This window comes from Gadus chalcogrammus, chromosome 11, assembly GCF_026213295.1.
Source record: "Gadus chalcogrammus isolate NIFS_2021 chromosome 11, NIFS_Gcha_1.0, whole genome shotgun sequence".
NCBI classification, from domain to species: Eukaryota; Metazoa; Chordata; class Actinopteri; order Gadiformes; family Gadidae; genus Gadus; species Gadus chalcogrammus.
In genome coordinates, this window is record NC_079422.1 from 496,600 (window position 1) to 568,688 (window position 72,089).

Below are 72,089 nucleotides of genomic sequence, written 5' to 3' on the forward strand. Positions count from 1 at the left end.
GATCGATGGAAAGCCTAGTGCCAGACGATACTGTTCTGATGGAACCATAACGGGACACGCTTTGATCATGTTAGGACAGGTAATTGCGATCAATTACCTGTCCTCCTTGTACAAAACACTTTTTTTAATGTTTTAGATGTAACATACATTAGAGAGTGAATCCATGTTGATATTGACTTTCTTTTTCTGTATTCATCCTTCCCTACAGGAGCAGGATTCCCATGGCGGCGGATTTGACCCTCAGCAGACCTTCGTCGGCATGACAACGGACGTCCATATGTGGGACTTTGTCCTCTCTCCCTGTGAGATCCAGCGCTTTGTGGATGACCTTAACTTCTCCCCAGGCAATGTGATTAACTGGAGAGCCCTTGAGTACCAGATTGTAGGGAAAATAATTTTGGAAAACAAACAGGGCGCGTGTTCATGTCTAATTAAAAAGAAGGTGTCGAATATGTTTGGTCAGTCCTGTCAGGCTTGAGGGATATTAACCAAACGTGTCGGCAATCAATGTAAAATGATTGTTCATGACATGAGATTGATATAAATAAAGGTGTAAATGCCTCTGCTAAATGTGCTCTGTCGGCTGTTTCTTGCTGCTTCCTCATTTGTTAAACATGACATTAAACTATTCAGTCATCAAGGCCGCAGAGTTCGGGAGGGAAATACGAAATGTTAACAAACTTTCACTGATTAGGAAAAACTAAAAATGCAACTATACCATTGATTGATTTTGAGACTTCCCAAAACAGTGTTTTTTATCTGGTAAATATATATTAGATATCTAGGCAAGGACTGTCAGAAAAGCAGGTAAGCTGGACAAGCCAAAAGGCGCCAGGGGATTTAACCCCCTCGGTTTTACACATGCAAGGCAGTGAAATTACCGGGTGTGCCAAGCCGGCTTGGCAGTGTAAAAATGGCTTGTAGGTAGCTTTCACACATGCAATTATACGTGCTCCCGAGCATTGGTGTTGCCATAGTCCTTATCATGTGATGCAAACAATATGCCCTTTATCTTTTTCTGCTTTAAAAGCCGAGCCAGCAAGCTACTGGCGACTTCCAACAACACACTAAGCAAAATAATTTGAACTACTTTTTTATATAGATTTGACCCTGTGTCCATAATACACTGAAGAGAAACAAGCCAAATGTTTTCTTGACCAATTAAGTCCACATTCTGTGATTGAGGACCAACTTTATTTGGACTATACCCAGTGTCTGTGCTGCCATAGTGGTGTACTAGTTTAAAGATGCAGACTTACGGGGCCAGCTGTATGCACAGAAGCAGGCCATTTGTCCTGGCTGAGCACAGATATTTCCGATGGGGTTACGTTAAACATCATAGTGGTTCGTGGAAGCCCATCTCCAGGCGTAGCAGTGGCTGCCTTACGTCTGGTTCCAGTCTTTCCCTGTGGAAACTGTCAAACGAGAGACAGCTCTTCAACTTGGTGTGAATTTGGTTATTCGTTCATTTTCATAGTTCCAATGTTATCTATTATAAATTGTTTGTCCACAACAATTATTGTGCCCCCTAGTGGCATGAAATTGGCCTTTTCTAAATTGTCATTTACATAAAGTGTAGGATCTGAACTCCCTTCCCTTAGCCCCTCAATCAAATGGTCTCAGAAACACATCACGTATGTCCTTGCATTCAATCCCCTCCTCAAAGTATTTATATTTTACCCTATACATATTGAATTAATTAATTGTACCACTGGAACATTCTGCTTCATTCTAAAACTAAGTTAACATAAATAATTCAGATCAGTCCCTGCAATTAAAGAATTCAGCTTAAAGGTCCCATGACATGCTATTTTATGTATTCTTTAATATAGGTATTAGTGGGCAACTAACATTCAGCCGTGGTGCAGAGTTACAGCCACCCCGAGCCAGTCGCACATTGATCTCTCCCCAAATGCGCTGTTTTGGTGTCTGTAGCTATAATGCAAATGAGGAGGAGCGAGGCGGGTCAAGGAGGAGGGTGGGGGTGTGGCCCTGAGCAGCTTGCAGCCACAGTACCATGCGCTCTGTTTACAGTGGATGTATCGCAATGGCCAGGTGCACACAGCCTTTAGCCGTGTTCTGTAAATATTCTAGATTCTAGAACACACGGGAGTCCTGGAGCTCTATATCTAAATATTATCATATAGCCTACATAGATATCTATATCATATAATATATTTTATCACGGCCAAAATCTGTGAGAGCCGATATTATAAATCTCAAATGACCGCGTTGGGTTCTCCGACGTTCCTGGTTCTTCCACGTCCACATCAATGTGAAGTAGACTGAACCACGACAAGGAGGAGAAAGGGATTGTTGCCGGGCAGTGCTTAGGCACCTCCGCCTCCAGCGGTGGTCCCTCGACAGCGGGAAGCGGGGCTCAAGCGGGAGCCATTCGCCGCCAACAATCCCTTTCTCCTCCATGTCGTGGTTCATGTTCTTGAGGGAGGCAAAGCCAAAGTTCCTTCCCCCCAATTCATTCTCAACCTTGGCTGAGATAACCCCCAATACGAGTCTCGTTGTAGAAATACCAGAGACGAGAGTCTGACGTGTTATGTGCCATAACACCAAAAGCAGAACGGTTATCCAAATAAAAAGGAAGTGTACAACACTTGCATTACAGTTCTGGAGCTCTATATCTAAATAATATCATATAATACATAGATATCTATATCATATAATACATATTACCACGGCCAAAAGCTGTGAGCGCCTCCAGACGATATTATGAATCACAAACGACTTTGTCGGGTTCTGCGACGACTCTGGTTCTTCCACTTTCACATCAATCTGAAGTAGACTGAACCGCGCGCTGCCTGCTGCCGGCTGCCGGCTGCCCGCTGCCGGGCAGTGGTGCTTCGCGGTGATGGTGCCTCGCGGCAACCGGCGGCATGTCGCAGTTCATGTACTTCAGCGAGTCAAAGCCAAAGTTCCTTTCCCCCAATTCTTTCTCAACCATGGCTCAGATAACCCCCACTACAGTCTTGTTGTGGAAATACAAGAGACGTCAAAGAACCGACAAGAAACACTTGCGTTACAGTGTGTGTATTCACATACACATATGTGGCGCTCGCACGGTCTCATTGGCGGGCCAACGTCTCTGGGCGGGCCAGGCAGAGTAAGGGGAGGAGCTTAGATGCTTTGTGACGACATACCTAAAGACATTCCAAATCAGCACGCTTGAGCCTCCGTTTTTTCAAAGGCGAGCAGAACAGCTAGTGCTGTTCTGCACTAGTTTTAGCCACTGGGGGACCATAGGCAGGCTAGGGGAACTCATATTTATGTTAGAAAACCTCATAAAGTGAGATTTTCATGTCATGGGACCTTTAAAAAAGAGTGTCAAAATACACCTATTCATTCACCAGTCCCAAAATACAAATATGTATTCATTCCAGTCCATTAAATTAGGAAATGCCCAAAAACGATTTTTCTGTAGCTCCACAGCGAGCCACTACACTCAAGTGGCATGTTACATGACCGCCAGAGTTAGGGGACTTCTTCTGGTAACCCATCAGGTTTACCCTAGAAGGAATTGTTAATATTGAACCATTATATTTAGATGTGCTACGTTAAACTAGCTGTTCAGAACGATCCTTGAGGGGTGTTAAACTGACATTGTATCCACCAGATCTGACCATCATTTATACCAGTAGGCTATTGGGCCAAAGCAGCAGGGACCCAAATGGTTAAACAGCGAGTATGGAGATTCAATTAGAATTAGTCAGAATTTGTAACAGATTTTACACTTTTTCGCTAGAAGCAAAAGGGACAATCAATACCAAAATGTACGTTTGTACATACAAACCGAGCCATAATCCAAGCTCGGTAAAATCCACCTAGTGTCACAATACCTCTGGCAATCACTTCCTTACACCGCAAGTCTTAACTTTTTGTTGTTTATTTCCTTAATGCAGTGTTGATCACCTGAAGTAGGGTCGCCTGTAAATGGCAGTTAATTTCATCTAGAAGTTATGCCACTTTACTTTTTGTACTTTTATTTAAGGAGCACCACTCTTTAAAGGCCCACTATGCAACTTTTTTAGCCAAAATTACATTAAGTATGCAGGTTGAGAGTTATGCTGATGGTTCTGCATCCATTTCTGGGTCGATTGGTGGGTGTGTCATTTTCCCATGTGGCCTCTACAGTGAAAAAGCGCATATGCAACTTGATGTGTTCGGACCGAGCGCTTCCGGATGTGACGCGGCGGAAGTATCCTCGAAAATGTAGTCAGATTGTAGTTTCGAAAATGCTTTACGGCACAGACACACACCCAAACATGGCACCGGCTAGATATAAACAGCCAGTTGCGAGGCAATTTGGCTTGATTTACCTTAATATAACAGGCTAGGAGTCATTGCGATGGTTCCATTATACATTTTTGTTCGATTGTTCGTTGTTTCAACTCCCCCTTGCGCATCTTGGCGGAGAAAATGAATATGTTTCTGCTGGCGACCCGCCGCCCACTCTCGCGGGAGTCTCGGGTCGCGCGAAGTAACGAATTGCTTTGCGGCACAGACCCCCAAACACGGAACCGGCTCGATATAAACACAAGTAACTAAGGGATTGTTACATTCATCATAGATCAGCCGACTAAAAAGAGACAGAGAAACCCAATGTCGGAGGAACAGAAGAAGAGAAAGGGGAGACTGACCGACAGAGAGGCCAGACACGAGTAAACGTTGGGCAAGCTTTTCAGGAATAGCGTGAACTGAAAGAAAAAGAAGACTTCAAATCAGACTCCGACTTGGCCGTGTTGCTTTTGAAATTGAAAGTACCCTTGGGTGAACTTTGTCCTCGTGGTATTCTTGATGTTGATAGTCTCTGTACAAATGTGTTTGCTCAACCATTTTGTTGTGAGCCCTGTAAAAATTGTTTTCTCGACCGTTTTGTTGTGAGCCCTGTATATTTCTAGCTTGCTTGGTTGCAGCATAAACACCTTTGTTTCCATTGGTGTTTTGCTGTTCGTCTGTCTCGTCCCCCAGATACAGACTGAATCCCCGAATCCAGGTTCTTGTTTATTTAGATTATTATGTTGGCCAACACTCTCACACTGATTGTTCAGTGGGGTGTTCCACAAAGCCGGTTTTATCACATAACCGGGTAAGTTAAACCAGGGTTTGCTGTAACCCTAGGTTTTCCGTTCCAAGGATCACGGTATGTTAGTTGCTATAGCAACATATGCTCTGAATCAAACCTGGTCGGACCAGGTTTTGCGCAGGTTAAGTTTGAAACATAACCCGGTTTTGGGTATTTCAACCGGCGTTCACCGCAGATTTCATGTGTTCACAATGGCATGGCCTTTTGATGCGAGAACTGCTGATATCAGAGCGCAAATTATACGTGCAATCCACCGGGAGCGATTGATAAGACCACGGCTCGACATCTTGGCATATTGGATGACTTTTTGCTGGAGTGGAGAGACATAGATTCTCGCGCAAATCTTTAATATATTTAAATAGCCTTACATAGCCAACACTACCAATCGAGGACCTGGCCTCAGTTCACTCCAGACTATTTGCGTAGCCCTCCGTTTTTTTCAAATGGTAGTTTTATCTCGGCTATAATGCTGGAGATGCTGAACAAAACACAGTCGTTTCAGATGACCCATCCAAGATTTGTATCGGCCTCCTATCATACAAAGAGCAATATTGTCTGAGTACTATGCCGAGAGGCATTTACAACATAAAGTATAAAATAGTCCTAACGGACTTGCATCCACTGGAGAATGTTCGATCGTAGCCGGCGGCTTCATTACAAGCACTGATCCATCTTGATCTGTGAAGTTGATGAATTGTCGCTTTTAGGTTTTCTACCCAGTTACAAAAAAAAGAAACATTTGGAATAGTATGCGCTGTGGTAAGCACACGGTTTGCATGTGTTACTTCGAAGGCAAAAAAATCTAAAATACAAGAAAACACAAAAACCTACATTCAACCAGTGTGGGGTATGGCCCATGACTCTCTGAGGTGGTAGGTAGGCCTACCTCCAGGTACCCCCTCCATGCCAGGGCGCCCTGAATTTATGTTTATTAACAGCTCCTCCACCGGGGTCAAGACAATTTGAGGGCCAGATCCAGTCTGCCGACTGTCGGCCTTTTCCCGATTGGCTTAAAAAATGGCTTATTTAAATGTATACCAATACGATGGTGGGAAAAGCTTACCAGTTTGTATGTTTTTTATACTTCATTTTTTATACTTGATCCTCTTGGAAGCAATCGGAGTACATATTGTTTTAGAAGAAAGGGGTTATGTGGTAGGATCTTTAAGAATGCTTAACTGGGATATTTATATGGCTCAAATATTAAGGATGCTTTTGACGTGTAACTAACGCATTTACGCGGTCAGCGATCCGCTGCCAGGCTATGGTTCTCCGGGTTCCAGAGGTTTTAGCGTTCCCTTTTCTTGTGATAATGTCCTTCTCCTCGTCATAGCTCTCCAGGAGAACCTGGAGTTCCATTTCATTGAAATAAGCGGCCCGTTTCGCCATATCGATCAGGGTTTCCATGATCCATACATCACGTCTTTTTAAGTTTGGCGTGGACGCGCACACAACCCTGTGTTCACCAACCCCGAGTTGATTGAACTAATGCATAACCGCTGCTGTGGAACCGAAAACTCTGGGTTGGTCAGCACAGGGTCAATCAACCTAGAGTTCAGCGTTAACTCAGTGTTTTTTAAACCTCCGTTCGTGGAACACCCCTCTGTTCAACCTAAGATAAAACAATTATAATCTAGGATATAAATTCTCCCCATCAACTATAAAAAGGATGGCTTTATGTTTATTGCAATACAAATACATCATTTTAAAAATATATAACCTTACCTACACTTTATGAACATTTATTTCGGACATGGCTCCACGCATTCGCCGGCTTCTTTGAAAACAAATGCACATGGCTCGCGTTGAAGTGCATGGGGAAGGGTCGTCAACGGGTTGTTACGACAGTGTTGTAAAATATCTACTACGAAGCTGTAGGGGGCGCTGTGTAGAGAAATGTGCGTGCCAAAACCAAGAAAACAGCGAAGAAATTCCTGAAGTTGCATAGTGGGCCTTTAAGGAGCACCACTCTCAGCATGCAACCTGTGTAGGTACACCTACACAGGTTGCATGCTGGGAAGTTTAACAAACACTAGAGTTAAGCTTTGAAATAGTTTGCGCTGAAAATCATGTTTCTTCTGCTGTAACTTTTAACTGACGACAAAATGCCACCGAAGAAAACGGCAAGCCAGCCTGACGAGGCGGAGGAGATTAGAAGATCGCTTGATTTCTTGTCAGCTGAGGTGGCAAAAATATCTGCGCAACAAACAAAAATCAAGGATCTCATGGGTGAAATCCACACACTCAAGATAAAAAACATGAAAAAGGACACAAAAATCACGCTACTGGAAAACCGAGTGGACGATCTCGAGCAATACTCCCGCATGAATGATTTAATCATCAGTGGTCTGAGGACCAAACACCGGAGCTATGCCAGGGCTGCTGCGGCCTCCGAAGACACCTCCGCCGGGAGGCAAGGGACCGACGCTTCCGAGGATGACCGCGAGTCGCTGGAGCAACAGGTCCTTTGCTTTTTGGAAAGCAAGGGCATCTGTTGACAGCGGAGACATCGAGGCCTGTCACACCCTGCATAGTAAAAACAAAACGATCACACCTGCAATAATAATCCGGTTTACCAACAGAAAGAACAAACAAGCAATCATCAGACAAGGAAGGAAATTAAAAGGAACCGACGTCTACATCAACGAAAACCTCACAAAGAAGAACGCGGACATCGCAAGGAAAGCACGCATCCTAAGAAAACAAAACAAGATTCAAGCAGCATGGACTTCAAATTGCAAAGTATTCATTAAACTGAATGGATCGTCAGAGACGTTACCGAGCTGGATAAATTCGAGGTATGAAAGAGAAAACACAAGGTAACTGAATACACACTGAAGTGAACACACCTAGAACACCCATGACAAGTTCGGACTATAATCTATCAACAGAATATGAAAAACTGGATTTGAAATGTTTTGAATACACAGAACATAAACCACAAGACATTGAAAATGACATCGATTCTGAAAACAATTGTTATAATAACACACACAGCCATTGTGAATATTATACAGAAGAACAATTCGGAAAAAGTGTAATAATGGACGGGTCAATATCCATCATACATTTTAATAGCAGGAGCCTTAATTCAAACTTATCAAAAATCAAACATTGTTTAAGGCAACTGGACAAAAAATTCACTATAATTGCAATAACTGAAACATAGCTTAGTAAAGAGACAAGTAACATGGTGGATATTGAGGGATATGAAATGTTCTTAACAGGACTCAATCGAAGGGTGGTGGTGTTGCACTACATATTGATACCAGCTACAAAAGTAAATATGCCAGTAAAATGACATTTGCATTGGACAACATCATGGAATGCATTACTGTTGAAATTGAGATGGAAAAAATCTAAAAATATTCTGATAAGCTGTGTGTACAGAAAACCTGGTTCTTGTGTTGACACATTTAAGGAAAAGTTAGCTGAACTATATCACAACATAAATAACAAGGAAATTGTGTTTGTCTGTGGAGACTTTAACATTGATTTATTAAACCCGCAAGAACACAATTCAACAGCAGAATTTATTGATTCAATGTATAGCAACAGCTTATATCCCACAATCACACATCCAACCAGAATTACAACACACAGTGCTACACTAATTGACAACATATTCACAAATGTCTGGGATAGGAAAGTTCACAGTGGTTTTGTAATAAATGACACAAGCGATCACCTGCCAGTCTTCGCAACCATACAGAGCTGTACGAGGATAAAAAAAGACACCACAACGGTCAAAATAACCAGACATAAAACACAAAACGCTATTAATTTCTTTAAAGAAGACCTACTGAGACAAGACTGGAACAAGGTATATGTTAAAGGTGCAAATGAAGCCTATGAATCATTTCTGGAAATTGTAGCAGAACTGTATGAAAAGAATTGTCCTCTAGTAAAGAAAATAGTGAAACCAAAATATGCTGAGAAACCATGGATAACTAAAGGAATATCAAAAGCATGTAAGAAGAAAAATTCATTAAATAAAGATTTTTTAAGGAAAAGCACAACAGAAGCAGAACAAAAATATAAGACATATAAGAATAAACTAACAAAAATTATGAGACACAGCAAAATGGATCACTATAGCAATTTACTGGAGGACAACAAAAAACAATATAAAAAATACATGGAATGTATTAAATGCCATTATCAAAAAAAGAAGTGGAAAGGCAAAATATCCAAACTCTTTCATGTCTCCAAATAACAAAACAATCACTGATATGGCTTCAGCTGCAGAGGAATTTAATACATTCTTTGTCGGGGTTGGTCCTGGTTTGGCCGGGGAAATTCCAAATACTGGTATTAGTGATGGTGTAGAAAGTAAAGACATATATGTTGATGAAACAATGTTTCTAAGAGGGACTGAGGAAAAATAAATTATTGACACTGTTAAAAAACTTAAGAGCAAAAAGTCCACAGACTGTCATGATATTGATATGTGCACTGTCAAAAATGTAATTGAATGTACTGTATAGCAAGGCCTCTAACCCACATTTGCAATCAGTCTCTTCAAACCTGTGTATTTCCAAACAATATGAAAACAGCTAAAGTCATACCAATACATAAAACTGGAGACAAACATATACTCTCAAACTACAGACCAATTTCATTGCTTCCCCAGTTCTCCAAAATACTGGAAAGAATATTCTATACAAGAATTAATGAATTCATTACCAAACATAACATACTGTATGAACAACAATATGGCTTTAGAGCAAAGAGAACTACTTCATTTGCAATCATATAATTTGTAGACATAATCACTAAGGCAATAGAAAATAAAGAATATCCAGTGGGGGTATTTCTGGATTTAAAAAAAGCATTCAACACTGTTGATCATGAGCTGTTAATAAAAAAACTACAAAGATATGGCATTAGAGGCATTGCACTGGTTTATCATTTTCGAAATTCAAAATCATAAATCACAATTGCAACAGGTTAAATGTGGGGTACCCGAGGGCTCAGTGTTAGGGCCATTATTATTCAATCTGTACATCAATAATATATGTGAAGTATCAAAAACTGTCAACACTGTTCTTTTTGCTGATGACACAAATTTACTCTGCTGTGGAGATAACTTGGAAAAGCTTCTGGATACTGTGGAAAAGGAATTGAACAGGATGAAGATCTGGTTTGATGAAAATAAACTCACATTGAATATAATTCATAATTTTTGGGAATAGACCTACCAACACAGAAAAGAAACTCATGATAAATGGCATAGAACTAGAAAGAGTATCTGAAATAAAGTTTAATTGAGTATTAATTGACAACAAATTAAGTTGGAAACCTCACATAAATTATATTAAAGCTAAAATATCTAAATCAATAGCAATACTCAATAAAACCAAATACCTACTGAATAAAACCTCCCTGTATACATTGTACTGCTCCTTCATACTTCCTTACATGACCTACTGTGTGGAGATATGGGGGAACACATACAAAACAAATATACACCCGATCTTCATCCTTCAAAAAAGAGCTATACGAATTATACATAAAACCGCTTACAGAGAACCAACAAATCCATTATTTGTTCAACTAAAAACACTTACATTTCTAGATTTGATTGACTATAAAACTATTCAAATGATGTTTAAAGCAAATAATCACCAATTGCCTCATGGCATCCAGGAGTTGTTCCAACTGAGAGAGAGCAAATACAATTTAAGAGGAACATGTATATTCAACAAACCATCTATAAGAACCAATACAAAACTGCACTGTATAACGACAAAGGCTGTAAGTCTGTGGAACAACTGCAATGATAAATAAAAAAAAACTGAAAAAATGTACAACTATATCAAAATTAAAAAACCTCTTCAGCAAAAAAACATTGAATTGTTATGAGCTGGAGCAGTGAATTTCTGTTATGCTGTTTTCAATTTGATGGTTTTCGTTCGTCTGTTCCATTATTTTATTTTGATATTGTCTTGTCTTGTTTTGATTTGTTTAACCCACGAGCTAAACATCAAAGACACTGACTGATTCATATTGAAGATTTATTTTTTGGAAAACAATTACAAAAAATAAGAGGGGGTAGGACCAGAAAAGTTTTTTTTAACTTCTTCCTATCCCTTTTGAACATGAACTATGTTATTTGAGCTATGTAATTGTTGCTTAGGATCCTGAGGATCCCATTTGTTTGTTTTTAATTTATTTTTTTCCTTTTTTACTGCTCAATTGTTTTTGTTTGTATTATTTTATTTATTTATTTTAACCATGTTCAATAAAAGACTTAAATAACATTTTGTTACTTCCTGTTATCGAAGACGTTAGACTTCCTGCTCCCGTCTCAGCAAAAACCACATGCTCACGATGCTACAGAGTTGGTAAAACATGCAAACAAACTTGTAAAAGGTTATTTAATTGTGGTTCGCTCCGTGTTTTTTGTGTCATTGTATTTCTCCTGTAAGGACTGTTACCGGGAGGTGTGTGTGAGGAAGACGGGCTGCTAGCAGGCTGAGCTTAAACTTTGCACCCTTGGAAGCAGAAGGAGGTAGTAGGAGACTAATGGTGTATTCATTTTAAAAAGAGTGGTTCATTTATTTAAAACTGAGAGAAACTGTCATCATTTTATTTGAATAAGAGCTGCAATTCACAGCGGTTTAAAGACGGTAGTTCCATGTAAAATTCATTGCTTAAGTTTACTAGAAAATTAAATGTTTAAGTTAAAAATGTGAACATGATTTCTATGTATTATTTACTGAAATCTGGTACAATGGCATTTGTATTTCTGTCTATTTTCATAGTTCTCACAGTGTCAGATGGTGTTAAAATGCCAGTGGCGAAAGGAGGAGAGAATTAAAGTCGAACACCAGTCGAAGCTCTCTGCATCCTGTGTGGTAATTCCAAGTGGGCAGTTACAGTGAAAACTTCATGGCTCTCCCTACAGAGAAGCTGACGCCACCTCATTTGAGATCCAGCTACCAACCTGTTACCAGCCAGCTGACTCCGCTCACACCCACATCCTGCTCAGGCAAGATTAAAAAGGGCAGCACACTAAATGTACAACTACGGATGCTGAAAAAGAGACATTAACCGTCACGGAGTAAAATGGGAGTATTTACACACACATACAAGCGTAACTAAAGCGCTTTACATACTAACCTATCACATTTTGAGGTCAAAATAATAAGTGAGTTAATTTTTAATTCTTAACAGTTCTGAAATTGATTAATATTTCAAGACAAGTGGTACATGTGTTTATGGAGTAATAATTAATGATATGTCTGTTTATGAAAGGGTTAAAAGAGTGAAGCTCTTTAGCTATCAATGTCTACAGTGCTCATTTATGTTCATTTATTTATTTATTTTGTTACAGTTTTATGCAAAAAATCCAGTTGAATGTCCATAATCTGTAAATGCTTGACATAAGTATTACTCTGTGGTAAAAGATAGCTACAGCTTATAAATATAGATTCAAGCATAGGGCAATCAAAGGCTACAGAAGAAACAGACAATCCCACAGACACGCCACTCAGGTCTAGATCACGTGAGATAAAGCTAACAGAGAAAGGCCAAGAGAAGCATAACCAAGACATCAAAAAACGTGAAAGAACATTTAACAAAGCCTATGACTCTTGGAAGTTAGTAGCAAGGGAGACAAGGACATAACAAAAAACCCTCTGCTCAGTAGAAGGCCTCAAAAAGTTACAGCAAGATATTGAAACAAAGCGCAATGCCGTATGACAGCAATATAAACCTATCGTACGTAACAGTAACACCACAGCTGAGATTGTCAACAAAATGGACGCCTGTGTTACATTAACAAAGGAAATCTGTGGTCTTATAAGTAACCGTCTAGACACTATTAATGAAGATTATATTAATCAACTTGAGAAAGAAAGAGTAAGAGAAACGTTAAACAATAATTGATATGGGTCTGTCTTTAGCCACACCAAAACTGAAACTGCAAGCTCAGTAGAGTCATCAGAGAAATCGAGCAACCGCTCTGGCTCAACCAGTACGCACAGCAGTAAAGTAGATGCAGAAGCAGAGCTTGCTGCTAAGCTGGAGCAATCAAAGGCCAAAGAAGAAATTCAAGCACAGCAAGCACATCTTCACAAAAGAAAGTGAATGGAAACTCAAAGAGGCAAAAATGTTGTCAGAAATTAAACAAAGAGAAGTGGAAATGCAGTTGGAACAAGAGAGAGCAAAACTGCAGCAGTTACAAGCAGAGAAAGAGGTTGCTATAGCAGCAGCTTGTGTGAGAGCATATGACAGTATTGAAGGTTTTGAGAACCACAACAAAGAAATTAACAACAAAACTAGCTGCTTGCTACGGAAAGCCGAAAGCTGAACCTCAATTGAATCCAAACATTGCCCAGGAGTCTGTCAGTTTAGCACAAGCAATCGCCAGCTCATTAAGTATAAATCGCTTGCCAGTCCCTGAACCCGCCACGTTGAGTGGAGACCCTTTAAGATTTACAGATTGAAAAATGTCATTCATCACTCTTTTTGACAGAAAACCACTCCCAGCAAGTGAGAAGATGTTTTATCTCAAAAATGATCTTGCTGGAGAGGCGCTCAAAGCTGTAGAAGGTTTCTTTTATCGAGATTCAGAGAATGCATACAATGGAGTTTGGAAAGTTTTACAGGACCGATATGGGAATCCATTCATCATACAGAAAGCTTTCTGTGATAAGCTCATAAAATGGCCAAAGATCAGCACAAATGACCCGCTAGCACTACGAGAGTTCGCCGACTTCCTCCAAAGCTGTACTGATGCAATCCCATACGTCAGAGGACTAGCTATCCTTAACGATTGTGAGGAAAACCACAAGTTACTCAAAAAACTCCCAGAATGGATTGTTCGAAGGTGGAGTGGAATTGTTGTAGATGAACTTGACACATCAGGCATCTATCCAGATCTTGCATGCTTCACAGAGTTCCTGAGCAGAGAAGCACGGATAGCTTGTAACCCTATTGCTTCTCCACTGTTGATACATTTTAAGCCTGTAGTTGATAGAATCCCAAGGAGAGGCAAAGCCTTCAACACAAACACACAACCAAAAAGTTTTGCTCAAGAGAAACAAGAAGCAAACAGCAATAAACCAAAATCACCTTGCTTCGTCTGTAAAAGTGAATCTCATGGCATCACAAAGTGTCCTACTTTCACAGCTAAGAGTGTTGAAGATAAAAAGGCATTTATCCATTAAAATCGTCTCTGCTTTGAATGTTTGAGAAAGGGTCACATGACCAAGGATTGTAAAAGGCGAAACACGTGCAACACATGCAACCATCGTCACCCAACCTGCTTACACGAAGACAGGAAACAAAGACCTGTCGAAGCAAAAAAGAATAGCTCCACTTCCACAGAAGAACATGCAAGCCAGGACACACACAAGGTCATGTCCCATACATCAACACAACGTGCATCTGCTACCTCAAGTATCGTCCAAGCCTTTGCGTCTTCAGTACAAGAATCACACAGAGAAATACTCACATACGCGATGCTAGACACACAGGGCCCTATTTTAACGGTCGGAAACAGAAGTGAGAAGCGCCAAGCGCAAGTAGCTTTGTGGGTGGTTCTATGGCAATGTTGGTATTTTACCGGTGCAAAAATGACTCTTGCGCCAGGTGTAAATCTAAAAAGGGTTGGTCTGAAGTAGCCTAAGTACCCGTAGGTGTGGTTTGGGCGTTACGTGCAATAAACCAATGAGAGTGCCAGCTCCTATCCCCTTTAAGAGCCGTGAGCGCATTTGAATCTGACGAGTTGATATTTTGACAGCACGTCTGAAGTCTAAGATGCACATGAATTTCAAACTTCAAATGGCTCAGTTTATGGCCAAATAATATGGCCTAATTCACACATGAAATAAGGTTTTCTTCCAGAGTATTCAAATAAATTTCGGCAAAGAAAACTTAACACACATATGATATGCGGTAACTGTGGTTCTATTTAATGATATACGCAATACATTATAAACATTGTTTCTTATCAGTATTGTATGCATTATTGTTATCGACTTGTGTTCCTAATATGCATGTGTCCCCCCGTTAGTATACATTGCCATGGACTGCATTATGCGTTAAGTGTTTAGTTTGCGTGTGTTTGAACAGATGGACGCACACACGCGCGCCCACATTCATTACTTATTTTACACATACACACACGCGCGCCCGCATTTATTCATTCTTTTTAACACTCACTCGCGGTGAAACAATGTTTTCTCAGTATCAAATGATAAACAATAAAAAATACGGGCATGTACACGATGTCTGTGCAAGAAAATATGTGTTTGCTCTACGGTGTTTGCAGATGCATTGATTTAAAAGTACAACTTATTACCGCTGTATCAGCTGTTCTTTCCCAAGTAATTGACCAAGAATGTGTGGCTAGGTAGATGAGAGAAGCAAAGTGTATGCGCGAGGTGCACAAGCAACATCATGCATGCGCCCTAAAAATAGCATGTGAACAACACGCCACTGACTTTAAACCAGGTATTTCCTGGTTTGAGGCGCAAGTGATTTCTGAAACTGCAAAATAGCACAAGGGAATGTTTGCGCTAGAACACGCCTCCTCCTTTCGCCGAACCGCCTCTTGGGGCGCAAGATCATTCCCTAATGATTCCCTAATGATCTCCCTCCTACGCGTGGCGCAGGAGGGAAAAGTACGCTCTGCGCCAGTTGCAAACTAGCATCGACACATGCGCCAGTGAGAAAGTAAATTGCACCGGATGCAACCATTTGCACAGAGATCAGAACTAGGATGGAGTAAAGTAGGCTCATCAACCCCCCACTTAGACAGACAAGGAAGTCAGAGCTTTGTGCATCAACTCACAGTAAAATAACTGCCATCTCCATCGGCGACAGATGTTCCAAAGGCCCTGGAATCAGACTTTATTGAGAGAACTTATGAGGATAAATATGTGTCCCAAGAAGATGGTCATTTCATACAGTTCCTCAGTAACAACATCACACAGAAGAAGGACGGGCATTATGAAATGCTTCTCCCCCAAAGGCAACAGTCCGCCCAACCTGCCAAACAACAAAAGGTTAGCCACGGTTCGCCTGCAGTGTCTCAAGAAAAAAATAAAGGCCAGCAAACAATACGGTGATCAATACAAAACATTCATGGAAGAAACCATTAGCAAAGGTGATGCAGAGCCTGCCCCTTGGACATCAGAGGGACAGACAGAGTGGTACCTGCCGCATCATGGCATCTATCACCCCAGAAAACCAGATAAGTTGAGAGTCGTTTTTGACTGTTCGGCCAAATTCCATGGTGTTTCTCTAAACGACACTCTGCTAACTGGTCCTGATCTAATCAATCCTCTGGTAGCAGTACTTTGCATATTCAGGAAGGAAGCTGTAGGCACCATCTGTGACATTGAAAGAACGTTTTATCAATTCTCTGTTACTCCAGAATCCAGAAATTATCTGAAATTCCTCTAGTGGAAAGGTGGTGATCTGGAGAAGGAACCTCAGGAGTACAGGATGGCGGTTCATCTCTTCGGAGACGCTTCGTCTCCAGGATGTGCCAATTTTGGTTTAAAGCATCTAGCACGACAACACAAAACTGACTATCCCATGGCTTCAAAATTCGTGGAGAAACACGATTACGTTGATGATGGATAGGTCAGCGTTTCGTCAGTCGAAGAAGCCAATAAACTGATCACTGAGTCGCAAGAGTTGTGCAAAAGAGGAGGCCTAAGCCTTCACAAATTCAACTCAAATGAAGAAGCAGCTCTCTCTTGTCTAGATCCCTATGAAAGAGCAGCAGACATTGAGCCTCTAGGTTTTGATCCAACCCCATCAGAACGTGCTCGGCATTCAATGGTCGATAAAGGACGACAATTTCAACTTTAACATCAGCTTGAAAGATCAGCCTTTCTCTACGATCCACTCGGATTCATTGCTCCATTCAGCCTTGGTGGAAAACGTGTCCTTCAAGAGCTTTGTCACAGAGGCATCGGATGGGATGACCCACTCTCAGATGATCTAAAGCCACGGTGGGAGGAATGGATAAATGGTCTTCTCAAGTTGAAAGAGGTCTTAATTCTAAGGTGTTACCACCCACATGACTTTCATAACATTGGCAGTGTAGAGTTACACCATTTTTCAGACGCCAGCTGTGTAAGATATGGTTCATGTTTTTACCTCAGGTACAAAAATGACAAGAATGAAGTCCATTGCAGTCTTGTGATGGCAAAGGCAAGGGTCGCGTCCTCAAATGTCACAAGTATCGCAAGACTTGAACTCGCAGCAGCGGTGGTTTCTGCAAAAGTAAGCGTCATGTTTTTTTTGTGAATTTTTGTGGACTGATTCGCAAGTTGTTCTTGGGTACATCAACAATGATGCCTGTAGGTTCCACATATTTGTTGCAAATCGTGTTCAGCTGATTAGAGATAATAGTAATTCCAGTCAGTGGTATTATGTGGATACCTCAGAAAACCCGGCATATCAGGCATCCCGAAGTCTTAATGCTTCAGACATTCACTCAATGAACTGGCTGCGAGGACCGAAGTTTCTCTGGGAGCGTGAATTACATCTAACACCCAGCACTCCAGCAGATTTTCTTGTCAGTGATCCTGAAGTCCAGACGATTCAGGTGCTTGCAACCGAAGCCATAGCTGCAACGACATCCTCCAGCGTCTGAGTCAGTTTTCCTCATGGACAACTTTTGTAAAGGTGGTTGCAAGAATCAAGAGACTGAGTGCTAAACAAAAACAACATAGTGAACATGTGACTGTAGAGGAGCGTGAGAAGGCTGCTGAGGCAGTGATTAAAATCGTACAGCAGCAAGCCTTCCCCCATGAGATAAAGTCGCTTCAAGGTGAAAAAGACCTCCCAACCTCGAGCAATCTCTTCAGTCTTGATCCCATTTGGTCTGAAGGACTTTCCGTGTTGGTGGGAGATTAAAGCAGACATCTCTCTGCCACAAAATCAAGTACCCAGTCATCTTACGAAACAGCTAAGCTGATTGTGTCCCACTGCCACGCTAAGACATGCCATCAGGGTCGAAGCCAGACACAAATGGAGCTTAGGACAAATTGATTCTGGGTCATTGGTGGCAGCAAGCTGGTTGCTAAACTGATACACACATGTGTGCTTCGCAGGAAACTTCGTCGGCCGACAGAGAACCAGCGGTTGGCTGAGCTCCCTAAAGAACGTCTTGAAGCCTCAGCACCTTTTACAAATAGCAGCATGGACTGTTCTGGGCCATTCATTGTAAAGAAAGCCCGCAAAAAATACAAAAGATATGGCCTGATTTTCACATGTCTGTACCAGAGATGTAAATTCAATTTTTTGCCCACCAGCCACTGTGGCAGGTAGAATTAAAAATCTACCAGCCACTCATCTTTTTTACCAGCCACTTTTTATGCGCTATATTTTTTTTAATATATGCGTAAATTTTAAACAATATAATAGTAACAATAGATAAGAAAAGTGTTTTTCATACACATCATTTTTTCCATCAGAAGTGATACTTAGTGTAAGTAGGTGCTACCAAGGAACTGAGTTGAAAATGTTACACTCTTACCGCATATGATGAACAATGCACAGGTATCTGCCATGTTAATGTCAAAGGTGTTACGATGACAAGTTTGGGGATAATAAATCTATACAAAGTATTTTCAATAAAAAACAAATTGACATATTAACAATAAAACAACATGCATGGCTACACCATCATAAGTCAATCTAATTAGTGCCTGAATACAAATGTGTCCACAGACATGGTAACTAACGTATGATAGTAAGCATTATTGGCCCTAAACAATAATATTCAGAAAAACATTGCCTCAAAAGGCTATTGGCTTAAGCAATACAAGTACGTGGCACCCCCCCTCTCTTCATCCCATGGGCCCAACACCTGTGGGAAGACCCGTTGGGGTCGGGTGCGCAGCCACATGGGTGGCAGCGAAGGTCAGGGGTCTCGACGGACCAGACCCGGGCGGCAGAAGCTGGTTCTAGGGATGTGGAACGTCACCTCGCTGTGGGGAAAGGAACCGGAGCTTGTGAGGGAGGTGGAGCGCTATCAGTTAGATCTGGTGGGGCTTACCTCCACGCACTATCTCAGCTCTGGTACCGTACTTCTGGATAAGGGTTGGATTCTATTCTTCTCTGGAGTTGCCGAGGGCGTGAGGTGCCGGGGCTGTTGTGGGGATACTCATAAATCCCCGGCTGAGCGCCGCGGTGTTGGAGTTTACCCCGGTAGACGAGAGGGTCGCCTCCCTGCGCCTAAGGGTTGTAGGGGGGAAAACTCTGACTGTTGTTTGTGCGTATGCACCAAACAGCAGCTCAGAGTACTCTGCCTTCTTGGAGACCCTGAATGGAGTCCTGTATGGGGCTCCAGTAGGGGACTCCGGAGTTCTGCTCGGTGACTTCAACGCCCACGTGGGCAACGATGGAGACACCTGGAGAGGCGTGGTGGGGAGGAACGGCCTCCCTGATCTAAACCCGAGCGGTCGTTTGTTATTGGACTTCTGTGCTAGTCATGGATTATCCATAACGAACACCATGTTCGAACATAAGGGTGCTCATAAGTGTACCTGGTACCAGAGTACCCTAGGCCGAAGATCGATGATCGATTTCGTGATCGTGTCATCTGATCTGAGGCCGCATGTTTTGGACACTCGGGTTAAGAGAGGGGCGGAACTGTCAACCGACCACCATCTGGTTGTGAGTTGGATCAGGGAATGGGGGACATTTCCGGATAGACCTGGTAAGCCCAAACGAGTAGTGCGGGTGAACTGGGAAAGTCTGGAGGAGGCCCCCGTCCTAGGTATCTTCAACTCACACCTCCGGCTGAGTTTTTCTGGCATTCCTGTGGAGGTTGGGGGCATTGAGCCGGAGTGGGCGGTGTTCAAAGCCTCCATTGCTGAAGCTGCGGTGGCTAGCTGTGGCCTCAGGGTCTTAGGCTCCTCAAGGGGCGGTAACCCTCGGACACCGTGGTGGACACCGGTGGTCAGGGAAGCCGTCCGATTGAAGAAGGAGGCCTTCCGGGATATGATATCCTGGAGGACTCCTGACTCGGTTGCAGGGTACCGACAGGCTCGAAGGGCTGCAGCTGCTGCCGTGTCGGAGGCTGAGCAGCGGGTGTGGGAGAAGTTCGGAGAGGCCATGGAGAAGGACTTTCGGTCGGCACCAAAGTGTTTCTGGAAGACTATCCGGCACCTCAGGAGGGGGAAACGGGGAACCATCCAAGCTGTGTACAGTAAGGATGGGACTCTGTTGACCTCAACTGAGGAGGTTGTCGGACGTTGGAAGGAACAATTTGAGGAACTCCTGAATCCGAATAACACGCCCCCTATGTTGGAGATAGAGCTCGAGGTTGATGGTGTTTCGTCGTCAATTTCCCTGGTGGAGGTCACTGAGGTAGTCAAACATCTCCGCAGTGGCAAAGCCCCAGGGATTGATGAGATCCAGCCAGAAATGCTAAAGGCTCTGGGTGTTGAGGGGCTGTCATGGTTGACTCGCCTATTCAACATCGCGTGGGAGTCGGGAACAGTGCCAAAGGAGTGGCAAACCGGGGTGGTGGTTCCCCTTTTCAAAAAGGGGGACCAGAGAGTGTGTGCCAATTACCGGGGTATCACACTTCTCAGCCTCCCTGGTAAAGTCTACTCCAAGGTGCTGGAAAGGAGGGTTCGGCCGATCGTCGAACCTCAGATTGAAGAGGAACAATGCGGTTTTCGCCCCGGACGTGGAACTACGGACCAGCTCTTCACTCTCGCAAGGATCCTGGAGGGGGCCTGGGAGTATGCCCATCCGGTCTACATGTGTTTTGTGGATCTTGAGAAGGCGTATGACCGGGTCCCCGGGGAGAAACTGTGGGAGGTGCTGCGGGAGTATGGGGTAAGGGGGTCTATCCTCAGGGCCATCCAATCTCTGTACTCCCAAAGCGAGAGCTGTGTTCGCGTCCTCGGCAGCCAGTCAGTTTCGTTTTCAGTGGGTGCTGGTCTCCGCCAGGGCTGCGCCTTGTCACCAATCCTGTTTGTGATATACATGGACAGGATATCGAGGCGTAGTCGTGGTGGGGAGGGGTTGCAGTTCGGTGGTCTGAGGATCTTGTCACTGCTTTTTGCAGATGATGTGTCTCTCATTGGATCATCGGCCTGTGACCTTCAGCACTCACTGGATCGGCTGGCGGCCGAGTGTGAAGCGGCTGGGATGAGGATCAGCACCGCTAAATCTGAGGCCATGACTCTTAGCAGGAAACCAGTGGATTGCTTACTCCGGGTAGGAAATGAGTCCTTAGCCCAAGTGAAGGAGTTCAAGTACCTCGGGGTCTTGTTCGCGAGTGAGGGTACTATGGAGCGTGAGATTGGCCGGAGAATCGGAGCAGCGGGGGCGGTATTGCGTTCGCTTTACCGCACCGTTGTAACGAAAAGAGAGCTGAGCCGCAAGGCAAAGCTCTCGATCTATCGGTCGATCTTCGTTCCTATCCTCACCTATGGTCTTGAGGGCTGGGTGATGACCGAAAGGACGAGATCGCGGGTAGAAGCGGCCGAGATGAGTTTTCTCAGAAGGGTGGCTGGCGTCTCCCTTAGGGATAGGGTGAGAAGCTCAGCCATCCGTGAGGAACTCGGATTAGAGCCGCTGCTCCTTTACTTAGAAAGGAGTCAGTTGAGGTGGTTCGGGCATCTGGTAAGGATGCCCACTGGGCGCCTTCCTTGGAAGGTGTTTCAGGCACGTCCAGTGGGGAGGAGACCTCGGGGAAGACCCAGGACTAGGTGGAGAGATTATATCTCAACACTGGCCTGGGAACGCCTCGGGATCCCCCCGTCAGAGCTGGTCAATGTGGCCCGGGAAAGGGAAGTCTGGGGCCCCCTGCTTGAGCTGCTCCCCCCGCGACCCGACCCCGGATAAGCGGACGAAAATGAGATGAGATGAATACAAGTAGAGGCATATACTTGAACTTTATACCCTGAACTTTTAAACGTTGCAAATGTGCAAAAACATAATTATATATTTATGTGGCATTCAGTCCAATGCTGGAAGTATATCTGTGGCATTCAGTAGGCCAATGCTGTGATAAAATATGTAAAGTATGACCAAGTGTTTCTTTCTGTTCAATAGATAGAACGTTATCAATCCCCTGTGGGAGAAATTTGTTAATGTTTGTCCCTATAAAACAATAATGGTAAAAAAATAAATACACGACGGTAACTGCGTAAGTCAAACCGTCCAATCTGAAGGCTCTACTTAACCACGCCCCCTACTCACTTCCACCAATGCAAAGCGAATAGAACTGAGTAGGGGAGGGCGTAGCCTAACTAGTTTGCGAACGACCCAAAGAAACGCAACGCAAATTCAATGAGAACATGTATAAGGCTTTAATAAAATCCTGGATGATTTTTTAATTCCGCCACACATTTTTTAAAAGTGTCTCAAAAAGAGGGCATGTCCGGGCAAAAGACGACGTCTGGTTACCCTACGTACGGGAAACCCATTTGATTCCTACCTGTAACACTGTTTAATAGCGGCCCAAATTGGTGGGCGCTATCCTGGTAATTTCTCTGCGTGAGAAATACGAAGTGTGGCGTGTGAGCGTGTGCATGGGTTGAATTGCGTGTGTCAAACGCCGAATGCGTGAGACTTGAGAGCCCTGTTACTGGTATATTATCCCGGATGCCGGACAGTTGCAGTTCAGCAAAAGAGGCGTAGAAGAAGAAGGGGGCCGGATGTTGACAGTAATGGTTGTGGAACTGCACAGCGCCGTATAACGAATGAATTAAATATGCAAATTTGATCGGACCTTACTGGAAAGTATTACCCAACACAGTGGCGGGTGAAGTGACACAATTCACCCGCCACCATACAAATCCACCCGCAAATGGCGGGTGGCGGGTGCTAATTTCCATCCCTGGTCTGTACTCAAGAGCTGTCCATATAGAGATGCTCGAAGATCATGTTCATTCATCAACGCATTGAGATGCTGTATCAGCCTCAGAGGAGCTGTCCGACAACTACACTGCGACCAAGGTTCTAACTTTGTTGGCGCCAGAAATTAGTTTAAGGAAGCACTTATTCGACACCAAGCTACTGGAAATTTTCCTGTCTGAGAAGCAATGTGTATTTCTCTTCAACGCCCCCTCTACCAGCCATGCAGGCGGTGTCTGGGAACGGCAAATTAGAACTGTTTGAAAGTGCTGAATGCATCCTTCGCCCAGTGCCCAGGTCGACTTGATGACGCCTCTCTCAGAACACTGTTGTATGAGGCCATGGCAATCGTTAACAGTCGCCCATTAACAGTAGATGGAATCATGATCCTTATGCGCTGGAACCTTTAACACCGAATCATCTCATCATGATGAAATCTAAAGTTGCTCTTCCTCCCCCTGGAGTATTCGTGAAGGAGGATTTGTACGCTACAAAGAGTTGGAGAAGAGTTCAATATCAAATCGAACAATTCTGGGGTCACTGGAAGGAGTATTTGCTCAACATATCCACAAGACAGAAATGGCACTCACCTCAGCGCAACCTCAGAGCCAATAATTTTGTCATCATCAAAGACGACAACCTCCCGAGAAATCATTGGCAATTTAGTGCTTCTCCTTGAAAATTGATTAGAACAAACCACAACAGTTATGTGCTCACTGCTTTAGTGATATGATGTGATACAAATCATTTGTATACCTCTGACAGTTCAATGTAAAGTAATTCATTAATTGGAGTCAAGAAATCCTGTATAATTCATTTGCATCTTGTGTATTTGCTCATTCATTGTAGCAGGATTTGGTGGGAGTGTAAATGGCAGTTAATTTCGTCTAGAAGTTATGCCACTTTACTTTTTGTACTTTTATTTGACGAGCACCACTCTTATTTTGTTACTTCCTGTTATCGAAGACGCTAGACTTCCTGCTCCTGTCTCGGCAAAAACGAGATGCTCACGATGCTACAGAGTTGATAAAACATGCAAACAAATAATTTACCTGTCGTATCCTGTGTTAAAACTTGTAAAAGGTTATTTAATTGTGGTTGCTTAATTTTACTAAAAATATATTTGTTTAAGTTTAAAATGTGAACATGATTTCTATGTATTATTTACTGAAATCTGGTACTATGGCATTTGTATTTCTGTCAATTTTCATAGTTCTCACGGTGCCAGAAGGTGTTGAAAGGAGGAGAGAATTAAAGTCGACAACCAGTCGAAGCTCATCCTGTGTGGTAATTCCTAGTGGGCAGCTACATCGCCTACTACGGCGTCTTTTATGTTCATCTATTTTCTTATTGAATCATTATAAATGATTCAGAGTTATTGTAAGACGAATGTATTATGATGTACATTTATAAGTAAACTCAATCAGGTCGTAAAAGTTATGCTCGAGCAGTATGGCAGTCATAATATTTGGTAACCCTTCCTTTTACAGTCCCCTAATTACCAGGTATTGACCCGGTAAATGCATAGTAAATCATAGTGTATTACTGGGTAATTACCACTGGTAATAATGAGGTAAATACAGAGGTAGTTACCCGGTAAATACATGGTAAATTATAGTGTATTACTGTGTAATTACCACTGGTAATAAGAAGGTAAATACAGAGGAATTACAGCTGAAGTAAAACCTCCACTATTACCCATCAACTTAACTAAGTACCGTGTAGTTGTAACTGTTTTAGGTTGGTAGTAACTCTGATATTGTGTACTTCCTAGGAAATTAGGCAACCAATTCTTAGAAACACCTATTAATTCAAGTTACAATTGTAGTTATCCAAGGTTTATGTTGGTAAAAGCCCAAGTTTAATGATGTACTATCTAGAAATCAGCATCGTACTTTCCAATAAATTACTTTTTCTTAGTTATTATTCATAGCTACACCCATTTCGAAAGGGTTTATTCGATTTACCTTAGAAACTATGGAATGACTTACCTGGTAACAACCTCCGCAGGAACAGTTTTCCTCTAGTGTCATGGTACATCTTCTTAAATACTGGGTACGAAGCCGTTTGTTTCCATGGTATTACCAGGTTCTTACCATATAATTTGTAATACATTATTCCCTTTTCCATGCAGTCAACACAAACTTGAACCATGTACGTTCTGCGACGTTACCAAGTAAAACACAACAATTTACCCAGTAAGTAAGCTGAAACTGTACTGTAAAAGGAAGCCTCGTTTGTTTCCATGGTATTACCAGGTTCTTACCATATGATTTGTAATACATTATTCCCTTTTCCATGCAGTCAACAAAACTTGTATCATGTACGTTCTGCTATGTTACTAAGTAAAACATGCCAATTTACCCACTAAGTAAGTTGAAACTGTAGTGTAAAAGGAAGCCTTGTTTGTTTCCATGATATTACCAGGCTCTGTAACTGGTTATTCCCTTTTCCATGCAATCAACACAAACTTGTACCATATATGTTCTGCAACGTCGTTCACCAGTAGTTAAGCACTTTAATTGTTGTTACCCGCGTCCTGTGTGTGTCTTGGCGTTGGCTTATTTTTGTAATTCCCTTTATATCAGAGAAATTAGGCCTAAAAATTGACTTATTATATAATTAGTATGTCTTACAATATCCCTAGAACCCAAATCTAACTTACACAATGACACAGACACTTCTACATGGGAAATTGTCAGCCACATGAATTCCATTCAGGTGAGTTTCTCGGAAGGCAGCCGAGTCGACCTCTGTTGAGATAAATACTATGGTTAGTCATTTTAGAATATTCAAAGTAATGGAAAATAAAAGGCATGAAAAGTTGTTTGATTTCTCCAGTTCCTTCCTAAATGAATAATAAGGTGGGGATCAAACCCCGAACGACCGTCTGACACGTTACTTCGAGACTATCTCCCTGATTTCAAATCTACAGTCAATATTAACTTTAAATATGTTACGCTAGTACTTGCATTTAAATCCCTGTTTTTATTAATGATTATGTGTTCTCTTTTTGAGTTATTATATGCTTGAATTCCTCATAGACCTCAACAAGCAGACCTTCTGTCCGCCGCTGGAAAAGACATTTGATCCATGATTCAACATTCACGGTTCTGGGCTGGTTGCATATCTCGTGAGCTTGCTTAATCCACGATAACGTTAGCCGCGGCTGAACTGCGTTGATGGAATGGCTTTAGCCTCAAGTGGAAGTTGACGTTAGTTCTAACAGGGCTTAATCAACTGAGCGCTGCTTTCGTTTGTGACTTTGATGGAATGCCCCTCTGCTTGATTTCAGATGTATGTAAACATCGTATTTGCTCACAAAGAACCATAGGATGTTTGAATGAGTCCACCGTGAGCAAGAACATGTTGAGACTTATTAGGTAGGAAAATACATGATGTTTTAGTCCCTTGAAAACATCTCTACCGCAAAAGGTCATGCCTAAAAGCATTCATGTTTTGTTTTGACAAATAACATCACAGCTGCAGGTCTCTGAATTGTCTCACGGCTGTCTCTAGCTCCTCCTGTTAATGGAATATTTATATGGGGATGGCTGATGGGCTGTTAGGCTCATGTTGTTTTGAGATGCACGGGCCAATCAATGGGGGGGATTGGAGCTGCATTTCCCTAAATATCCTACAGGTAAGCCCTGAGCTGTCCCTTTTACTAACATGGACCTGTGGGAAAAGTCAAGAACATAACAATACAGCTACTACATGTGTTATAGCAGTTCCTCAAAACACTTTTGTATGAAGTCATTTGCAAAGAAGAAATTGCATAGTTGACACACATACACTTTAATATCAGGCTTTTAGATCAAGATTCTCTAGGATGGAAATCATGTATATTATGTTAACATCATGGAAAATAAAACAAAAATACTGTCATGCCTCTAAATACATTATCTTGTTCTTGGGAAAACAGGTTTGGTGTGAACTAGAACAGGATTGAAAGTGTTCATGGTAAGGCATGCTTGTTTTAGTTTTTCTTGGTGCTATTACATCTTAATTTCCCCCCCAAGGCAACAAACTGATATTATATCTCATGCATTCATCAGAACAGCCCAATGTACTCCAAAGCAGAAGCAGCCCTAAAACAATCCACTACGCATCTTTGTAATGGGAGAATAATAGAGTATGAGGTTGCTTTGTGAGATTGCAGATCACAAGCACAGATAATGCCGTTAGATGTTGGATAACAAGATGCTCTGGGCAACAAAGCTCTCCCATCTCACGCTCATTGTGGAACGGTTTTCACAACATAAACAGTCATGCCAAGAAATGGCATAACATGCATGTGAATGCCAACATACCACATGTATGTTTAAGTGTGTGTGTGTGTGTGTGTGTGTGTGTGTGTGTGTGTGTGTGTGTGTGTGTGTGTGTGTGTGTGTGTGTGTGTGTGTGTGTGTGTGTGTGTGTTTGCGTGTGCCTGTGATTGTTGTGACTGTATGATTATCTATGAATTTGTGTGCCTGTGATTGTTTGGGTCTGTCTGCATGTGTGTGAGTGTCTGTGTGTCGGGCCGACGGACTGGGGGTGTAAGGTGGACAGGCTTGGGGGGGCCCAAGGCAGAGGGGGGCCCATGAAAAAAATAAAATAATAATAATAATAATTTCTTGATTTTCTGATTTTGGATTTTTCCACTACCCCCTGGTGGTATGATCAATCGTGAAATGCTTCCTCACCCCCCATCAGGTTGTCTTTCCCCCCGCCCCCCCGTCAACAACTCTTCCCCCTCCCCCCCCCGTCAACGAACTCGGGGGGAGGGGGCCATCAGGACCTATATAGGGCCCAGAATTCCGTGCTACGCCCCTGTGTGTGCCTATGTGCGTTTGTGTGTGTAGGTGTGTGTGCACACACAAAATAACCCAAATATCAAATGTTGTGATAAATCACGAAAACCGTCTAACTTGGAAAAACCGTCCCATCGGTTAGATATGTTGATAGCAGAAACAGTATGAATAATGTTCCCATATAGCCACGATAATATGTTCAAATTGTCTTTTATGTCTCTGCTTTATTACAAATTTGACTCAGGAGTACAATTGACAAAACATCAACAAGTTAAATAGCTAAAATGAAAGCCACTATAAATAAAATAAGCAATTTTACATTCAAAATAATTCTGGATGCGGGGTCTGTTTGTAAATACAAAATGATTTCCTCTTCCAGATCTTACACAGATATTAATGAGCAGTGTCCAGCTGACTCTGCTAATTGTACCAGAAGATACAAAAAAATATATACGTGAAGGGAGCAGTATATAGTGTGAGGATAGCACTCCTTCATATGAAGGGTCAACCTACATCTACAGCACCTGCATACAATTGGGGGGTGGAAATTGCATGTTAACATATATTTATAGAAAATAGATAGTATGATGATTAATATATATACAGTCGTAAGAATAAGTTCATGCACCCATGCTAAAGTTGACTAAAAATAGGAATAACAAATCACCTTTTGGAAATCAATCTTAATGCCTTGATTAAACAAATGAAGAAATATCCAACCTTTTAGGCCACCAATTTTCTTTGTGAATGAATAATGTATTGTAAATAAATGTTCTTCAATCAAATACAGGGTGCATAAGTATAGGAACCCCTATGTTAAATTCCCATAGAGGCAGGCAGATTTTTATTTTTAAAGGACATTTATTTCATGGATCCAGGATAATATGCATCCTGATAAAGTCACCCAGGCCTTTGGAATTAAAATAGCCCACATCATCACATAGCCTTCACCATACCTAGAGATTGGCATGGTTTTATTTCAGTTAGCCTATTAGGTTGGATTTGCATTGAGAAATCATTAGGCTAACTGAAAAGAACCATGCCAATCCCTAGGCATGGTGAAGGGTATGTGATGATGTGGGCTATTTTAATTCCAAAGGCCTGGGTGACTTTATCAGGATGCATATTATCCTGGATCCATGAAATAAATGTCCTTTAAAAATAAAAATCTGCCTGCCTCTATGGGAATTTAACATAGGGGTTCCTATACTTATGCACCCTGTATTTGATTGAAGAACATTTATTTACAATACATTATTCAATATATTATTCATCATGCACCGCAGCTCCGGCACAGGGCGCTCGCGGCAGTCCGGCAGCTCAACTCCCGGAGTACAATCCCTTTCTCCTCCATGTCGCAGTTCATGGACTTCAGAGAGTCAAGGCCAAAGTTCCTTTCCCCCAATTCTTCTCAATCATGGCCGAGATATCCCCCACTTCGAGTCTTTACTTGTTGTGGAAGTGCCGGGGACGTCAGACGCAGTCTTTATGATTCATAATATCATCCGGGCGCACATAGCTTTTGGCCGTGATATTAGATATAATATTATATAAAGACCCATACATAATATTATTATTATTATTATATTATATAGATATAGAGTCCGCAAACGGCAACAATCCCTTCTCCTCCATGCTGTGGTTAAGTCTGACAGCTCATTGGTCAATGGGCAGCAGCTCATTTGCATTAAAGCTACAGACACCAGAAACAGCGTATTTTGAAGGGACTGAAACAGAGGGAAACAGGGGTAGGCGAGATTTTTTTTCCCAAAAGCTATATCCAGCAAACAACTTCGAAAACATGTTTTCTGGAACTCAAATACTGTTTACTTGTTGTGCAAACACCATAATATGTCTCCTTTAAGATCAATTTCTTACCTTATTCTTACCACTGTATATATATATATATATATATATATATATATATGTATAATAGTGCTGTCAAGTGATTAAAATATTTAATCACGATTAATCGCATTAATGTAGTTAACTCACGATTAATTGTGAGTTACGATTAATCGCAATTTTTCTTCTATGCTAAATATCCCTTGATTTCTTAGTCCCATTAATTTTTCTCATTTTAATGCTCTTATCAACATGGTGAAGGGCATCGGTTTGCCTTGTGCAAATGTTTTTTTCTTGATAACAACATTGGCATATACTGATCAAAACAGGACGATACAAAAAAAAAGCCTATAGTGCAATTAAACGATGAACATACAAACATACTGCCTTGAACATAGAAGTCGGGCTACTGCTTCTTTGTTTTGAGCCAAAGAAAAAAATAAAATAATAAATTGCGTTAATTGCGTGATAAAAAAATGAACGCTGTTAAAAATGGTTTGCGTTAACGCTGTTAATAACGCGTTTAACTGACAGCACTAATATATATATATATATATATATATATATATATATATATATATGTATGTATGTATATATATGTATATTATCAATCCATCTCTCAGAGAGTAGTGGCCCTGAGGCTGGCCCTCCCCTCTTCCGGCCCCGTCCTCTCCCAGCCCTGCCGTATGCGGCCCAGGCTCCGGTCCACGCAGGGCAGCACCATCAGCAGCTTGAGGAACAGGACCACGGAAGGCACCACCAGACACAGCATGTAGCCCGGCGGGGTCCACCACTTGTAGGTGGAGGGCTTCAGGAACTTGTTCCAGCCATATATGTATCCATGGGCCGTGCATACGATAAGAGTGAGGTGACCGAGCTTGGACTGAGAGAGGGGAAGACATTAAAGGTGATACATTAAGTAACAGTGCCGATGTACAAATCACCAGCGTTCAACCCACAGGAAAATGATTTATACTTCTACATGTGGTGGAATCTTCTTGTGATGAACTAGACTATGAAAGGATTTAATCGTGTTTGCCACTGCTCCAGAATAATTGTTTTTTTTAGCACCAGCATTGGCCTCTTAAGCAGTGCTGTTATTAATTACTTGTATAATGTGATTGATTTTATTTACTTTTAGAGTTTAAATTATGCTTTTCCTGGGAGACACCGAAAACAAGCACTACGGTACAATAAAGGCACACTGGTATTAATGTGTTGGAGGTATTGAACTCCACTCCCTCAGTAGTAATCAGTGTTTACCATTGATCCAATTACTAACAGCTGATCCTTGTGACTCAGCTTTTCTTTTACATATTACAATGATCTTCTGCCAAAATGTGTGAGCACATAACCACAATCGTGCACACTTGAATTAATAAGTGGCTCACACATGGTGATATCTGTAATCTGTCCTTCACAACCAAACTTTATCATCTATAATTGGGTGATAAAAAAATAGCTCAACCTTAACACTCTATTGTGTGTAATCAATGCATTAACCATTTCCTCTCCCCCTTTATTTATTTCCATATTCTAGTGTCACATAGGGCTAAGTGCAACTTGAAAGCCATACGGACTCCTACTATTTATTTTACTGCCCTGCTTTTAAAGCCCAATTGACACCCTTGCCTGCAGGTCTGACCTTCCCACAAACAGACCAGTGACCTGTATTAATAGTTGTCTCTCTCTGGGGCTTTTCTACACTAGTATCATAATTCTATTTTATGAATACTTTAACATTTAAAGTACAGGGCTAAAGTTAGCCAGTCTTGCATGGTGCGGGCCCGCCTTGGACACTCAGTTAACTATACTCCTGGGACACATATAAGGAGGATGACATATTGGATTTACCATGTTTTAACGACTCTGCTGAAAGACGTACCGCAAGAATCCTTAAGTCTCGTGGACAAAGGTTTTACTGATAATATGTTCATGGGGTTGATATGCAGTTCCATATTCTCAAAGTTGAACACACACACTGACACACTTCCACAAAGAGGTTTGGCGTTTCCTTAATCGCTTCTTTGTACACCGTAAACAATCCAGATACAAAAAATGAAATCCGGATCTATGAGTGAAAGGAGTGAGTTGACGCTTTAGTGTTCACAATCGAAAATTTTCTGTGTTTGGATGGAGCCAATAGGTCTGATGGCTGCGTGGAAGACCTTCCGTTGATTATTTTGGCTGTGTTGGCAAAAAGTGAATGAATGGATAAATGCAGCACTAGTTGGCGAGGGTACGTTAAGCTAACCTGGACGAAGGTGAACTCTCTCCAGCTGAGGGAGCCCCCCACAGACGGGAGGGAGGTCAATCCCAGCAGGAAGTACAGGAAGAAGCCCATGATGCCGAGCACGAAGAAGGAGTCTGTGGCCCAGGCCTCGGTGTTATCAAAGTAGAACGGGGTGCTTTTGTTGTCCTTCATCTGGGGAAGGAATGAGAAACGATCAACCTCGAACCCGAAGACTGAGGTGGCTCCCTTGCCTGGGGAAAGACAGGGTCATGGCCAACCTACGAAAGTATGCCTACCTCATCCACCACCGTTGAGATGAGTTTATGTCTGACAGCGTAACGTATGGGGATGATGAATGTATAGAGCACATGCAGGAAGGCTAAGGCCAGTGCCAAAAGGCCCAGCTGCTTCCTACACAGCATCCAGCGGTCCAGCCAATCAGGGAAGCGACTGCAAGTCCACATTTCTTCATTGTTATTTTTTTCATTCCCTAAAACCCAATGTGAATGACAGGTCTAAACTAAGCTCACTGTGGCTCAGCTATTGAAGGTTATCTTCAGTCTGTGCTCGCTGACCTGTACTTGGTTCCTCTATACAGCTGAAGGATGGCAGCCATTACGCCTGGCAGGTAGCACAGAGACAACATGATCAGAGATACGATGGGGAACACCTGCATGAACACACAGGTTATAGAATTGTAACACATGGAGCTGCAGTAGAAGCAACACGTATACTACGGAGGGCCTTCTGGTCCAGATGGCGTTTGGATGTTTCTACCTTGTTGGCCAGGGACACCATGATCCTAAAGGAGATGTCCTTGTCCTGCTCCACATAGGCATAGATAATGTCTCTGATGAGCAGGTAGAAGAAGAAGAAGGCGGTGAGGCCGGTGGCGATGCAGAGAGGTAGCCTCCACTCGGGGAACAGCTGCAGGGGGAAGTCCTCCACCTCCCTGGCGGCTGACAGACTGCCTCTGTCCAGGACGCTGAGGCCCAGCCTGGTAGCCAGCTCTCTGACCGCCTGCTTGGCCTCAGCACTGTCCCCACACAGGAACACCTGGAGATGGGAGGTGGGGATGTTAGTTTCCAGGTGTACTGTACTCATTTGCTTACATCCTGAATGGGCAAAGTTAATAGATGTGTTCCCCCTATTCAGGGTCAAACTGTTTCGCCATCTTTCTATCATTCAATATACCCTTTCTGATAACAGAACGTAATAACCTTTTTTTACATGTTTGCTACTTTGTGCTTCCATGGCGATTAATTAGATCACTATAATAAGATTGGTATCAATTAGATGGGTGTTCCTCAAGTATATATAAAATAAACAGTACATTCATGCGTCCTCTATATAAATTTAACAAACATGAACTCCTCTTTTCCAAAGCTCAATGGATTGAGCCTTGCATACCTCACTCTCGGATAGGTTGTTAAAGATATTATAATAATAAACCCAATAACAACATCAGCAGCAGCAGAAGTGGGACAACCGTTTGAAACACCTAGTCAGAAGGATTGAGTGTTTTTTTTCCACCAGGTGTGTTGAAATTGGCTGGGCAGCAAGCTATGTCTACCTACATTACTGCAGCAGTAACAGCAGGGGACGGCCAACAGACTAAATCTCCATCTGAATGTAAATGTGACACAGCCCCAGACCCACTGAGGATCTAATCAAATTGCTGGCCAGGGAATTGCACTCTCTTGCTAACACAGTTGTGCACACTCATACCTCCACTCCTTCCAACTCATGAAGGCGTGCGGGTACAAATGTCGCCTTCTGGTCTTCGGTCAAAGAATAGGATTCTATTGGAAATGGAGCACTGTTTGTGTGTGTGTGTGTGTGTGTGTGTGTGTGTGTGTGTGTGTGTGTGTGTGTGTGTGTGTGTGTGTGTGTGTGTGTGTGTGTGTGTGTGTGTGTGTGTGTGTGTGTGTGTGTGTGTGTGTGTTTGTATGAGCAGGTGAGTGTGTGCCTGTTTGTGTCTGTATGGGCATGTGCACATATGTGTAGGTATGTTCATGAAATGTATGAAAATGTGCGTGTTTCTGTAAATAGTACTTAGGCAGATTGAGGTTTGATCTCCTGAGATTTCATCTTGTTTGTGTTTCTCTTTATAGAAGATACTTGAAAGCTAAGGTAAATACTGGCTCGTCTTTGAAACATCTCAATGCCTGTTATTTGTTTACACAAGCATTGTCCTCATTTTCCTCTTCTGTGAAAAATGCTGTAGAATCAATAACCAAATCAGATTTTTTTAAATCTATTTCCCATCTTCTACAGTGTCCTGCGCCATTCAAATAACGGAAAGCCCTGGGAAACCCTTTGTTTGTACACCACGGAAGGATGAAATCCCTTGATTGCGTCAGCAAACCTATTCACTTTGCAAAACATCTGCCAGCTCATCAGGGAGAGGATCAGTGGCTCTTTATCAACACCGTTATTGCTTTTTCTTTCTTCCAGTGATTTGAAAGCATCCTTAAGGCATCATAAAAAAACAGTCTGGAGGAAGGGGAAAGGCAGCATATTTTTATAGATTTCCTGCCTCTGCTCCTTCCTTACCTGTTTCCCAGCCAGCGGTCCGTTCAGCAGTACCCAGGCAGACAGCGTGTTCAGGCCCTTCACCACCAGGGCTCCGGGGACCAGCCTACAGGGGGTGGGATGTCGGGTGGGGGGATGCACAACAAGCACTTTAGTTGCCATTGTCTCTCATGGTAGCTGTACACATGGTGACAGACGATGGGCTCAACACTGGTCTACACTAGATGTCCATATTTCGATGACTTGAAGATGAGTAATGAACAGTGGCGGTTTTTAGGCACAGGCGAACCGGGCAGCCGCCCGGGGCGCCATTCTTTCATGACACGTGGGGGTCGCCACAAGCAGCTAAAAAAAACCCTGTATATCTTGTATCTGAATTAGAGAACGTTGACATTTAGTTTTTAGAAATAACCTTTTTTAAATGGTTGAACTTGAAATGCCATTTTTGAATTTCAAAGTGGTGAATTCAAAACTAATCAAATTTAGATAACCTTGTTCTCATAGTAAAGTATTTGAATGTTATGAATTCATGGCATGTACATTTCCATATACAAATGCAGTTGCTTTTAAGATTCCACATTATGGCACTGATTTGCTTCCATGGAAAAGGTGTGTGTATTCAAATAGGCCATTACCTTTGCAGGTACTCAGCATTGGTATCCGGGTACATGTCCTTTTTCTGGTTATTACTGAGGTCTACAAACACCTGCTCGGACACATTCATATGCATACTGATTATAGTTTGTACATATTATCTATATATTAGGGATGGGAAATTAAAGCAAAATTCTGGATAGATTGCGCTCTGAATATATTCTGTTTAAATTTGTAAGTCAGAAAAGTATATTGGGAAATTTCCTGGCATGTAAAAAGAAACCAGAATGGTCTGGGATGATAACCACCAAACAATCTTTGTCGCAATTATACTCTTTAGACAACAGAGGGCGTATTCAACGCTGTATTGGTGATGCAAAGTTGTGATTCTATTTCGGACTTTCCGGATTTTACGAACAAATCTTTTCGAGTCTGATCTTTCATTTGCGCATGCGCAAATTGAAGAACCGAATAATGAGATGAATGATTCTCCTTGCAGAGACGGATTGTTCATACCGGATATCAGAAGTAATGCGCATGTGCAAATCCAAGAACAAATAAATGAAATTAACGCTCCACTCACAGATTTGAATCATACATACACAAAAGATTTGTTATTTTTTAACAAAACGTTCATGAATCACATTTCTACGTTGCATGCAACAGGCCTGCAACCAGAACTGTAGAGACAAACGCTACAACTTGAAGATGGCTGCAAGCAGGAATCCTTCATCAGATGTAATACAGACAGAAAAAACTCCAGTTATGCTCAAGTCACATGTTTGGCAATGCTTCGGCTTTCTAGTGAAATATGAGAACAACAAATGAGTTTTGACAAGACAAAGACAATTTGTAAGTTGTGGAAGGCTATAAAACCCTACACAGCGGCCAACGCCTCAAACATGACTGTTCATCTTCAACAGTACCAGAAGTCCCATTGGGCCGAAGAACGTTACAGAAGACATTTGCAATAGCCTTACCACAATCAAGTCAAAAAGCCACAGAAATAACAAAGCTATTTGGAATTTCACAGCCCGTGACTTGCAGTCGTTTTCTATTGTAGGAAACAATGGCTTCAGGCTTTTACTCAATACACTGGAGCCAAAATACCACATCCCATCAGAAAAACACTTTTCTAGTTTTGTCATACTGAATATCTACAAAGAACCGAGGGGACATGTTGTGAAGTGCTTGAAAGGAGCTAATTGTATTTTTTGCTTACTAGAGTAGGCTGGATTAGCCATGCTACACAGGGCCATATCTTGATCACTGAGCATATCATACGTAAGTGGGAGATGGCTAGCTATCGCCTGCAGACTCACCTATTATTTGAGTTGCACACCTGAGTTAACAGCCTGGGAACAAGACAAATCTCACAAGCTCATATTTCATATGGTCTGAAATTAGGTCTGACCTCGCTCCGATCCCAAAATAATTCTGCCCGGTCTGAAGCAGACCGAGCCATCACAATCGTTTATCTAACATTAGGCAGGATAAATACGATGACGTGCATGCACGCCAAAAAGGCATTTCAACAATAACAACAGAGAAGGCTGCCGCAGCTGTTAACGGTCTTTTGCTTCCGGTATCAGGACAGTATCAAATAAACTGGATGGTACATTTTCACCAAAAAAAGGACTGCACTCAAAGCTTTTGTTGACATCCTTTTGTCGCTCAATGCTTTGTCACACGTTTTGTTGCTGTGATTGGTTGTATGCTTGTCCAATATGCGTCTAAAATGAATGGGGAGGTTAAACGTGGGTGAAGTGCAAAAACAGGCAGCACTGGAATGGGACTTAAAGGGGCAAATTCACAACACTTCAGTTGTAACAGACTAATCATGATGGACGTTGTAACCAGATGGAATAGTTTGTATGTTATGCTCGAAAGCTATCTGGAACCACAGTTACGAGGCAACGCCAGATACATTGACACAATCAATGTCTGTGATATATATCAGATGCGGAGGATATCGTCAAGGTGCTGAAACCACTAAAGACTGCTACTGCAGTTGTGTGTGACCAGAAGCAGCCCACTATATCACTGATTGTGCCACTCGTGTGCATGATCGATAAGGGCATATCCCCCCATGTTGGGGATCCCCAATCGTAGCGAGTTTGAGGAGCGCCATTCTGAAAGACATCTCCGGTCAGTACTCTGCTGAGATGTATAAAGAAGGTCCTCTGGTTGGCACAGCCCTACACCCGCAATTCAAGAGTCTTCCCCAACTAGAAGAGAACCAAAGAGTATATGCCCCATTCACTTCCACTGACTGCAATGGCCATATTTCGGGCATTATCCATTACAATTGGACTGTTGTGAACTTGCCTCTTCAAGTCCTATTCCATTGCTGCCTGTTTTAGGACTTCACCCACGTTGACTCCTATAATGGGTGAGGCTGCAGAACATAGCTAGACATCTACTGTTACATATAAAATGCTCTGTGATGGTGATATAGACTTGTGTAGTGAATCATTTCTGTAAAGTTCTTTGACCCAATGGCAATTTTAAATTTTCTTTCTTTACTCTGGGTACTCTTGAAGATGTTGGAGGTTTCGGCTGCTGTGTAGGGTTTTATAGCCTTGCACAACTTACAAATTGTCTTTGTCTTGTCACAACTCTTTTGTTGTTCTCACACTTCACCTGCAAGCCAACTATATGTGAGGTGATGACTCTTTTACATCTGATGTAGGATTGCTTGTTGCAGCCATCTACAAGTTGTAGTGTTTGTCTCTACAGGTCCGGTTGTAGGCCCTGTTGCATACAATGTACATTGCACCCTCTGTGGTCTAAAATGTGTCTCTGTAGAAGTTTTTACACTGCCAAATATGCCCGTCTTATGCACGCCTTTTTCCCGGCATATTCCGCATGTTTACACTGCCCGAGGTAAATTGCTTGCTTGAGCTACAATTGACCCTCCCGGACCCTACACACATTGGCGTTTTTGATGTAAATGCGATAAGACGGCTCCGCGGTTCCGGGGGGGGGGGGGGGGGGGCTTTGGTAGAGGTGTTGCTGTGCTGTCTCTACAACAGAGACAATGCAGCAATATCAACATGAGTATTTCTAACTGGAGTGACAGGGAAATCCGCGAGCTGCTGACCATCATGGGAGAGAAGGTGATGCAGTGGCATTTACCAAAGACGTTGAAAGATGGCGCGATCAACGAGAAAGAGGCAGAGGAACGTTCCTTGTGTGCCAAGCTGCGACCGAACCGGCTTGGCAGTGTGAAAAGGCCTTGTGACTGAGGTATTTTGGTGGTGTCATCACAGATAATTATGTTTTGCATTTAAATACTTTGAACTTTCGTGATACTCTATTCTGTATTACGAAATGGATCAATATTTCTTTAGATCCTGATATACTGAATTTCAATTAATTTTGCCATCCATAATATATATATTTATTAGGGCTGTCAAGCGATTAAAATATTTAATCACGATTAATCGCATTAATGCCATAGTTAACTCACGATTAATCGCGATTAATCATATATATATATTTTTTTTTTGATCTAAACAGGACGGTACAAAAAAATGCAATTTAACGATGAACATACAAAGATATGCCTTGAACATAGCAGTCAGGCTACTGCTTCTTTGTTTTGAGCCCAAAAAAAAAAGTTTTATTTTTTAAAAAATAATAATTTGCGTTAATCGCGCGTAAAAACAATTAACACCGTTAAAATTGGGAGGGGCCGCTCAGTTACTCCCCTCTATACAACATCGACTTGGTTGCGACGTTGACTGTTTGTGAGAGGTTTGCGGACGCACAGCTGAGGCTGCCGGGACGGCGCTGCAAGGAACTTTTATAAACGCAATATTGTTATCCCGCAGTAATCAGCCCGACAGCCCCGAACCGTTAACAACCCAACGGGGATTCTCCCGACTCTCCCGATTAACACTCCACCACGTGTGTGTGTGTGTAGGTTGTGCTTGTAGTTATTAATAGCCTGGTAATGTGTATAGGCCTACGTACGGTAGGAATATTCAGACTGGTTTAAATAATAAATGTTATAGTATTTCCCATCTTTGCTGAGCAAGAGTTTTGTTTGAAAGTTCAGTGATTGAAACAAATAAAAGCCTGGGCTATTGAAGTTTTACTGTAGGCCTACCACTGTCATGCACCTACCCGATGTCTCTCTTCTTATATCCATCTTCTGAAATATATTTTATCACTGTCCTTCTCAACACTCTCTGATCTCACTAAAAGGCTAGCAGCACGAAATCAAGGGATATTTAGAATAGAAAAAAATGAGAGCTCTAATATATATAAAATATATATAGATACATCAGATGTAATTAATCATCTAAATTCAACAGAAACCAGCTAGAGATTGCTGATAATGTAAAATGTAGATTTATCCATAATATGGAAAGCAGAGCGTAGCACAATACAGCATGGCTCACATCCTAGCTGCATGGTATCGATCAATCCCATCCCTCCATAGCATAGCTTACAACGCTGCATAGATCAATGAGGCAGAAAGGACTGCTAGGTTACATAGCCCTCATAATGAACATGTTTACCTTCCCCTTGAGCTGTGGGGCCAGTGTCTCCAGGAAATCATAATGTTCTCTGTGAACACAAATGAAGATGAGACTGGCTAACTGGGCAGCTTCTGTGTGACTCAGAACCTAAACAAACAAACAGAGAAGCACACACACATACACAAGACGTTATTTCTTTGTTTGAATTCATATAGATATGAAGAAAAGGGAGGTGACCCAGTGCGTACCTGAGCCCCCGGGGGCAGGGGGCCACAGCTGTGGGGCCTGCGGCTGCCGTAGACCACCCTGTAGCCCGTCTGGAGCAGCCGCTGGCCCAGAGAGCGACCCAGGTCCCCCGTCCCAAAGATACACAACAGCTCTCGCTCCGGGGGTGGCCCCATGCCCAGAGGACGCAGAGACATGTCTGGTTTCACCTCAGTGGCCATGGCGGTTGTGTGCGTGTGCCGTTGTCCCACGCAGTATTTATGTGGTCAGAGGGACCCACTGAGGGAATAGTTTGCCCCGTGTCAATGTCCAGATGCAGAGCATGTGCGTGTGAGCATGAGTGTGCAGAAATAGGTGAGTAAGTTCCTGTGTGTTACTGGGAGTGTGTGTATTTTTGTGTGTGAGTGTATGTGCGTGTGGCATGTTTTTTACATTATATCTGATAACATTGGTTTATTACACTTGTTATCTGTGTTCCATACAAAACAAGGTGGGGTTGTGTGTAATGGAGTGTTTGACTTATCTTGACTCAATGACTCTTCGTCTCTTTAGCCGAGAAAGACTCCTTTCACAAGTATGCAGTGGCAGGAACAGCACCATTTATTCATTGAGCAGACAGTATACAGTCATACACCACAACACCATTTGCTAACATCACAACAACAGAGCTACAGCAAAGTCGCCAAAATATTCACACAAGCGGTAAGTTATCTCGAGCGCTCTCAACGCTGTGGGGGATTAAAGACAGGAAATGGCCAAGCACCTGTCCTGTAAATCGGCCCCTCACCTGGGCCAAAGACCCTATGGACCATCTGATTGTACAGGTTGTCATATGAGGATCTTATGGCTCCCCTGTCCCTGGGCCACCAATAAGTCAAGCAGGAGGACAATGGATGAGCGAATTGGGCCGCCTCCATGGGGCTCACAACAGGGAGCCCAATCGGTGGAGGTAGCGAGGTTGATTCTACCAGGATGGAGGAGGATGGTAAAAGTCCCATGAGGCAAACATTTTTTATTTGTTATCATCATTCATCTGACTCTTTATTTTTTTATAATCCACTTCCTAGACCAATAAAATGCTGTCGGATGTTTGTAATGTCAAGAATTTTTTGAAGCTGACATTTTTCCCTAAAAATGTGCTTTTTGGTAATAGCGGATTTGCGTTGAGCAGGAAAGATAGTGATGATTAGATTGAAGCTCATCCCTGCAGGATTCATGGAGACCTTGAGATCATGTCACACCTTCAATGACATTGGCATAGACAGCACACACCCTCTTGTGTTGACAAGAAATAACCAGCAATAGATACAATACACACATACATACACACATAGTGTTGTGGTGTCAGCAGTCTGCTGTGTTTTCCTCCTCCTGGTCTGCCACTCCTCCTGTCTGTCTCACCTCACACCTGGCCCTCATCTACAATCATGCTCACCTGGTCTTCATCCCCAATCAACCCCCTTCATAAACCCTTGGATTCCCTGCTGTCGGCGCCAGATCGTACTACGCACTACCGTGGTAACTATACGTGCCTGGCTCTAGTGTAACTTGCTACCTCGCTCTCTTTCTCTAGTCTCTTGTTGTTTTTGGACCACATCTAACTTTTGTTCCTCTGCCTGCAGTTACCCGGATCACTCACTCCAGCTCGCCCACCTCGCTCTTCCCCCGGCTCCCTCATCCACTACCTGCTTCCCACCTTCCCACCGTCTCTGTCTGCTCTTGGGTTCAGCATCGTCTATCATAACACATAGGCTTTGTGAATACAGGTCATACACAGGTCATACGCTTCCCTTACATATTGTTTTACTATGTAACACAAGATGAGGACGGACTCTGATTTGAGGAATGAAGAATGGGTCTCTATAGGTCCAGGACTTGCTTTTAAACATGCTGTTAAATCTAGGGCTTGACATGGTTTAGAAGGCCAACAGTAAACCATTTAGACCAAACAGTGAATATTGAGCTACATCCGGCATCGACAATAATTTATTTATTAGGCTCCTGAAAGTAAAATGAACAGAGGTGGAAAGTAACCCAGTAAAAATGCTACTTGATACTTAATAGTGTGCGGTTTCCCTTAGTGTCGGTGCATCGTCCATCGGTGCACATCCCACACCACAGACGTAACAAGACCAAAACGATGTAACAGACGGAGAAGAGGGGGAGACGCCGCAGAAAAACGGCGTTTAAGGGAGAACTATAGCGTAGCTCTGCACATTGGAGCGAAGTTAACATTCGTTATTTTCAGTATGTTATTGTTGTTTATTTGAAAGAAGAATGGTTTAACTGTCTGCTAATGACATTAATATGACATAAGGTTCATCAGCTTTGCACAGGTACAGCTGGTAGGATGTCAGAGGGCTACTTCTTACTTCTGTGTGCCTCAAGTGTGAGCAAGTGTGTGTGTGTGTGTGTGTCTGTGTCTGTGTGTCTGCACGTGTGTATGCGTCTGAGTGTTTTTGTGTGTGTGTGTGCCCTGCGTGATCTTCAGCCCATCCTGAGTCTCATCAGTGAACAATAGAACCTGCAGGTTCACTCACCATTTAATGTCACAACCTGGACCCTAGCCACACAGAACATACTCCACACAAACACATGGCCCATCCACATCACAATACTGGGGTTTTGCTATAAATATATATATATATATTAGTTATCTAGCTCTAAAAGCGACACATTACCTCCGTGCTTGTGCAGTCATGTCTATAACTACAGCATTAATGTCTACCTGAGGGGATTTCTCAGCAAAATGAGAAATCGTTTGAGCCCCCACCTTTAAGGCATTCATTCACTTGTAAGATTGTTAGAGGAGAGCCCGTGGCAGATCCACTCCAGTGACTCACATAGCTCTGGCTTTGGGGAATCACTCCTTATGGGTTTTATTTATATTGCTCATTGCACCTCCTCCCTTTTCTTCCCTCCTTCTTTGTTCTTCCTGTCTTGCCTGTTCACTCCTGTTTCTCTCTCACATCTGTCTTTCTTTTTGTCTCTTTCCTTTGTCAAGATCAATACCTATCAAAATGTAGAAATCAATTCAATTAGGTTGAGAATAATGATTCCATCAGGAGGAGGTCTGGTGAGAGCTCTGTGTGCCAGGCCATCTGTTTGTCTGTCCTGGTTTCACACAGGATATTAAATGCTAAATGACACACACACACACACACACACACACACACACACACACACACACACACACACACACACACACACACACACACACACACACACACACACACACACACACACACACAATGTAGGACTTCAACACATTGGTAATTGGCACCTGACTTCTTGCAGCAGCCTTTAAAACTCACCAAAGATTTCAGATCCATGTGTGAGTATTTTGGGAATAGGCTTTGTTCGGATCCCAGAACATCTTGCGACATTTAACAGTGTGGTGCTCTGAGACATGTTTGCGCCACATTCACGTGCTGAACAGCTACTTTTTAAATGTCAGCATAGAAAAACAGATTGCAGCGCCACTGAGAGAGTGGGCTCAAGTTGAGCGAGCATGTGCTGGAGCCTGCCTACACATTAAAACACACAATACACTTTCACTGTTCCACAACATTAAAACACAACGATACACTTTCACTGTTTCTACAGTCATGGCGCTGGAGCCTGGAGCTGGAGCCTGCCTACACATTAAAACACACAATACACTTTCACTGTTCCACAACATTAAAACACACCGATACACTTTCACTGTTTCTACAGTCATGGCGCTGCTGAATGTTCCACAAAAAATAACTGCAGCACAATGAAAAATACAATTAGTTTTCTAGCAAGTAGACATTTTATAATCCAGTGTGTAGATTCTGCCCCACATTGCAACATTTGAGAATGGGTTGCCTGTGGGAAGTGTGTGTTATTGTGTGTTATTGTTTGTAGAACATAATTGGTGTGAATAAAACCCATTAGCCACAAGGCTGACATTAAAAAAGAATGAGAGCAGGTTTTTGTGTTTGTTAACGTATTGACATTGAGAGGGATTCAAATACTGACAGAGAAAGAGAGCGGTAGTAGCAGAGTGGCAGAGAGACGATAGAGAGAGACTGAGCCAGAGCGTTAGAGAGGGTGGTAAAAGAGAGGTGATGGTGAGGAGGACAGAGAGGCAAGAGGAGGTAACGCATACCAGAGCTGAGAGAATATCCTTCTCACGGAAGAACAGACACAATCTTTAGAAAGAGTCACCCACCAAATAGTTGATGAAATATACAATGCTTTTCCGTTCATACAGTCTGGTTCAGCATGTTCATTATAAAAGTGTTAAGATAAGTTTCAAGGAAGGTTGAAAACAGTTTGGCTGAAAGTAGAACCTCGTTCTACAGATGTTTAGTCTTTGATGAAATTGGTGCTTTAGGGCAGATGAGAAAGATACATGAAAACCTATGTGTGTGTGTCTTTGTGTGTGTGTGTGTGTGTGCGTGTGCTTGTGCGTGTGTGTGTGAGTATGCGTATGTGTGTATGTCTGTGCACGTTTTGTAGTGTGTGTTTGTGCATGTACGTGTGTGTTATTATGTTACTATGTTATCATGTGTCTTTATAAATTCCTATATGTATCTTATCAAAACTGCAGGGCTAAATATTCTAACATTAAAAAACTACCGTATTTTCCGGACTATACGTCGCTCCCGAGTATTAGTCGCATCAGTCAAAAAATGCTCCATGACGAGGAAAAAAACCTATATACGTCGCATCGGTGTATAAGTCGCATTTATTTTTAAACATTTGAACAAGAACGTTTAGTCTGGAGAGACTGAATAAAATTGCAATAGCAATATAGGTGTGTGGGTCCCACTCGTAGTTCTGAGAGTATACCGAATTCAGTGACACCGGGATTCCACCGGACGCGTATGCGCCGCGGTCCTAAACCTGAGCGCACGATCGGGAGGTGGAAGTTGCGCTTTAGATGCCATCAAGTCCAGCGGAGGGCTCCAGTTTTCGCCGGCCAAGTCATGCGCTGTGATATGTGTGACAGCTATGTTGCACAACATTGCAGCTAAGGCTGGGGTAGCTTTGGTTGAACCGGAGGACATTGAGGACGATGACGACGAGAATATAATTTATTCGGTGGTGCAGTAGGCTTGCAGCGTTCAGTTGTAGGCCTAATGAATGACGGTGCCATCTTGCGGCTGAAGTTTATGTACGCACAATTTTGGCATATAAGTCGCTTCGAAATATAAGTCGCAGGGCAAGCCAAACTACAAAAAAAACGCGACTTATAGTCCGGAAAATACGGTAGTATAATCCAAAACCGAATCCATCATCTTCGAAGATTATGTGCTGGGAGTCCAACATTTCTATCTTGTGGCCCCGAAATAAGTGTTGAGCTCGATGAAACAGGCTATCGAGAGTTTGCATTTGTGTGTACTTATTTTGAACAACACATTTTTGAGCTACAAGGTGCAACAGGAACTCTGAGCCTGGCTCGACTATCATTGAATATGGCAGCGCAGGATTGCTTCTGGTCTTGTGCACCTTTAAAAGCACAAAACAGGCTTTAATAATTCCCTGGCCTCATACAAACACAAACTCACACACACAAACATCACACACACACACACACACACACACACACACACACACACACACACACACACACACACACACACACACACACACACACACACACACACACACATGACTATATTGATTCAAGAGGAATTTTCTTTTTACAGTTTCTCAGGTAAAGTCCAAACCATAAAAGTAAATACAATGATTAAACCTCACTAGAATTGTAAATACGAAATACAGCATGCATAAATATTCTTATTATAGATGAAATATGCATCTCACCAACAGCAGACCTAAATACAATATGATCTGAGCAGATTGAAGTAAAGCGTCTCCAGTATGTTGCAGGCATATTGCACAAATCATCTGGATATAATAAACACTCAAATGGACTTCAAAGTACCTTTGCTAAATTGACCATGCAGAGTTCACACACGTCCAGGAGTGAGAGGAGTTAAAAGATTTTGATGGCCACAGGGATGAAGGATTTCCTGTAGCGCTCTGTGAAACTCCTCAATGCCCAGAGTCTGTTCCTGAACTCATCTGTTCAGACAGCACTATGTGGAGCGGGAGGGAGTCATTGTCAAGGATAGAAAGTCGTTTGGACAGCATCATCCTCTCTGTGTTCAATCTGTTGGAGTCCCCTGCCCTCATCTGCCCTGCTCGACGGCAGGATGGAGCCTGTGGCCCCTACAGGCTCACAGAACAACCGCAGCATGGCGCTGCAGATGTCGAGATGTTCAGTCAAGCTCCTTGTCCAAGTGGACACCCAGGTACTTGTAGGGCTGGACAATGTCTAGATCCAATCCCCGGGAGGAGATGATCATAAAAAGTCCCAAAAGCTGACTACTGGAGTCAGTAGGGGAGGGGGAGAGGGAGGCAGAGAGAAAGAGTAGTGCAGGCCATAGAGGCACTCCCATTAAAATTGCAGATTCAGTTTGCTGGCTGGGTCCACATCGGCCCCAGTCAACTGGCTGCTCGTGTTGTAGCCTGTGATGCTCTTCACGCCCCTACACACCTCTCTGTAGTTGTTCCCCTGGAGCTTGTGTTCCAGCTTCCTCCATTAGCAGTCCTTCTCCTCTTTGATGTTCACACACAGCTGCCTCTGTACCCTCCTGTCTGCTTCCCTATCACCTGGCCTGAACACCGCCTCCTTCAGGAAGGGCTGGAGCTCTTCTGTGACCAAGGGCTTGTTGTTGGGGAAGCATTTACCCATCTTCAAGGGAACAGGCTGTTCACACAGAGCTTGATGTAGTCAGTGATGCAGTCTGTTAGACCATTGATGTATTCCCAATGCGGCTTGCAGAATGTCACCCAGTCAGAGGTCTGGAGGCCGTCCTGGAGGGCATCACTGACCCCTCAGACCGCCTCCCAACAGACCTGATGGCGTCAGGGAGGTGTTTAACCCTGCGCTTCTACGTTGGAAGATGGCCCAGGTTTCAGTCTGCTCTTCCCAGCAGGGGATGGGATGGAGCTGTACTCCTCCTCCGACACATGGTTGAGTTGCCAGGATCCCCATGAAGGCTTGGGGGTGCAGAGCCTGGAGCCTCATGGTGACAGACTGCAGGACATCACTGGGGGAGGCCGCTGCAGATACACTCCTCTGTCCCAAAGTCGCCTGGGTGGAAGTGTCTGCTTTTAAGGAAGCTGGCAAGTCCAACGCCCATCCACTTGCCAGCTTCCGTGTGATTTCTGTTTTACGTTAACAAAACTTTTCGACCCTCCGCTGAATTCCCATGTCCTTCTTCTTATCATCATTGGGATACTCAAAGTGGTGTTCCCGAGGTGTGCATCCCGGATGACTGACCTACGGTCTCAGGTGTAAACAAAGCCAACGCCTTGTTTCTGTGTTCTCACCAAGCCATATATATGTACCAGTGGAGGCTTCTCCATTGAGGAGAGGGAGGAAGATCCTCCCTAACATTGTTGAGAATAAAAAATGTAGATTGCCCAGACTATTGTAATGAATTAATGCCCTTAAATATGACTACTTTATTGCCTTTGAATATATAATGTTCGTTTCCCTGGGTAAAGGGACATTAGCACCCCCTATCGCCTATTGACAATTACTTCAGGGAGGAACGTCCTCCGTCAGCCTCCGTTGACTCCCATTCATTTTCCCGAAAGTACTGGCGGCCGGTGGATAACATGGGTTTCAATGGGAGAGAGGAGGAAAGTCCTCCTCTGAAAGGGTGGGACCTTAAGGGGTCTGATTCGCGCAAAAATCTATCCGTCTGCGCTATGAACCAATAAGCAGGATCCCTGGATGTTGAGCAGTGTTGCCAGATTGGTCCGATTTCCCACCCAACTGGGCTACTTTCAACCATGTTAGGCTGGAAAAATTATCATTGGGCGGGAAATCTGCCCAATCTGGCAACGCTGTCGATAACAAACCCGGTCTGCATTGCCGCGGTGCTCAGTCTGAGAGACGCAGAGCAAGTGAAATCTGCGATAGCGAGATCCTAAATGCACAATGGAAACATTGGAATCGGAGGACATTGTTAACGTCTTATTACAAAAAGCATTCCATTCATTGAGTTACAGTGCTAAGTTAGCGACCAAAGAAAGAGGTAGACCACTTCCCAAAATCAAGGTCACCAGAAGTAATGGCAACGTCAGTGTTGTGAGTGCTAGATGGTTTGCTAGGTACGCATGACTTACTGGTAGCATTACAAACAATTGTAACTGAAAATAAACATAGCTAAATAACTTCAGTCAGTGAGGGCAAAAATAGGCTCAATGATAGGCCCAGATTTTTTTATTGACTTATACAAATCAATAGTAGGCCTGATTTGACTAATATGCTTTGCATCCTTTCCTTCTCAAATTACAGTGATGCCACTGGTGGCTTTGTATACATTTTATTCACATAACTCCCTCCCTGCTATTTTGTAGTTCACCAAAACACCCTGAAACAACTTGAGTCTCACATTCTTATGCCACCATACACCAACAGTGCAAGCAGGCCAATGGCAACCAAGCAAGCAGTCCTTCCTCCCTCACTTTAAAAACCACCAGCCGCCACTGATATATACATATATATATACGGTACATGTATATGATTTTTGGTGATCAGAGATTCAGCATGGCCCTGTGTTTTGGGGTAGTGTTCAGGCTCTACTTAACAACTTAAGATAGATGAAGTCCCTGTTTGTTTTCCATGTTGTTGTGTTTGCAGGAATGGAAAAGTACATTCACTCAAGAGTGTACGAGGGTACAACATGAAGCTCTACTTCCAAATATTGTTGGCTATACATTAGACTTTACTTTAGTCCAACCTCCAACTCATATAATAAGTATTGTTGATTTGTATTTGTTAATGTGTTTTTCTGGGTGGATGAATATGTGTCTTTTCCAATGTATATGTCTGTCTGTCTGTTAACCAAGCAATGCCTATACAGCATCCATCTGTCGCATTACTTGGTTGAGAATTTGAATTACAACTTGAAGGGAAACATTTCCCCGGATTGGCTCCTATATTAGAGCTCATTGTGATGTTAATGTGAGAGCTTCTTCGCTTGAATGTCGTGGTCATAACCATACCAGAGACAAACAACTGCCATCTCTGAATTTGTGGCTCCCATGGTGCAAACACCGCCAGCCCTGATAAGACCAATCACACTCACCGGCTCATTCTGCTGTCGCACAGCTTTTTAATAGAGGATTATTCATTGTCTTCTACACTAATCTATTATGTCCCTACAATTGTGCTGCCTTTGGTGCTATTATGTTGTATTGTGCTTCGTATTCTGTTGCTGTTCCCTGTTGTTCTCCATTGTGTGTCCAACTGGCTGCTGGGTTGTTGCCAGTGATAAGACTCATGTGTTCAGCAGCAACACAGATTATTGTTGGTGGGTGGAATATCTAATATCCATTGAGAATTCATTGCCACAGCAAATCACAAAACCAAATGTTTTCTAAGGTGTGTTTGTGTAATGTCATGTGTAGAAGAATAAGGATAATAACAATAATAACAATAACGATATTATTATTATTATTATTTATTTCATAATAAATTGATGATAACAATATCATCTTCAACCTTATCAGCATCACTATTATCATCCTAATAATTGCTATTATATGTATGAGAGTCATGAGCCTATAATTCTAATAGTTCATGCCCGATAGTTTTGGAAGCAGTATTGGAAAAGAAAACTAAATATTAATGGCATGCAGCTCTGTCCCATTCGAGTGTGCCTTCGCACAACTCAGTGTCCTTGAATAGCTAGGTGAAAAGAAAAAAATGCATTGCATGCAAACCTGAAATGGCAGCTGTCGACGGGATCGGGGGAACATTCACACATTGGATGATGCTGTCATCGGCTACATTGTGTGTGTGTGTGTGTGTGTGTGTGTGTGTGTGTGTGTGTGTGTGTGTGTGTGTCTGTGTGTGTGTGTGTGTGTGTGTGTGTGTGTGTGTGTGTGTGTGTGTGTGTGTGTGTGTGTGTGTGTGTGTGTGTGTGTGTGTGGCGGCAACAGTTTGAGTACAGGGCACTTGGGTATACTGCCGCCTGTGTATGGTTTCCATATTTATATATGTGGTTTTGTATATGTATTATAAACCGTCTGAAATAAAATATGATGCCTCATTCAGACCAGTGTGTGTTTGTGTGTGTTTGTGTGCCACAGTCAGGTAAAGGTTATGAGAACAGTATATGCGATAGAGAGAGGAAGAGGGAGAGAGATTGTCTGGGTTAATTGCTGCCTGCATGTTGATATGGCCATATGACCAATGCACTTTAACCGGTCAAAGTTTGCTTTTTCTAATTGGTGAGAGGGAAAATATTGCATATAATTAATCTGAATAACAGTGTCCAAAACCTTCATACACACACAACTACAAAACAGCCAACCGCTATGCTCTAACTCACTCCTTATGAATTGACTATAATAAGAAAGCGATGGTAACCCTTCCTTTTACAGTCCCCTAATTACTAGGTATTTATCCGGTACATACATGGTAAATCATAGTGTATTACTGGGTAATTACCACTGGTAATAAGAAGGTAAATACAGAGGTAGTTATCCGGCAAATACATGGTAAATCATAGTGTATTACTGGGTAATTACCACTGGTAATAAGAAGGTAAATACAGAGGAATTATCCAGTAAATTATAGTGTATTACTGCGTAATTACCACTGGTAATAAGAAGGTAAATACAGAGGAATTACAGCTGAAGTACTAAGTAAAACCTCCACTATTACCCATCAACTCAACTAAGTAGCGTGTAGTTGTAACCGTTTTAGGTTGTTAATAACTCCGATATTGTGTACTTCCTAGGAAATTTGGCAACCAATTCTTAGAAACACTTATTATCCAAGGTTTATGTTCTTAACAGCCGAAGTTTAATGATGTACAATCTAGAAATTAGCATAGTACTTTCCAATAAAATACTTTTCCTTAGTTATTATTCGTAGCTACACCCATTTAGAAAGGGTTTATTCGATTTACCACTATGGAATTACTTACCTGGTAACAACCTCTGCAGGAACAGTTTTCCTCTAGTGTTATGGTACATCTTCTTAAATACTGGGTACAAAGCCGTTTGTTTCCATGGTATTACCAGGTTTGTACCATATAATTTATAATAGATACATTCCATTATCCATGCAGTCAACACAAACTTGTACCATGTGAGTTCTGCGACGTTACCAAGTAAAACACGACAATTTACCCAGTAATTAAGCTGAAACTGTACTGTAAAAGGAAGCCTCGTTTGTTTCCATGGTATTACCAGGTTCTTACCATATAATTTGTAATACATTATTTCCTTTTCCATGCAGTCAACACAAACTTGTACCATGTACGTTCTGCGACGTTACCAAGTAAAACACGACAATTTACCCAGTAATTAAGCTGAAACTGTACCGTAAAAGGAAGCCTTGTTTGTTTCCATGGTATTACCAGGTTCTTACCATATAATTTGTAATACATTATTCCCTTTTCCATGCAGTCAACACAAACTTGTACCATGTACGTTCTGCGACGTTACCAAGTAAAACACGACAATTTACCCAGTAATTAAGCTGACACTGTACTGTAAAAGGAAGCCTTGTTTGTTTCCATGGTATTACCAGGTTCTTACCATATAATTTGTAATACATTATTCCCTTTTCCATGCAGTCAACACAAACTTGTACCATGTACGTTCTGCAACGTTACCAAGTAAAACACAACAATTTACCCAGTAATTAAGCTGAAACTGTACTGTAAAAGGAAGCCTCGTTTGTTTCCATGGTATTACCAGGTTCTTACCATATAATTTGTAATACATTATTCCCTTTTCCATGCAGTCAACACAAACTTGTACCATGTACGTTCTGCGACGTTACCAAGTAAAACACGACAATTTACCCAGTAATTAAGCTGAAACTGTACTGTAAAAGGAAGCCTCGTTTGTTTCCATGGTATTACCAGGTTCTTACCATATAATTTGTAATACATTATTCCCTTTTCCATGCAGTCAACACAAACTTGTACCATGTACGTTCTGCGACGTTACCAAGTAAAACACGACAATTTACCCAGTAATTAAGCTGAAACTGTACTTTAAAAGGAAGCCTTGTTTGTTTCCATGGTATTACCAGGCTCTTACCATATAAGTTGTAACTGGTTATTCCCTTTTCCATGCAATCAACACAAACCATATATGTTCTGCAACATCGTTCACCAGTAGTTAAGCACTTTAATTGTTGTTATAAAACCCCAAACCACTGTTGATGAAAGACATATTAAAATTAAACAAAATCAAAGGCTTATCTTTCAAACAATGCATATCTCACAAACAGGCACTGAACACTGAAGAATTCGGACAAAAAAAAGAGCCGTCCACATCAACTCAATTTAAATGTTACTGATGGTGTTTTCATAAAACACATGACAGTGTTATGGCAAGTGACCACAAGGAAGACCTCTACAATTTGAATAAGTGGTGAATGCCATGCAGCAAACTGCCTATGGGAGCATCTTTGTGGTCATTCGCAAACCAATGAGTCCACTCGATGAATGAGAGATGACTCTTTAGTGTCTTCTCTGTGAGGTATCCCTGCAGTCTCCCCATCTGGGATTTGAAGGCTGACCAAGACCTGACCAGGTACCTCCAAATCTCCCCTTCAAGAATCAGAAGACAAGAAAATAAACATTAGGACTGTCAATTAATGAACATTTCTAGAATTTTGTATTATTTTTATATATTATTATTATATATTTTGTTTATCAGTTAAGAAAGGATGCTGGTCCTCTGGCCATTGTGTTTGGTCATATTGAAAAGAGAAAAAGGCATAGCCATAAATACAGTTAATAGTTAGTTAGTTAGAAATGTATTGTCCCCTTGGGGAAATTGTTCTCAGTGAAAAGACAGATACACATGACCATTAACAACAACGACATTAAGAACAAACAACAAAAAGTAAATAAAGATAAACAACCACTGACAGGACAAAACCCCCAAATCATCATATTTACCACATAGTTCAGGGACACATCTAAAAATGTTGGCATTTTAAACCAACAATTAAAACCTTCTTTTTAAATGTTTGTTTAAAAGGCTGATGGATTGTGGAATGAATGACTGTTTTGTTCTATTTTTGGAGAGGGCTGGGTATCGAAACCTGCTACCTGAGGGTAATAGTTCGAAGGTGGAGAAAAGTGGGTGTTTTGAATTTGCTAAAATAATTTCTGCTTTACTCTGAACTCTCTCTCTGTAGGTGTTTTCCAGACTATTTAAATTAGTACCCAACAGCTTGCTGGCAGTGGTCACTATTTTCCTAAGCCTACTCTTCTGTGCTTCTGCTGCGCTGCCGAACCAGCAGATTATGCAGAAGGTCAAGACACTCTCCACATAAGCAGTGTAGAACATCTTAGCCATTTTACGGTCTACATCAAATGAAATCAGCTTTTTTAAAAAGTAAAGCCTTTGCTGTCCTTTTTTCTGAATGAGTTCCGTGTACGGCTCCCACTTCAACTTGTGGTCTAAAACCACCCCCAAATACTTATACTCATGGACAGACTGTATGAGCTGCCCATGGATAATCGTTGAAAGAAAAGCTTTGTCTCTCCTAAAGTCGATCTCTTTAGTCTTTGAGGTGTTTAGGAGGAGATGGGATTGTTCACACCAGTCAAGGAACTCATGCAGGACTGGGCCATGGTCCTGCTCATCTCCTTGGAGGAGGCTGACCAATGCTGTATCATCAGCAAACTTAATTAAATGCCTACCAGGGTGAGGGCTGGAGCAGTTATTGGTGTATAGTATAAACAGTAGGGGGGATAGCACACACCCTTGGGGGGAGCCGATGTTGGTCATAATAGGAAGGGAGGGGACAGGCTGTTAGCTCCGGTTAGCCCTTTAGCATCGAGCTAGCGGAGCTTCTGTCATTCAAATAACTCGGACATGTTGTTTAAAACCTATAACACCCAATTTATTAAATTATCCGGATTTAATCGGGCTCTCTCCCATAAGTACAGTTAATAGGACGGGAAGAGACAGGCTCTCTTAGCCCCGGTTAGCGCGATGCTAAAGAGCAGCTCTACCGGAGCATGCCACCTCAACAGGTGCAAGTTAGCCTCCGGTTTGATATCTGCCGGATATTCGGTTTACCACCCAATCGGATTACCTCCCCCCGTGGCTGCTACCTTGCCGTGGTGGGGAGGCTTGCGTGCCTCCGTGACTCTAAAGGCTATACCGGCGGGTATTCATACCCCCTGTAGGTGCAACCATGCCGGGCAGGTTTTAGAGTAGAGGCCGGACGAAAAGCAGCACCTGGTCCTCCAGGTTGGGGGTTGGGCGTGGGGCCAACAACCCCACCCTGTAAAACACTTGCAGTTACAGAAACGTCGACAAGAGAACTAAGAGAGGACACGGCCCTGGGAGAGAGTAGCTCTTCAGCTAGAAGACAAATGACGTTGTGTGGTGAAAGCCAGGAGCCCCTGGAAGCCACAGGACCGACCATCCTTATCTCAACCAGGAAAAACATTACCATTGGAACATGGAATGTAAGAACAATGTATCAAACAGGGAAAACCTTTCAAATAGCACAAGAGATGAAAAACTATAATCTTGTACTAATGGGCATCAGCGAGGCAAGATGGACACAATCAGGCCAGAAAAGATTAATGAGTGGAGAGCTGCTGATTTACTCGGGCCATGAAGATGACCATGCCCCACACACAGAAGGGGTAGCCCTCATGCTATCAAGAGCCGCACAGAGAGCACTGATAGAATGGGAGGCCCATGGACCAAGGATCATCACAGCATCGTTCAGAACAACAAAGGAGAAGATAAAGATGAATGTCATCCAATGCTACGCACCAACGAACCCCAGTGAAGAAGAAGAAAAAGAGGAGTTCTACGACAGGCTTCAGAACATCCTGGACAAATATCCAGAGAAAGATACCACCGTCCTCATGGGTGACTTTAATGCAAAGGTAGGAAAAGTAAACATCGGATATGAGGAGGTGATGGGAACACATGGACTTGGAGAAGCAAGCGAAAACGGAGAGAAGTTCATGGATATCTGCGCACTGAACAAGCTTGTTATCGGAGGCAGCATCTTCCCACATAAGAGGATACACAAAGCAACATGGGTATCACCAGACCACACAACAGAGAACCAAATAGATCACATCTGCATAAGCAAGAAGTTCAGAAGATCACTACAGGATGTGAGAGTTAAAAGGGGGGCAGATGTAGCATCTGACCATCATTTGTTAACTGCTAGACTGAAACTCAAGCTCAAGAAGAACAAGACGGAGACAACAGCTAACAGACAGAAATACAACGTGAGCCTATTGAGGGACGCAGAAAAACAAGGAAATTCAGACTGAAACTATCAAACAAATTTGAAGTTCTCCAGGACCTACTTGAAGACGAAAACAGCATCGACAGTCAGTGGCAACATATTAAAGACGCACTAATATCCACATGCCAAGAAGTGGTTGGCTACAGGAAATTCCAGCAAAAGGAGTGGATATCTACAGAAACCCAAAAAAGAATCCAAACAAGAAAAGAGAAGAAAGCACTAGTGACAAACAGTCGTACAAGAGCATCCAAGGCAAAGGCACAAGAAGAGTATACTAATATCAATAGAATGGTTAAGAGGAGCATTAAGGCGGACAAGCGGAAATACATCGACAACCTAGCCGAAGAAGCAGAGGAAGCAGCAAGAAATGGAAACATGAAACAGTTGTATGACACCACCAGAAAGCTGTCGGGCAAATACAGCAGGCCACAAAGACCGGTCAGGGATAAAGAGGGAAACAGCATTAAAACAAAGGACGGACAACTACACAGATGGGCAGAACACTTTGAGGAACTGCTAAATAGACCCCCACCAGTAAACCCACCAGATATCCCACCAGCACAGACCGACCTCCCCATCAGCTGTGACATACCCAGCAGAGAGGAGATCAGGAAAGCGATACAGCAGCTGAAGAGTGGGAAAGCAACTGGGCCAGATAACATCCCGGCAGAAGCCCTAAAGGCAGACATTGGTATCACGGTGAGCCTGCTGCATCCACTCTTCAAAAGGATCTGGGAAGAAGAAGAGATACCATCTGACTGGAAAGAGGGCCTTATTAACAAGCTCCCAAAGAAAGGAGACCTGGGAAACTGCAACAACTATAGAGGGATCACCCTACTCTCTGTGCCAGGCAAAGTGCTAAATAGAGTCATCCTGGACAGAATGAAGGATGCAGTTGACCACCAACTGAGAGACGAGCAAGCAGGATTTAGAAAGAATAGGTCCTGTGTCGACCAGATTGCCACTCTTCGCATTATCATAGAGCAGTCACTAGAGTGGAACTCCCCACTCTATGTCAACTTTGTCGACTACGAGAAGGCATTCGACAGTGTACATAGAGAGACCGCATGGAAGTTATTGAGACACCATGGAGTGCCCACTAAGCTAGTGAACATCATTGAAAACAGCTATTCTGGAATGACCTGTAGAGTGATACATGATGGACAGCTCACGGAACAGTTCCAGATCAAGACTGGGGTCAGACAGGGTTGTCTTCTATCCCCATTCCTGTTTTTACTAGCCATTGACTGGATCATGAGAACAACAACAGAACAAAGGAAGAACGGAATCCGATGGACATTATGGACCCAACTGGATGACTTAGATTTCGCAGATGACCTGGCACTACTGTCACATAGCTACCACCAGATGCAAGACAAGATCAATACACTCATAGAGACTTCCTCACAAGTAGGACTTAACATCCATGAGGGAAAAACTAAAAACATAAGGATAAATACAACTAGTACGGAACCGATCACCCTTGGTGACACCATGTTAGAAGAGGTAGAGTCCTTCACCTACTTGGGGAGTATCATCAGCAGTCAGGGTGGTACAGATGCAGATGTAAAAGCTAGGATAGGTAAGGCAAGGACATCATTTCTACTTCTCAAGAACATCTGGAACTCTAGAGAGATACGGGAAACGACTAAAATCAGAATCTTTAACTCCAACGTAAAATCCGTCCTGCTCTATGGGGCAGAGACATGGAGAATCAATAAGATCACAATAAATAAAGTGCAAACCTTCATAAACAAATGTCTCAGAAGAATCCTGAAAATCTACTGGCCAAACAAGGTCAGCAACAACGATCTGTGGACAAGAACAAAACAACCCCCAGCAGCAGACGAAATTGGACGAAGAAGATGGAGATGGATCGGGCACACATTACGCAAACCAGAGTCAAACACCACCAGACAGGCTCTGACCTGGAACCCTCAAGGAAAGAGAAGCAGAGGACGTCCTAAAAACACCTGGCGCCGGGACCTTCAGGCAGACACAAAGAGACTGGGAGGCACCTGGTCGCAGATAGAAAAGAACGCCAGCGACCGTGAACTCTGGAGGTCCCTTGTCGACGGCCTATACCCCAGCAGGGGTGCTACAGGCACTAACTAACTAACCCAATCGGATTCATCAACATAAGTGCAATACATTACGGGCTTAGTATTGTGGCGACTCCTACCCCCCGGGGAGTCTGGGTAATGGGGTATTCATAATGTTGTTTGGGGAAAAGGGGTTTTATTGTCTTTAGATAACTTGTTTATGTTATTAGGTTAAGTGGGGTTAACGGGTTTGAGGTTCTTTATTGTTTGTGTGTTAATTGTGATGTGTAGTGTGATCCGGACCATTAGTGAGAGTGTTGTGTGTGTTGGTCAGGTGTGCCGTGTTTTCTGTTGTGTGTTTGAATAAAGGCAGCTCTTGGGGTCGTGCGGTGTATTGAGGCACGAGAGTTGCGCCGCCATTTAAACCTGGGCTCCCGTCCCGTCTCGTCCTTCCCGAGCTGCTCGCCACATTGGTGTCAGAAGTGGGATGTGGCCTGCGCATGCGCGTGGGGATTTGAGTTTCGCGGTCGAGCCCATGGACAACAACGCACCCTGCGCTATGGGAGCGCAGCGCCCCCCTGTGGACACGACCGGAAGGGGGGTAGCTGCTGGGAACCAGCAGCTGCCCACCGCCCCCTGGTGGCAAGGACAGCGGTTAGGCTGCCGAAGTTCTCCGGCGTAACGCAGCTGGAGCCATACCTGGCCCAGTTCCGGCTGGCGGCGTGGCACAACGGCTGGGGTGCCGAGGAGGCGGTTGTCCACCTGGCTCTGGCGTTGGAGGGGACGGCAGCAAGAGTGCTGCTTGACCTGGACCAAGCGGACCAGCGAGACCTTCAGGCCCTGATCCGAGCACTGGAGAGGTGGTTGGGTGAACGGGTCTCCCGCAACGAGAGCAAGCAGTTGCTGGCTTGTCACCGCCGCAGGGAGGAGGAGAGCCTGGGCGTCTACGCTGCTGACGTCCAGCTCTTGACCCGACGCAGCTACCCGGAATTCTCCGCGGCTACACGGGAGGCCCTGGCGCTCCACGCTTTCCTGCGGGGACTGCAGCCGGAGAGTTGCGGGCAGCATGTCCGCCTCACCGAGCCCCATAACCTCGATGCGGCTCTGGACCAGGCGGAACGGGCTGAGGAGGAGCTCTGCCGCCGTGCATCCGTGGACGCGGCTGGGGCAGCGAATGTGGAGGTCAAGTCCAGGCAGCGGAAGGGCCGGATCCGAACGGCCACCCTTCCCGCCACCGAGACGGCTGAGGCTTCCCTTGCGCAGTGTCGGCAGCTGGGGCTGGTCGAGGACTGCGGGTGGATGGGGCAGTGTGCCACTCATCCTCGTCGCAGCCGCCGGCGTGGCCGTCGGAAGGCCAGACGTCGGAGGGCGGCGGAGGATGGGGTGCCCGAACGGCGCCCCAGAGGCCCCCTACAGAAGAACCTGGTCGGGGCCCCGATGGAGGTGGTCCCCGACCACACCCACAGGACCTCTGCAGACAATTGGAGACGGGCGTCCCAACCCGAGGGGAAGGCTGCACCGCAACGGGGCCGCTACTGGCAGGGGCCAAGGCGGCGGCGCCGGCCCCCCTGAACACTCGGGACTGTGCATTGGGTGTTGGGGTCATCGGGACGTCTGACCCCTAAGGTGGGGGCTGTGTGGCGACTCCTACCCCCCGGGGAGTCTGGGTAATGGGGTATTCATAATGTTGTTTGGGGAAAAGGGGATTTATTGTCTTTAGATAACTTGCTTATGTTATTAGGTTAAGTGGGGTTAACGGGTTTGGGGTTCTTTATTGTTTGTGTGTTAATTGTGATGTGTAGTGTGATCCGGACCATTAGTGAGAGTGTTGTGTGTGTTGGTCAGGTGTGCCGTGTTTTCTGTTGTGTGTTTGAATAAAGGCAGCTCTCGGGGTCGTGCGGTGTATTGAGGCACGAGAGTTGCGCCGTCATTTAAACCTGGGCTCCCGTCTCGTCCTTCCCGCGCTGCTCGCCACAGTATGTTGAGGACGGTTTAGGACACCGTATCGCGAAAAATCACAAACACATGTTGTCGCCATCAATGTCTGTGCAACAACGTCATTTACGTTCTGGCTGCTACCTGTTTTAGGGACCGTCAACAAATTACGCTCACCGACTGTTGGCAGAGACGTTACCATGGAATTGTTTCAGGAAATTAATCACACAAATATATTGCAATATAGCTAATCATAATGCAGTTAATAGTTTAATATTCGACAAAAATCTACCAAACTATATTTGAAATTATTAATTGCATCCCGTTTAACAATAATGCAATATATTAGCAAAGTTATCTGCAGTAAGTAGCAGCCCACCATTGGCAACTACTACTACAATCAGGTGACAAAATGTATTTTTTAGTGATTTTTATGTTATTTTATATGATTTATTTCCAGAAACAATTCCATGGTAACGTCTCTGCCACCAGTCGGTGAGTGGAACTTGTTGACGGTCCCTAAAACAGGTAGCAGCCATGGCAGAGAACGTAAATGACGTTGTTGCAGACATCGATGGCGACAACATGTGTTTGTGATTTTTGAACGTACATGGTACAAGTTTGTGTTGACTGCATGGAAAAGGGAATAATGTATTACAAATTATATGGTAAGAACCTGGTAATACCATGGAAACAAACAAGGCTTCCTTTTACAGTACAGTTTCAGCTTAATTACTGGGTAAATTGTCGTGTTTTACTTGGTAACGTCGCAGAACGTACATGGTACAAGTTTGTGTTGACTGCATGGATCATGGAATGTATCTATTATAAATTATATGGTAAGAACCTGGTAATACCATGGAAACAAACGGCTTTGTACCCAGTATTTAAGAAGATGTACCATAACACTAGAGGAAAACTGTTCCTGCAGAGGTTGTTACCAGGTAAGTAATTCCATAGTGGTAAATCGAATAAACCCTTTCTAAATGGGTGTAGCTACGAATAATAACTAAGAAAAAGTATTTTATTGGAAAGTACTATGCTAATTTCTAGATAGTACATCATTAAATTTGGGCTGTTACCAACATAAACCTTGGATAATAGGTGTTTCTAAGAATTGGTTGCCTAATTTCCTAGGAAGTACACAATATCTGAGTTATTACCAACCTAAAACAGTTACAACTACACACTACTTAGTTGAGTTGATGGGTAATAGTGGAGGTTTTACTTGGTACATCAGCTGTAATTCCTCTGTATTTACCTTCTTATTTCCAGTGGTAATTACACAGTAATACACTATAATTTACCGGATAATTCCTCTGTATTTACCTTCTTATTACCAGTGGTAATTACCCAGTAATACACTATGATTTACCATGTATTTACCGGGTAACTACCTCTGTATTTACCTTCTTATTACCAGTGGTAATTACCCAGTAATACACTATAATTTACCATGTATGTACCGGGTAAATACCTAGTAATTAGGGGACTGTAAAAGGAAGGGTTACCAAAGCGGTAAAATGTAGTCATGTCTTTTAAAAGATATTTTTATCAGCAAGCAGAAAGGCCTTATCTTAAACTGATGCCAAAACCGTGAACACAATGCTGTCCAAGCAACTTTTTATAGTTGCACTCAAGGTGGCTGAAGTACCTGAATCATTGTCCATGCTGGTCTGCAGTAAATTCTCTCTTCAGCCACCTGAGTGTAATTCACTGATGTGGCTCAGCTTTCGTCTAACTTCAAAGTGTATTTTCTGCGTCACTGTGTGTGTGTGTGTCTGTGTGCATTTGCGTGTGTATGTGTCTGTGTGTCTTTCTGTGTATGTGTGTGTGTGTGTGTGTGTATGTGTGTGTGTGTATCTGGGTGTTTCTGGGTGTGTGTGCTAATATCCCTGACAGGGTCCTAGTCACGTTCCCAGCCAGGTTACCGTGGAGATTCAATTAAGGAGCCAATAGAATGTCTTTGTGTCAGCAGAGCAGTGTAATTGGTCAGTGACTGCCTGAGCTCAGATTGACATCGAAGTGTCATTCACACTCCTTTGTTCCTTGTGTATGTGTGTGTGCGCATGTGTGTGTGTTTCTGTCTGCGTGTGTGTGGTGTGTGTGTTTCTGTGTTTACGTGTGTGTTTGAATAAATGAACGCAAAGAATCTATTTAACTTTTGCCCATCACCCACCAACAACCACATACGCCAACACACACATACACACACACACACGCAAGAAGCCTCTGGTCGTTCCTCGTGACTGAAGCCTGTCACAATGGCTGGTGACAGAAGTGGGGACATGATACCTCAGCTGCAAGCCTGGTCGCTCACACCGCAGCACTGAACACATCATCAATTTTTTTGAGCGTTTTCCTCCCCCAGAAGAAGGTTATGGTTTGTGTTACGTTTCATACCTCATAACTGTAGCTGCATTGTGACGCTGTTGATCTCACTGCATTGTATGCTAATGCTAAGCATTGTGAATAGTAATGCACTGAGCATTGTGGTGAAGCGTTTTGTTTTGCAAGGTGTATAGTTGTGTTGTGTTTTGTTGCACTGTGTCTAGCTGGGGGGTGGTTACCTTAATGTGCTTCCCCCATCCTGTGGGCCGCCTGTAAATATTTGCGTTGAATGCATGCTCTCTCACTCCCATGGTGGATTTGGGTGTTGGTGTGGTTGGTGTTTGTTGTGTGTGTGTTGGCGTGTGCCTCTCCCAGCTCCGATACCGCAGAGAAAAGTGTGAAAGCTGTCAGAGAACATCAGGTTCCCAAAATAGCCTGCTACCCTCTTAGTGGGAGAGAGAGGTGGAGGAAGACAGGGAGACTGGGCGAGAGAGAGAGAGAGAGAGAGTGGGCAAGAGAGAGAGAGAGGGCGAGAGAGAGAGAAAGAGAGAGAGAGAGAGAGAGAGAGAGAGAGAGAGAGAGAGAGAGAGAGAGAGAGAGAGAGAGAGAGAGAGAGAAAACTGGGTGTGGAAGGGAGAGAGCAGGAGGGAGGGTAAAAGTGGGAGAGGCAGCAATAGATAGAGAAAGATAGAAAGGAGGTAGGGGGAATATTCATATTTGCAAGACAAAGCCTGGTTTCTGGGACAGTGACAATGATTAATTATAGATTAGGGATTACAGTAAACACACTTGCAGTACAATTTCAGACACATGCACACCCAACACACACACACACACACACACACACACACACACACACACACACACACACACACACACACACACACACACACACACACACACACACACACTGCCCTAGTGTTCCTAAAAAACATCTTGGAATTTGTACTCCGGAGAACTGCCAACAGCAAAACCTACATGACATTCAATTCAGGGAACAGAATATTTGTCATATTTTAAAGTATTCACAGTGAAGATGTACCTTTATCCAGACACTGTTCAAACATGGCAAACACTACAAACGTATTTATAATGACATTGAATACATTCTAATGTGTTGACATGTAAAGTCAATGCACATATTATATTTTCTACTTTTGCTGAAAGTCAGTCCAGAACCCATTTAAATGCATAGGAAATCACATTGCATTTCATCTGCATTCGATAGGGGTCTGATGCATGAAAAACATGACAATAAAACCAACCTATTTGAAATGAAATCCTGCGCCATCAAAATTGCTTTGTTGCAGAAAAAAAATATTCTTTAAATGTGATGACCAAATATATAATCATGATGTCTGCATATGTTGTACATTGTCCTGTTCATTATTACCACTCCAATCTTCATTTTCACTAAAGGTTTGTGTACTGTTCTCACTAGATGAACATCCAGCTATCCAGTCAGTTAAACATGAACTTCAATAACTCAAGGAGAACGGGATTCTGCATTGAGAGTTTTTACTGAAGCTCGTAGATTGTAAAACTGTAACACAAGAATAAAAAGAAATGTTGGCATTACAGTTCCGAAGAAGTATGAAAAGGACACAAAATGGAGGCTATGCTCACTTGTTGTTAAACAACAAGTGAACATGCTAACAAATGAACATGAATTAAGAGGCTAGCAAAAAGCCTAATGATGCTAATGGGTAAGCATGAGGTATAACATAGCATGTAGATGTACAAAATAAACGTGTTGAGAAATAAACATAATTCTCGCTAAAAGCTGGAAATAAAGGGTTTTCTAGGTGTTACGTATTTAAGAACATAAGCTGCCCCCACATAGCCTCTAGGAAGCAGATTCAAACACGCAAGCTGTATTACCCTCACATAGCCTCTAGGAAGCAGGACCGAACATATAAGCCGTACAAACTGTACATAGCCACAAGGGGAGCAGGACCTTACTGAAGGCTGCTCCATCCACAGAAGGCAGCACCTTTAGATAGGTGAGGAAGCCGAGGCTAATACGTCACACCGGCCACGCCCACTTGACCCTATCGATCTCGACAGAGAGGTTGGAGGTCAGAAACTTCCGGTAGCTCAGACTTGCGGGTTAGAGGTATTGATCAGCTGGGAGTCGCTCAGCACGTGTTCGATACAATTCCCCTCCTTTTGCTCCGTAGTTACCATACCGAAATACTTTGACAAATAAAGTGAGTTAAAAGCGATCCGGATTGGACTACTTTCTTCGAAGAACCCAGCGTAGGTCAAAATACTTCCAACTTAAACATTAACTTACAGACAATGCGTGAAACAGCTATCAGATCGAAGGATGGCACAAGATTGTGGAGCTGGGAATCATCGCTCGACTGCCACATGTAGACTGACACTTCAAAATTGCTACTTCCTGTTTTATAGCAGGCTGCACTATCATCGAACACCACTAGGGGATTTAACCAACATAAAACGCAGAGTTACGTATGTAACTCCGGTTCTATGAATCCTGGATGACCGCCAGAGTTACAGGTCACTCAGAAGTCTTGTGGTTCGCGAGAAGATTCTGGGAACAGATCCTCTGTCGACACCGGGCTATATAGCCAATCCGGTGTCACGAGGGTCACATGTGACCTTGTTGGTATAGGTACTCGAACTGCGCATGCGCGAGACGGATAAATCCAGTGCTTAATGCACCGGTCATCCAGGATTCATAGAACCGGAGTTACATACGTAACTCTGCGTTCTATTTCATCCTTACTGACAGCCAGAGGCGGTGCATTAAGCACTGGATGGCCAATACCAACAACGTCACGAAGAATCAAGCACTCACCTACTGACCAGAGACAGCAGAGCTTGGCATCATGGCCACGCCCATTGGATGGGGAGTGGCAACGTTGACCCGGTAGAATCTGGAGAATGTGCTAGGCGACGCCCATGACGCCGCGGCACAGATGGTCCCCAGGGGCACCCCTCTCAGGGCAGCCCATGATGTTGAGACGCTCCTGGATGAGTGACACCTCACCCTGGATGGAGGGACAGAGAAAGGGGCTGTGGCAGGGCTGCGCCTGAAAAAGGCGCTAGGCTGAGCCAAGTCTGCCTGAGGAGCATCGAGCCCCAGGTGAGCCAGGGCCGTACGGATGACGGCCCCGATGGGGTTACCCTCTGTGCTGTGCCCAGAGCTCTGAGCAGAGGAGCGGGAGGCCTCCCCAAAAGCGTTTGGGGAGGCTTCCTCCCCCGTGACACCCTCACTGAAGAGGTTAGCCGATGCCGCCAGCGACAGGACATCGTCCGTGCCCGGCACATCCCCCAAGGAAGGGTCAGGCCGGATGTCAGCCACCACGCCACCTGCCCCAGGTTGCAGGGTCAGGAGGACAAGCGATCCACCTTGGATGCTAGCTCGTCCCTAGCCCTTTTCCTGGGGGGAGGCCCTGCTCTACCCCGACGCCAAGAACGGCCGGGCTGAGCTGGAGGAAGTGGCGCCATTGATGGAAGGTCGACGGTTGCCGGATGTTCCACCGCTGCGAGCCTAGCCAGCCTGAGTGCCAAGGGCATGGAGCCGCAGTTCATACAGGCCCTCTCGGTAAGGCCCTCCCTCAAATGCTCGAAGCCGAGGCAAGAGGGGCAGCGATCATGGCCATCGTCAGGCTCAAGGAGGGCCACACAGGCGCCACACACATGAGCCATCAGCAGAACACTGGGAGAGGGAGCACTGCCTTCACCAGTGAGCTACTAACTCAAGAAAAGCCAAGAAAGTGTTACCGGGAGAGGACGCGAGAGCGCAGTCTTCACCAGCAAGTGACTGAAAATAATTACACACTCAAATATACAGCAGTGTTCTCGGGAGAGGACGCGAGAGCGCTGCCTTTACCGGTAAGTGACTGAAAAGAAACACACAAGTGTTACAGTGTGAGGGCGCGAGAGCGCTGCCTTCACCGGTAAGTGACTGAAAATAATCCCAGCAGTGTTGCCGGGAGAGGACGCGAGAGCGCTGCCTTCACCGGTAAGTGACTGAACGATTATATATTTAAGCAGTAGATCACGCCAGGCTGTGGTATGTGCTCATTATACCACTGTTAAGGGGCGTTGTCCGGCCCCGACGCGCAGCGGAGGGCCGGCGACCCCCTTCACAGTGGTATAATGAGCACATGCCACTGACTGAAGTGATCTATTGCTTTTATACAACGGTTACTGTTATGGCGAAACGAAAGTCATAGACACACTACATTTAAAAAGAAACCAAGAAAGTAGCCGTTTTATTAAAGACTACCAAAAAGTAGTCCCTCCTGGCTGCCTTCAAAATGCACGACGGTCGCTATGCAACACACTTTAGCGTCCCTCCGAGAGAACGGTTGTAACGGTTTCCACTTCAAGGCGCGGAGTGATACTTTCACAAAATGATCGGGCGTCATAGCAGTTATGTATACGCTCATTATACAACAGTTAGGAACCAATCAGATTGCTGGATTTAGGCCCCCCGTTGTATAAATATATATATTCTTCTAACAAAAGTGTTACTAACACAACTTGGAAGTTCCTACTCAAAGGAAGCCTTTCAGCGCTGTACAGACAAACAGCCCCTGGAGGACGAGTTCACCCGTTGCTCCGACCCTTGGTCGCGAGGATGCACACAGTCTGGAGCGCGATCCTTTCCAAAAAGCGAATACGCTATTCGCAAGCGGTACTATTACATGCGTCTTTGCGAGAAGATGAAAGGAACAGATCCTCTGTCGACACCGGGCTATATAGCCAATCCGGTGTCACGAGGGTCACATGTGACCTTGTTGGTATAGGTACTCGAACTGCGCATGCGCGAGACGGATAAATCCAGTGCTTAATGCACCGGTCAGTAAGGATGAAATAGAACCACACAGTGTCCGGAACAGTTTGTGTTACAGTTTAAAATGCAAGATCAAATTGTCATCCCATTCTCATGCATTGATTTAAGTGAGTGGATGTTGTTTGGTGATGCTGATCACTAAATGTCCCCAAGGCAGCCTATGGACAGCTGATCAAAAAAAATGTACAGGCTATAACATAGTGCAAAAGCATCAAGCTTTGCATTTGAAGATACAACAGACACTGAATTTGACTTGCTTATCATCGATAGCGAACCATTTGTAGGACATGGATCCAGTGGCGTCACTAGGCTGTTTCATTCGGGGCTAAAGCCCCGGATATTATTTAAATAGCCCCAAATCTCATATAAAAATAAATAAATAAATGAACTTCCTTTTTTCTTTTCTTTTCTTTTTTTGCTTGCTTTACACTAGAAACAAACATGGGGATTCCAGGGGCATCTCAAAGAAGGCTAGTCCTTCTAGAAAAAACATAACCAGACTGTTTACCAACTCTAGTGAATTAAGCACACATACAAACATACTGCCTTGAACATAGCAGTCAGGCTACTGCTTCTTTGTTTTAAGGCAAAGAAAAAAAAAAAAGAAGCCTTAATCGCGCGATAAAAACATTAACGGCGTTAATAATATATATATATATATATATATATATATATATATATTAGTGACTAATATATGTATATATATTAGTATATATACAATATTTAATCGTGATTAATCGCATTAATGTCATAGTTAACTCACGATTAATCGCGATTAATCGCACATTATTTTTCTATGCTAAATATCCCTTGATTTTTTTGTCCCATAATTCTTCTAATTTTAATTCTCTTATCAACATGGTGAAGTGCATTGGCTTGCCTTGTGCAAATGATTTTTTATTGATAACAACATTGGCATATGCTGATCAATACAGGACGATACAAAAAAAGAGCCTATAGTGCAATTAAACGACTGCTTTGAACAAATGTCATTTGAACATAGCAGTCAGGCTACTGCTTCTTTGTTTTGAGCCAAAGAAAAAAATAAAATAAAAAATGTTTTTTTTTTTTTTATAAAATATTTGCGTTAATCGCGCGATACATTTTTTAACGCCGTTAAATTTGGTTTGCGTTAACGCCGTTAATAACGCGTTTAACTGACAGCTCTGATATATAGATATATATATATATATATATATATATATATATATATATATATATTAGTGCTGTCAGTAAAACGCGTCATTAACGGCGTTAATGCAAACCAAATTTAATGGCGTTCATTTTTTTATCGCGCAATTAACGCAATTTCTTATTTAAAAAAATAAATAAAATAAATGTATACATATTTTTTTCTTTGGCTCAAAACAAAGAAGCAGTAGCCTGACTGCTATGTTCAAGGCAGTATGTTTGTATGTTCATCGTTTAATTGCACTATAGGCTTTTTTTTTGTATCGTCCTGTTTTGATCAGTATATGCCAATGTTGTTATCAATAAAAAAACATTTGCACAAGGCAAGCCGATGCACTTCTCCATGTTGATAAGAGCATTAAAATGAGAACAATTAATGGGACAAAGAAATCAAGGGATATTTAGCAAAATATTTGCGATTAATCGCGAGTTAACTATGACATTAATCGCGATTAAATATTGTAATCGCTTGACAGCACTAATATATATATATATTGTGGTATCCCGGTCCTAGGTTGGGCCGGGTTCCACTGACAAAACTCGCTTGGCGTAGGGTTTTTAGCCATGGCAGGCATTTATTGCAGACAACTTAAATCAGACAATGCAGACGCGGTCTCTAGGGTCTCCGTGAGCCTCTAGCCGCTCGTGGACCAGAGCGCTTACTACGTCCTTGTTCCTGGTCTCCCGAGCCGTGCTGTGCTGTGCTGGTCCTCCTTTTAAGATGGCTCCGGTGCTTTCGGCCAGGTGTCCCCCAATCACCCTGATTGGGGTGCCAAAAGAGCTGCTCTCCATCGCCGGCTGGTGGGTGGGGGTGGTACACCCCGTCCTCCACGGTACCCCGGGCCCGTCCAGGCCGAGGACCACGTGGCGGGATGCCACACTCCTCCACCCTTTGTCCAAGCCCCAGGTAGCCGAGGGACCCGCCCAGGATGGTGTCTCGCCGGGACCGGGTGTCTCCTGCGGCGCCGGCTGCGTCCCTCGCGTCGGCTGCGTCGTCTCCGGCCGCGTCGTCTCCGGCCGCGTCGTCTCCGGCCGCGTCGTCTCCGGCAGCCTCGTCTCCGGCAGCCTCGTCTCCGGCAGCCTCGTCTCCGGCTGCCTCGTCTCCGGCCGCCTCGTCTCCGGCCGCCTCGTCTCCGGCCGCCTCGTCTCCCGCCGCCTCGTCTCCCGCCGCTTCGTCTCCCGCCGCTTCGTCTCCCGCCGCTTCGTCTCCCGCTGCGCCGGCGGCGGCTGCCTCTCCTGCCGCGGCGGCGACCGCATCTCTCCTGCCCCGGGACTCTAGTGCCGGGTCCCACCACCGGCGGAAAGTCGGACAGTCCCTCCCGATTACCACGGGGACCGGTAGGTGGGGGACAATCCCCGCCCGGATCGTAAACACACCGTGTGTGGTGCGGACAACCACGTGACACGTGGGGTAGGTCCGGGTGTCCCCGTGGACGCAGGCCACCTCCATCGGCTCCCCTGCCTTCCCACCCGCCAGGTCGGGGCGAAGGAGGGTAACCGCACTGCCGGTGTCCAGGAGGGCCTGCGTGTCCCGGTTCATCACCCGCACCGGGATGATCGGACTACCAGATGTTCCCTGGTAGTCCACCAACGGGCAACCCCCAAACACTCAGACATGCACACAAATTTCACATTAGGTGCCGATATAGCCAACACAGCCACAATATGCGCTACTGCATAACATCCACAACAAGACAGTTGATTTTCAGCAGCAACAACAGCGCACACCACTTTGCATTACCGCAGAGCTAGAGTAATGCAGCATCACTATCAGATCTTTCCTTATGTCACTCCGCAACCAGATTGCACATCACACAAATGACACAGTGTTCACAGTTATTGTTGTTTTGTTCACCGGATACTTACGCAACTTCAACGGATTCAATAAAGTAGCCTATAGCGACAATATTACAAGTGCACCGCCAGTTCATTCACACAAATGAAACATACAATTAGGCCTTTATGCCACATATTTTACAACAGCTATTCCAGCCAGAATATTAAGCCCACAGGAGTAGTAGTGAACAGGTTCATTTAATATGCTTATTAAGCGGTATCCACACACAGCATTACCATTAAGCCTACTGCCCAAATTCCAGCAATATATTTGTGTTTCCAACCATTACAAAAAATGTGTTACAAACTAAAGTACCACAACAACATTATCGCTCCTACACAGTGCAAAGTAAAACTCACTCATCACTTGTAGAGGAAATCCATCCTCCGATCCTTTCGGAGGAAACGTTCAATGACCTCCTCATGCATTCGGGCGTCATGTTATAGTTTGATGAGCAGCTCCTTCTCGATGGTAATAGATGCCAGTGCAGAGAGTCGGGTCTGTCCGGTTCTATACCTCGAGTACGTTTTGATGCGCTAAAGAGCTGAGAAAGATCGCTCAACTGAAGCTGTAGACACTGGTATGGTCACGATCAAGCAGGTGAGGGCATACAGCTGTGGCACGCTGACTGACAGCCCTGTGCTCCTCAGGAAATTCAGTAGGTCACTTGGGATCTTTCCCTGAAAGTTGCTCATGCTGTACATAACTTTAAGCTCAGCTCTGAGTCTGCCCATGTCAAACTGTGCACCGTAGCTCTCCTCCAGGCTCCGGAGCTCTTCTTCGGGAAATGTTTGCTTGAATTTTGTAAACAGTTGTGCACCCAGCAATAGGGGTGCAACGGATCATCATTGATCCGTGATCCGTGATCCGTTCAGATCATCTATTTCGGTTCGGCACACGCATGATCCGCGAATTGATTTATGAAAAAAAAAAAAATTGCGCATGTTCAGTCCACACACAGCCGTAACCATTCCTGCTAGTTCCAGGGACAGAGCTACTTAACACGCTCTGGGTAAAAGTCTGCAACAGTTCCCTTTTCAATAAGCAAACAGTCCTATGGCTCGTTGTGATTTATTGTCCTCAGCGTACAACATGAAGAACAGTGGGCATGGAAAATAAAAGTAGGCTAGACTTCGGTGACTACTGTAACGATAACTGCTGCCTCCAGTGCTACGTCTGTTTCCATATACTCGCGCTGCCACACAAACCGGTCGCCTAGGTTACCACACAGACGTAACACGTAGCTGACATAGCGATTGCTAACATAAAGAAAAACACATCGAGCATGGCCACGCATTTACAGCGACATCACCCCGGTGTTTCACTGACAGGAGTGAAACCGAAAGCGGCTCAACAACCGCTCATCACCGCGGCATTTAAGCAGCCCCTTCTTCCACAATCAGACCGGGCTAAAGCAATCACAAACGCTATATTTTTTTTTTTTTGCTGATCCGAAAAATGATCCGATCCGTGACTCTGATCCGAGGAACGATCCGAACCGTGAGTTTTTTGATCCGTTGCACCCCTACCCAGCAATGCAACAAACAGCAGACGTTCGTGATCAGCAAATCGATTCCTTATTTGCGTGCCGATGCTGTCGGTTAGAGCTGTGTGGGCTCTCTGAAGTGCTTGCGCGGGTCTGGTCGGCCTCTGGCTGTGCTCGGCTGTCCTACGGCCTCCGCTCTCCTCTTGTAGATAGCATCAGTTTTATCACGCTCGTCTACAACACTCTGACAAAAGTCTGCGATTCTGGCCGGACGGAACTGCATGTCCAAACTCTTATTTTGCAGTATTCCGAAGAGCACATCAGCTAAATCAAATATGTTGATAAAAGCAAAATTGTGTCCCGATGCACAATGTACCGTTTCACGGTCAAAATCCTCCGCGTGATCGAGGATGTGCTGTGGGTGTCACCTGTGAGACCTGCGTCAGCCGCCTCTCGCAAAATTCATCCGGCAGTTTTGTGCGCTTTGGAGGACGCGTGAAAAAGGCAGTCAATCCTCCTAGATTTGAAAAGAAATCGTGCAGTTCCTTGGGACAACACCAGATTTAATGTGTGGGCATAACAATGCACAAAAATAGCCTGGGGGATTTCTTCTTTTACACGCGCCTGTACGCTATTTAGTCCTGATGCCATTACAACGGCTCCATCGTAGCACTGCGCCACCAGCTTGGTCTTACAATTGTAGCTGGCCAACATTTGAAGTACCAATGCTGCTAGATTGTGAGCTCGTAATTTTTCTGTGACATCTTCATACTTCAGAAATCTCTCCTTTACTCCCATGTCAGTTACATACCTGAGTACATATGACAGCTGAGCAGTGTCGCTGAAATCAGTGGTCTCATCCACCATGACTGCGACAAAATTAGTTTGATCGATCTCCTTCTTGATGGCATCATTCAGCACATCTGCAACAGCATTTAAGATGTCATTCTGAATTTTGCCCGATGTGCCCGTAAAAACGGTGGCAGTGGCATGGTAGTTTCGCAAGTCAGCATCATAGTTGGACAGCAGAGACAGCAGTTCATGGTAATTACCTCGGTTCAGGGACTCTTTCCCCTCGTCGTGTCCCCTGAATGGCAATTCTTTCTGCCCCAAAAAGATGACACAGGCAATGAGACGCATCTGTATTTCCCGGTTTTTTCTTGCTCTCTCATTGTGCAAGCTCGTCTCTCGTCTCCGCTGCTCATCCAGCTGCAAGTCCACCCTGGACACACCAAAGGTCTTTAAATGCACCACTGATGTGAGGTGACACTCAGAGGCCTGATGTTTTAAAGCTGCCTTGGTGAAGCTGTTAAGACTGCTAAATCCGGCACTGTTCCATGTCCCCTCCCTGATGTTGAACAGCAAACACGAATTCTAGCACAATAGCTTGTTCTAAATGGTGCTAGCCATTAGCCAGTCATAGCGGCTGTAGTTGCACTCTGTAAAGTGTC

General features: G+C 43.7%; 2 protein-coding genes and 1 pseudogene across 2 annotated transcripts in view; 2 read left to right on the forward strand and 1 right to left on the reverse strand.

The window, feature by feature from the left end:
• LOC130391511 (serum amyloid P-component-like) overlaps positions 1–593 on the forward strand; it is a 1,664-nt gene extending 1,071 nt beyond the window's left edge. Inside the window, exons 4-5 of the mRNA XM_056601706.1 lie at positions 1–79; positions 209–593. The exon at positions 1–79 is cut by the window's left edge and continues 216 nt beyond it. Of these exons, the coding sequence (XP_056457681.1) occupies positions 1–79; positions 209–478 (349 nt within the window). The 3' untranslated portion in view covers positions 479–593. The remainder of the gene's footprint in view (positions 80–208) is intronic.
• A 29,615-nt stretch (positions 594–30,208) lies between these two features.
• Positions 30,209–39,895, reverse strand: LOC130391595 (metalloreductase STEAP4-like). The gene is made up of 9 exons (XM_056601807.1): positions 39,690–39,895; positions 39,481–39,588; positions 34,993–35,063; positions 34,379–34,463; positions 32,600–32,878; positions 32,398–32,492; positions 32,119–32,272; positions 31,844–32,014; positions 30,209–30,472 (listed from the first exon to the last, which is right to left on the reverse strand). Exons 1-9 carry the CDS (start codon positions 39,885–39,887, stop codon positions 30,209–30,211), a joined length of 1,425 nt encoding a protein of 474 aa, XP_056457782.1. The 5' UTR covers positions 39,888–39,895.
• A 14,253-nt stretch (positions 39,896–54,148) lies between these two features.
• LOC130392282 (craniofacial development protein 2-like) lies at positions 54,149–54,974 on the forward strand (annotated as a pseudogene).
• The last annotated feature ends 17,115 nt before the right edge of the window (positions 54,975–72,089 follow it).

What these genes read in the sequence shown, in the direction of transcription:
- LOC130391595 (XM_056601807.1), bottom strand. Translation starts at nt 39,887, where the DNA reads ATGGCCACTGAGGTGAAACCAGACATGTCTCTGCGTCCTCTGGGCATG. An exon ending in GACCGCTGGCTGGGAAACAG is followed by an intron (nt 32,879 to 34,378) that starts GTAAGGAAGGAG and finishes TCCCATCTCCAG; the next exon opens with GTGTTCCTGTGTGGGGACAG. An exon ending in TCTCAACGGTGGTGGATGAG is followed by an intron (nt 32,015 to 32,118) that starts GTAGGCATACTT and finishes TTCCTTCCCCAG; the next exon opens with ATGAAGGACAACAAAAGCAC.